We start from the raw sequence: 60948 nt of genomic DNA on the forward strand, positions 1-60948 counted from the left end.
ATAAATAAATAAATAAATAAATAAATAAATAAATAAATAAATAAATAAATAAATAAATAAATAAATAAATAAATAAATAAATAAATAAATAAATAAATAAATAAATAAATAAATAAATAAATAAATAAATAAATAAATAAATAAATAAATAAATAAATAAATAAATAAATAAATAAATAAATAAATAAATAAATAAATAAATAAATAAATAAATAAATAAATAAATAAATAAATAAATAAATAAATAAATAAATAAATAAATAAATAAATAAATAAATAAATAAATAAATAAATAAATAAATAAATAAATAAATAAATAAATAAATAAATAAATAAATAAATAAATAAATAAATAAATAAATAAATAAATAAATAAATAAATAAATAAATAAATAAATAAATAAATAAATAAATAAATAAATAAATAAATAAATAAATAAATAAATAAATAAATAAATAAATAAATAAATAAATAAATAAATAAATAAATAAATAAATAAATAAATAAATAAATAAATAAATAAATAAATAAATAAATATTCTTGACGTTTACACGCTAGCCATAAATTTCGGGCTAACGTCGAACTTTTCGTGATGCGGCAAGAAAATTGTAAAAGTGATGTGGAAACGCTTATGCGATAGGGAAAAGTAGATTTCGGGCAAATTCCCAACCACCGGTATTTCTTTTTTAATCGGAAATCTCGGAAACAGCAGAGGTTCCAGTTTTTATAACCAAGCAGAACTTTATACTTAAAGAATTGATGAGTTAAAATCAAAGTGGATTTTATTACTCGTTTCCGGCAATTTCATTTCAGTAATGATTAACCTTCCGGCTTTTTTTCAGGGATTTCATTTCGATTGTAAAGAGTTGCCTCGTTGGATGAACTGATACCTCTGAGAATTGAGCTCGCTCGGGTGTTTCCTGCTTTTGTGGCGATTCTTGAAAACAATGTTTCAAATTCTGCCCGGTAGTTTGGAGAAAAATTAACTTTAAAAATTTGATCGATCATTTCCTTCGATAGATAAATTACCGTTCAAAATAAATAAATAAATACCAGCTACTTTTTAAGTTAAGTCCTTAAGTCCTTAAATAAGTAAAGAAACCTGAATATTCTTTTCTTTATGAGAAATTCAATTTCTGTTACCACTGAACGATGCTAAGATTTTGTTTTAAATTCACATTTAAGGAGAAAAAATAGGAAAATTAGTTCCCTCCATAGGTTCCCATATACGTTAACACACATTTGTTTTCTATTTATCAACCTGAAGTCAAAACAAGCTGGAAAACGACAAGTTTCTCTATGAATAATCTAAGAAGAATGAGCTGCTGTATGCATTTACGTCTCAGGGACACAAAAACAGAAAATTATCCGCCGATTGACATATATTTTGAATATTCTAGCATGTTTTCGAACTATGCAATGTTTAGGATGAGAAGCAAACAGAAAAGACTTTTCTTGAAATAATTTTTTCCTACTAATTACGGCTGATTATTACTTGGGTGAGTAATAAGAATAATAAAATAATAAGAAAATTCATCGTTTCTTTATTTCATTCATTGTTTTATTGATAGAAAAAAAAATAAGAGAAGCGCGATGTGCGAATCCTTGGTTTCTGGATTCGGCTTTATTTGATTTGATTAGCGTCAGCGAATAACAGTGTCATTAACGACACGACAATGTCATTAACGGAGCTGGGATCGCCGAGGATACAAACCTTGTTACTATCGCATTGCTATGTTATGTTTCCGTTAAAATAATCCCGTACCCCGTTCTGTCACGATCGATAATAGTCGAGGATCGTTGCGATCGGCGATCGTTAATCGCATAATTGCGCGATGACTAAGTCATCGCTCATTTACTGATTAGCGAAGCTAACTTCATCTACGCACAATCGCAGACTTATGCTTCACTTACCGTATCGCTGAACGTATATTTGCCTTTCATACAAGGATAAGTTGAATTTCTCCTTCCTAGGCAGCAAATATTGATAATTATGTAACTATTGCTTTAATAATTTATGTAATTATTGTTAATATTGATTAGATCACAGTACCATAATGATACCATATATACTATAGTCGCTAGATGTATAAATGCAAATTTTCCGAGATTTCCCAGACTCTCAATAATAATACGAATAGCAGTAACATAATAGTAACAATAATATAACAATTATTATTTATATGTTAATCGAAATGGAAAATTCTATCTGAAATGATCGCGCGCGCATCCTCAGAAATTTCCAGAAGAGATTCGATGTTCGTATTGAAGCTAAAGGAGGTGATTTTGAATGAGATATGTGAGATCTTACGAACTTGGAATTTCATGGCCATCGAAAAAAAAATTTCCCATCTGGATTGATTGGTGCGAGGTTGCGGGGTAGTTTTTTTTTTGCGTTACACCTTATATGAATTATCTTGTATATATGATTTTTATAATGTCACGATACTGTGCTAATGATTTATCAATTTATCGACCCCGGAGGGATGAACCTGTTGGCTCTAGGGCGGATTCGAACCTCTGGTCGATCGTGCTGGAAGCGGAACCTCTAACCGACTGCGCTACATCCGCCGCTTATAATTATGTATACACAAAATTATATGCTAAAAAAAGAGAATCAAAAAGATAAAATGTCTTGGCGAATCTCTTTGGAATGCCCGTATGCCTTCGACTTCAGAATTCAGATCCAGAATCGTTTGAGGTTCACGAACTCGGCTATAATGTGGCCTGTACGACCTCTACTGTTCTCTTAAAGAGGTCTAGTACAAATTTATCATCGTACCACTCCTATCCTGAGGCGAAAGACAGACACACAGACAGAAGACGGAAAAAAAAGTTTGGCTTGCACCAGGATTGTTTCGAAGGGGACAGTGGGCTTCTTTTGACCGCTCCACACTTCCTTGCCCTTACCCGAAAACAATTTATATGATATAATTTTTTATATGATTTAATTATTTATATTTATCACATAATTTACATAATATTGGAAATGTAAAAAATTACTAGTTTGATTATGTTTTATCCGAAAACACACGCGCTTCTGAACAGCCGTATTTTTTCACTTGCGGAGAAAGAGAAAGGTTTTTTTCGCCAGATTCATATGATGAAAAGGTTTTCGGAAAAGCTTTTTCTTTCTTTTTCGGGAAGATATTCTGGATGAAGAAAAAGGTTCCATCTTCGATCATCCACGTTCTATTAATGTAGATCATATTCGCCTCACATCGGATAGCAGTATCCGAAGCGAAAAAAGTGGATCTTGTCATGATGTGAAGTCGGTTGAATACATGTGCTATGCACGTGACTGATTCTATATCAATTGCACTTCCACCATAGCTTCCATCTTATTTTCTTTTTTCCGGATGCACATGATGGAAAGGTTCCCAGGAACGCTTCTTCTTTTTTTTTCGAAATGTACACGTCAATCAAATTAGATTGAGTCGCTCATTCTATGTATATATCATCGAATGTCAGAGAGAATCCATTCTTTCTTACTACAAATCCCAGTCTCATTGACAGCTGCAAATGTTCCCCTAGCGATACCTCGTCTTAATCCATAACGTGGAGGAGATGGGTAGAAGTGCATGACGACAATAAATCCCCCGCGCCTACGCATCCAGCTTCAATTCGGGATCGTTGAGGTTTCTGAACACGTCCTGGAGTTGTTGGCCAAAAGAATGACGTGCGGGGATGAATCGATGTGTCAAGTCAGTGTTTTTATCCTCTCAGACAAATCGCATACTAACTTATCGATGCCGGAGAGATAAAAGGCTTGGTGAGCACTAAGGCGAATTTGAACCTTCGATCGATCGTGCAGGAAGCGAGACCTCCAACCGGCTGCGCTACGCCTGTGGCTAAGACTGAAAAAATATGAGAACTGTATGGTAAAGGAGAGGTAACCGATCTGGCGGTTAGAAATTGGTTTGTCAACTTCCTTTACTGATGGGACCCTGAAAAGTAGAGTACACGAAGACTGTTTTGAACCAGTGATCCACCGTGCACTACTTGCATCCGAAACTCTCACCGACTGCGCTACATTCGCCCCTGGATTCCTCTGGAAAAATCGAAAATAGTCCTCTGGATTAATAAAAAAAAATAACCTGTTTACGAATGGTATCTTCCTTTTTTAGAAGGAAAATTCCCCACTTTTACACCATAACGTCCCTTCTCCGATCTCAACTTCGCCGACAATGTAATACCATTCGCTTCGAACGGTACGAAGCGGTGTCACGTCGCCATCCCTGTATCGAAACCAGCTGCAGCCTGTGGACTACGTCTAGATGAATGTAACCAAGTGTGGATCTTCTCGAGAGTGGAAGTAAAACAATTACCCGAATGAACTTCTGCACGAGTTCTATCACTTGAATTTACTGTTGAAAAAAAACAACGAAAAAGGCACATTCGGGAACGGTGCCAAGGCCGGTTCCCTGAGCAATTCCTTGGCGCGCGTGGTGGACCCGCATCGCCTACGAAGCCAATGTGCGATTAGATCTGTCTTCTTCTCATTCTACCATAATGTAAAAATTTGAGACAACAACGTCTATGGTGATGGAGAAGCCCTACAACATGGAGAGGAAGCTGTTCAGACGGCAGCTCAGTTCCTATTCCTTTCTTCTTGACTGTTCTCTATTAAGTATACCATAAAAGAAGAAGAAGTGAGCGTGGTGTACCGGTGGCTGAAACGTAGAGAACATCGAAAACCATGTTTTGTTTCTCTAAAGCAGTAACAGGTGGCGTTTGTCAACTATTCATTTACTTATTTATTTATTTATTTATTGAAAACACCTGCAGGTTTGCCATAAAACCAAAAAAAACAAGATGAAAAAGAGCTAACTAGAATTTCGCCTGAAATTTACACAAGACTGGCACTTCAAAGCATGATGAGGAGTGGTGGGTAGGCAGGTCATTTTTCTGCTGCAGAAGGTGAGAAATCCTCACGCGAGATCTTTTTCCCAGACCCTGAACGCTACGCTAGATAAACGGATACCAGGGTTTGGGTGACCAACTTAACCTCGAACGGAGGAATCCATCAGGGACCCTGGGCGAACGGGTGGAGGACCTCAAGCGCAAGGGCTCACCAACTTTGCTATCCTTGAACGACTTTTTACTATTGGCTATTTACATACTTGGAAAAAGATACTTTGAACATAAGTACAGCTTATTCAGTAGTTCTCTAATGGATTTGTGGATGTTGAACATTCTGGAAGAAGGAAAAAAGAGAAAAGAAAGGAAAGCAGGTGAAGCGATTAAAGCGTAGATTTCCGATAGATGGTTTCTTAAGGAAATGAAGTGAGTTCGTGACAACCTACATACGTTACAGATTAAAAACTCTATGCAACATTTATTTATTTATTTGTTTATTTATTGAACGATATCACAATGTTACAATATGTGCTTTGTTGCATGCCATCGTCTCCATCTGTTCACATCAGTAGTGGCGGTTCGCATCCATGTTTCTCCAAACTCCGATACCGAGGAGTCTCTCCATGTTGTTCTGGGTCGGCTAACTTGTCGTTTCCAAATCCATGGCCTCCATTCGGTAATCATTTTCGTCCATTGTCGTTGTCCTTTGCAGGACACATCTTTCTGGCCCATGTCCATTTTCTTTCAATCGCTCCAGCCCTGATATCTGGGAGTTTTCCAGTATTTTCCAGCCATATGTTCGTACAATGCATAAGAAGAGTTACACCAAGCATTCTTCTCTTTATTTGCCGTTGCTGCCTGCCTCCCTACCTATGCAGTATAGTTTTCATAAATAAAAAATAAATAAATAATTGAATTGGTCGCGAGCTTTCCCTTTTTTGTGTCATTCTCTAATATTCCCACTTATGTTTTTTCTTTGCTTTTTCACAACAATTATAGCAGTAGTTTCTGCAATTTTCCCTATTTCGTCACTTCATCCGTTCATCATCACTTCAGTTCACAGACACGAAAAATCCATAAAATCTAACTGCACTCGCCACGACACACATGATTTCTTTAAACCCTTAGGATTTTGCAGAATTTGCCATTAGCAGTCGACGTACGACGTAAGACATCATGTGATTTTTGATTCATTCGCTTATCCGGAAGTGCTAATCACTTCTAATCACGTGTGACTCATCCTAGAACTGGAATATAGATAGCCTTTATGCATGTCACAAATTTTTCTGGCAAAAAAAAATTCCAAAAATTTCCCGGAAGGTGTTGTTTCCAGCACATATGCCAGCGATGTGATACATCATTAACATACTCGCAAAATTCTTATTTGAAAGATTTCATGAATTGGAAGCAAAGGATTTTTCCTCCTTTATTTTATATATAAGAGACACACTTAATTGTTTGCAATACTAGTGAATAAAATTCCGTAATTTCATCTTTGGATACGGAAATTTAAGAGTTAATTCCCATTGACGTTCTACTGTATTATATACAGTACGCTTAATGTATTGTAGATGCGAAAATATTGCGAAGAAGCTCATAGTCCCATGATGTTGGAGAATCTTAGAAGATTTTCTGGATTGGGAGGCTTATCCCCGTGTGTGCTCAAGCTTAGGTTTTGGCCCAGCTGTTGGTGTCTCATCCCAGCTCTCCAGACCGGCTTTTTCTCCTGGTCGAGAATGCTGGGGTAGATTTGAGAATAAACGGGATGAGGTGTAAGATATGAGGAAAAAAGAGGAAAACAGATGCATAGTACTCTTTTTTTCAAATTATCCAAAAAGAATAACATTTTTATAGACTGCCTTTTTTGCCTTTTTCTTTTTTTTTTGCCTAAATTGATTCCGGTATAATTATCGAAAATAAACTCCATCTAGCGACTAGCTGGTTTTTTTTTTCAAAAATAAAATCTAGCCAGATTTTCAAAAATAAAATCTAGCCAGAGTCACATTGATTTAGTGGTTTTTATTCAGGACAAAAGAAACTTTTAGAGATTTTCAGGATTCTTGAAAAGATTTTTTCCTATCACGCAAGTTTCAGAATTATTGAGCACGTAGCTTACAACCTATGAAACATTTATGAGTTTTAGAACATATCAGAAATCTTCTCGCGCTTGCATGTACCAGGTTTCAAAAAATTTCTTATAGAAAAATCCTGAATTTGTTTTTTTTTTGCATGAGCAAATTTTTTGGCGGAAAGTCAAAGAGCAGGGTAATGCTAGTAGTGACATCTGAGAAATGGTTTCAAGAGAGTTTATTTGCTTTCTTTTTTTCTATTTCCTCCTTCCTGACGAAAAGGAAATGAGGGAAGGGGGCGGGGGTAGGTGGGAGGGGGAACCGTAGTGAAAAATACAGTCCCGTTCCAGGATTTTTCAGCTTCTATGTTATTTCTATAATAAAATGAACTCAAACTATACTAAAAATACTACGTAGGCGATATTTTGACGTTTGATCAACTTCCGACGGTATAACGGATGACGTTTCCAGGAGAACGACGTAATTTATTCATTTGATTATTAAAGGCACTAGAGAGGCTCAACGAGCCACAAAACAGCGACCAGTTCCTTGAAATTATACTAGTAATTTCTCGTCTGATGCCTAAAAATATCCTCTATTTTTGATTTTCAGTTTTTTTCTTTTTTTCTAGAGATTGGATCCCTCTATTAGTTTGAATTTCAATATTTTGATCTTCGAGTTCCGAAAGAAGTTACATCTTTGCAAATTTTTTTTCAAAATGTCTTTGTCAGACTACGCTACTGTAAAATAAGCCACATATTTTTGATTCCTGTTTAAAAATTCTTGAAAAAAAATACCTGTTTGAAAAATCTCGGAAAAAATAATCTTCTAACTATTTTTATAATAGCGTGCAAAAAATTGTGCTGCATTAATGTAGTGAACGTCAGGATTTCCTTTTTCTTTTTTTTCTGATTTTTTCTCAACTGCAACCATACAATATCGGATATATTTTTTTTAAAAAAGAAAAAATTGTAGGTTTACCACAAAAATGACTTTCCGCATTCATTATAGACACAAATATAAGCCTTTTTACGAAATTAAAGTTGAAATAATAACCTGATTACTTTTTTGACTACCGTTTCTGTGAACAGTCCCTTCCTATTATGTCCTCAACTTCATACAAGTCAAAAAATCCTCCTATACTCTCTTCAGTGCTGAGGAAAATTTGTTTCCGATGGACCCATTGAAGTAGAGGCGATGAATTGCACGAATTAATTACAAAATTACCAAATTTTAAAGATTCTATGGAGTTTTCTACTTCTTAGAATATTTTCCAATTTTTTTTTTACATTCTGTAGAAATTTCATTTCTCCACCTCTTAAAAACCTTCCTTATTACTTCTGTTTTCTTGTACTTCTCTTGTACTTTGCTCTACTTTGAAATAGCCAAATTTTTAATTATGTACCTAAATATTTTCTAATAATTTTGTGAGCCCCCGTCACTAAGTCTTTTGTATCATTCTTTTATATTCCTTATATAATATAATTCCACGTTCGTTCTTTTCCTCCTTTCACTCTTTTCACTTTTCCTCTTTTCACTCTTTTCACTTTTTATTCTTTTGTTCCCTTATATTTTTTTTAAAGTTTTAGCTCAAGAAGACCCCACTAGACTCTTTCATAGAAGAAAATAGCCTAAAACAAGCTCAATTATCCGAAGCCACTTCTGGAATCGTCTTGTTTTTCGCAACAACTTTCCAATCTTCTTCGTTTTTCGGTCCAATAAGCAGTGGCAGTGGAGCATTCCACTATGGTATTTTCGCTATTCTAACGTCTATTAGAGGACCTTGTCAACATCGTTTGAAGAAAAAAAACCATTTGAAAACCTAATTCATCACTCGATCTCTGACAAGCCGAATCCGAAGCCATAAAATCCACTTCTAATGGGGCCGCGATTTCTTTGAAATTTTGAAACTTAAGCTGTATTAGACTAATCCGCAAATAGTCGATATTCTCACGCTATCGGCCCGGACTGCTTCGTACATTTCTATAGCCCGACGCATTCATTGATGATCATAAATCTCGGCGAATTTGGCTGTTTTTTTTTTTGCTTGGAAGATACAAATAAAAAAAGAAAGGATGAAGTGTACAGCATATCAATCCGCATGGAATACGCCTACGCATTCATGAAGACACCTTTGATGTCAGTTTATTCACACGGAAGGTTTAGTTGATCTGGGGCGCTTTCGGACCAACGACTGTCTTATTTCAATTGAATCTGTTACTGACTACGCTACATCCGCTACACCTGCTTAGAAGAACAACATATCATTTGGGTATTTTTGAACGTAATCAAAATATTGCTATAGACTTACTGCTTATATTCTTATATTCGTATACTCTTATTTGATCGACTGATCTTTAAAATTGATCACTTTCAAATTTTTTATCCGAAAATGTGCAATCTTACATAGAAACATGGATAGCTCGTCTTCACTGAACGTGCAAGGTCCAGCATTTTTTTTGCAGTGATTCATTTCTGTTGCCATCCAAGCCGTCCTCAAGTTCCGTGAGTGACGTTTTCGAGATCCATGAACCGTATCCAGTTGAGCTATCAGCTGATCCGTGCATCCCATCTCGTTGGAGTGTCACCTCATAACCATTTAACATCTCTCAGGATCCACTCTAGCCGTTCGTTGTAGTTCATATACTGTCGATTCTTCTTGTAATGTGACCGGATCATCAACGCTCTGCTTCCGATATATATTCTGTACTCTCAAGCTCGCTACCGTATGTAGAAAACTTCCTGAAATTTCCAGGCTTGTCAGGGATAGCTATTATTTTATTTAAAGTTGTCACCTGAGGATATTAATTAAATTGCAGCACAAACAGAAGATAACAGGACATTTGTGATCTTGTCCCAAAAAGTTTTGAAATTTCAAACCTTTCTTCTAAAATCGTTTTGAAATCTGGTGATATTTTAAGTCGTCAAAATTCATTACTTTAAATCTCAAGTGCGGCTCAGTTCAGATGTCAACATTAGCAAGAACTCTTTCGAAAATTTTACTCGCGTGACCATTCTGTTTTTCGAACATCAACTACTTCTGTATTCTTTTAACTTAAAATGTAAACATAAACAAAATTTTGCAAAGATTATTTGCGAATAATTTCGTGAACTTTTTGTGCAAAACTAAAGCTAGTTCCGATTTTCGATTTCTAATACAATATACGTTAGAATACGTAAATATTTTTTGACCAGGTTTTCATAAATTTTTGTATGTTTGCTTTTTTCTACGTTTAGATTTTCCTGGAGATTTGTTTATTTATTTGTTTCCATGTTTAAATTTTCAACTATCCAGGACGGAATCGATTTGGAGATTTAAATTCTTTTCAAAACGACCTTAGTCGATCATTGAATGAAAGGATAAGCGATTTTTTTAAAATTTGATCAGTGGAATGTTCATTCTTCTGTTAATTGACAGTTACGTGAAAGTTCCCACGAATGTTAGTCAGACCAGGGAAGTGTTTTCTGAACGTTTAGTGACGTGAGTGCTGAAAAAATACGATTCACACTTCAATTTGCTCGTATTTGTACATTAGTGTTTCGTTTTTGATCATATGTGGGACCTTATATGTATTTTTACCGGAAGTTATCGTCCACAGTGTTGCGACTATTTGGTAATTGCGAACATACTTTGCCAGACTCTTCTATACCACTCTACTTATATCTTCACTCAAACACTTAGATACTTGGATCTTCACTGGATGTGCAGGCCCCAGCGTCTTTTCCACTTGTTTTATTCCCTCGCTATTGTCATCCGAGGTGTTCTCAAGTTTCTTGTTCCTCAGTGACGTTGCCGAGGTCTTTAAGCCGTATCCAGCTGATCTCTCAGCTGGTCCATTCATTCTTTTTATATGGATTTTATATTTATATGGAACTTTTTTGGATTCATTTGGTGGCCTCCTCCGAGTGCGTTCAGGATCCCTTGGGATCCACTGTAGCGTTCTTTTAGTCCATCTATCATCGATTGTTCTCATGATGTGACCGGCCCATATATGCTTTGCTTCCGATGTATATTCGGGGCTCGGGGCATTACTCGTAAGTCGGAGCTGTGAAGGCCTGGTAGGTGTTGTGTTGTGAAGGCGTGGTAGGTGTTGTGTGCGCAGGTTAAACTTTAGAAGATATCTCTCAAGGGCTCTGTGGGTAGTGGATTGCTTCCTAAATGTGGCAGCGGTGTCTGTCCACATCTCCGCTGCGTAACAGAGCGCGAAACTATTGAATCAGATGGGCGCCGTCGGTTGATCCGTAGCTTCCCTGACGGGTGCGAATGTTGCACACGCTGCTCTCATCCTTTTATTCAGTTCTTCCTTCAAGTCGTTTTCCATATTCAAGGAAGTTCTAGGGTATAGGTAAAGCGTAGTTACCACGATTTGGAAGTCTTCAAGTGCTCCTACGTCCTTGATCGATTCCATGAGCATAGTTTCTACTTCATAAGTACTTCGTGAATAGAGAAATATTTCGTCTGCAAAACGAAAACGAGTTATCCTCCTTCGATACGTACTCTCCATTCTTTCCAAGAAAGTTATCCACCATAATACAGCCGTGAACAGCTCTGGCGATATACTATCGCCTCGTCGTATCCCCTTTCCAATGGGTGTGGTGAGAAGGCGGTGGAGCTGTATCCTAGTGATGCATCGACCATAGCAATTGGCTAATTTCTTCACACACAGCGCGTCCACACCTTGACCTAGACAAGTGGTGACAGTATTGCATTCGTTTCTGTGCTGTCGATGGCTTTCTCATAGTCAATGAAGGTTAGAGCAGGGAGCAGACGGTATTTTCGACAAATCTCTATAACCATCGACACGGTCTGGATATGGTCCAAGCAGCTGAACCCCCTACGGAATCCAGCTAGTTCTTGACGCTGGGCCTCATCCAGCGTTCTAGTTATGCGCGTGAGGGTGGTATTGGTGAATACTTTGTTAAGAGGCTCAGCAAACATGCCGTACGATAATTCCAAAGGTGCTCTCGGCTACCTTTCTTATGAATAAGAACGCTTTGAAACGTCTTCGGTTTGGGATCATTTCATTCTGAAGATAGGACGTCATGTGCGCCGCTAGAATTATATGAAGCAGATGGCCACCTTCCCGAAGAAAGTTTGCTGATATAAACTCAAGTCTAGGGGTTGTGCCAGGCTTAACGCTTTTGTTAGTGACTCGTACTTCCGACGGAAAAATCCGTGGTGGAGCCACGAATTGGCCTTAAAATATTCTTTTTCATTTAAGGGCAGTGTATCGTCAATTTCTTGATAAGCTCTGTAAATAATGCTATCTATACCGTAACGCATGTAGCAGCTGCGTTGCATTGACGTGATGCGTAAGCAATAAATTTGGTGAGGGCATCTAATTTTGTAACATTTGTCATTTCTCCATGGATACTGTCATTTTTTTTGTTGAAATGAAAAGCTCTAAGCTTCAGTGTATTTCTTTGCTGCTCATCCCATATACATATGTTATTTAAAATGCGCTTATGCTTCTGCTACTTTCGTTGAACGATTTTTCCGTATTTACCGCTCTGGAAAATCTCGACTTTGACGTTACACAAATTTTTTAAAAAGTTTTTTGAGCACTTTTTTACAAAGTGATTTGGAATTAGCAGTTTTTCCAAAAGAGGTTTTTGTCATTGACTTCTTTTTATGCACACATTTGTAAGATTCGTTCAGATTGATGAAAATTTTGAAACCGGCTGTTGTTTTATGGAAAAGTTACTTTTGCCGTTAGTGCGTAGTGCGTGCAACTTCTTTATTTTTTCATTTTTTCCATTTTCCCCTACTTCCGCCAACACGAGGATATTAAAAAATCGGGAACGAATTAGAGTTCCGCAAACAAGAAGAAAACCTGAATTTCTCAACATTTACGGGTTTTTTGGTGTTTTAAACTAAGTGATTCTCTAGCCATTCAGGAAATGCTCGCTAAGCGATCTGTGAGGGTGTGGTGAAACCTCTACCTCCAGGAAAAGATTCTTTAACAAAATCTATGAGCCAGGAGGGCGTATTTGCTTTTTTTTTCATGCTTATTGCATACTATTCTTCAGTAACCCACGCAGGACTCTTTCAATTCGTCAAATGTGTGCCGAGGTTTATATGAAACACATAAAAATTAAAAAAAACATTAAAAAACCCATAAAAATTGTAAAAGTCGAATCGATTACTCTCTCACCGAGCAATAGTTCGGTACTTCTACGGAAGGACGAGCATTAGGGGGATTTTGAAGCGAAGAAGTTTCTTTTTGGTGTGAAATGAATTGAAATTCGCGTGTTTACTTCCTAGAAATTTCCTTTCTGCTCGTATTTTGTAATTCAGTTTTATTATTCAGTTTGGTCAATGAATAATGTTCCTTGTACTACTATAAGAAAAAAATTTATTCACGTTCTATTAGACTGCATATTTCATGTTTACCATGGAGCTCTCTTCGAATCACCTGCCTACGAAGAACTACAACATCGTCCGTGCTTTCCCGTTAAACAGCTAAATTTGGACGAGTTTCCGCTGAGAAGTAGGTGAAAAATAATTTTTCAGGATGAAATTTGATCACACTTTATCCAGATCTTAGGTTTTATTAAATAATTCTTTTTCAACTAGATATCCGTAACCTATTTACCTAGTTTCATTTCCAGGTTCTTTTTTTCTTAGGTTGCAAATGTCTCGAAGCTGTTCTTTTGCTAATATACTTCCAGGTGACATATGGAGATTTCCGGATTTCTTCTTCTGTTTTATTCCCCAAATTCCCAGCTTTAATTCCCCCTACAGAAGGTTATATAGAAGTCTGAAAAGAACTTTCATTTTTAATATTAAGATAGTATTTAAGGTTAAAAGAAAAAATTTTGGAATAAAAACATGGCAAAATTCGTATTCGATTGTAATTTGCACTTTCTAACCCGAAACAGGTCCATATTTATTGCTTAATTACATATTAGTGGATTTTGAGGAGCAATTTTCTTTAATTACTGTTGGTTACGATACTAAAAATGAAGATACTTTCTTTCTAAAAAGCCTTGAAACCCCTTCCACCTTGGATCTTTTTAGCTGCTTCTGATTAGCGTTTTCAACCATGACGGAAATGTTAATGAGAACTTTTTTTTCGATGTGACAGGAAGCAAAATTAAAAGCACTTTTTTCTGTGCTGACTTACATACTTAATTATCCTTCAAATTTCGGGCTTCATTAATATCATAACACATTCGCACATTTGACAACATCTAGGATTTTTTCTTCACCTCTTCGCTGTTGTTTTTTTTTCCTATCCATCAAATATGATATCCACTTGGTGGTAGAGGGGAGAGGAGGGAAGGATTCGATTCCAGCAAAACAATATACTTATACGACTTCTTTATAGCGTATTATACAGTAACGTAAACAGCTAATAATTCGGGACGTAAGACATATTAGAAGCTTCCCCGTGTAACATGTAAACAGTTACGGTATGATTACGTAAACAACAACGTAAAGCGTATTACATAGGATGTATATCATAAGACTGTGCGTATGGTATGCATTTTTAGAAATAATAAATAATAATAATTAATAATATGCATTTACGTCAATGTTTCGTGACAAATTTCCCTTATAAAAGAGGCTCATAGGAGTCGCTATATCTCTCTTCATTCATTCATTCATTCAATCAATCATGGAATTCCTTACAGCGAGAACTTCGTCGTTTGTTACTACATAGTATAGCGAACCGGAGGAATCCTTAACTTCGTTGGTCGCATTCATCCGCGAAAACATGTGCGGTGGTGAATTGGTTCCCCTGGTCGTACCAATAGAATAGTGTGTCTTGCAATTGCCGGATATACTAATTTGTGCGTCCACGTGATCATTCATTCATTCATTCATTCATTCATTCATTCATTCATTCATTCATTACTCAATGAACAAGGTGTCCTCAACTGTTCCTAGTTCTGAGTTCCTCAAACTTTTTTTTACTCGTTTCAAAATATCAGTTCTCCGGATATCACTCACATATTATTTCCTTTTCATTCCTTCACTTGCTTCATCATTCATCAACCATCGTCTCTACCATTTTTTTATTTTTCCTAAATTAATTCCGATCCCCAATTTTGAATTCTAATTTTGAATGGAATTCTTTTGTAAATCTATATCTCTGATTTGTTTTTCTGATTTTTTCTTTTGGTTTTTAATATGCAAATAACAGCATCATTTTTTAGAATTTTCAACGAAAATATTATAAATTTACTCATTGTGCCTAACCGTCCCGAAAAAACCTCTGTGCACCTTCGCTTGAACAAATCACGATGCGAACAAAAATATGTACGCATTAAGAAGATGTCAACAACACACAACAAGAGTCTATTTATTCAAAAACGCTCTAAACAAGTTGTCAAAGGGAAATTATGGACGCATTCGTGGATTTATTCGATGCATTCGGACGCCGAATAGCAACGTTTCTGTCAGAATTCAGTAATTCCTCTAATATAACGTAGCTTTCAGGAGTTTGTCTCAGATTCTTCGCAAACTTTCTCTTCCTTCTTTTTCGGAGAGAGAAAAAGGTCTTATGTTATTAGCTTTTGGATTACAAAAGGAGGGTCGGTCTAATTTTTGGAAAAATAGTCTAAACTTTTCGAAAAGAGCCAGAAAATCAGGGACTCAGAGGGATCGCTTTTCCCGTTTTCCGTTCATCGATCATCATTTCTATTAATTATACGGAAACATACATTGATGAATAACAAATCGTGTTTATAGCGGTTTTTTTTCCTCCGGCGAAACGCGAAAGGAAAAAACAACACGAAGGACAACGTTGAACTAAAACTGACCAAGGATCGTTTAATAGGAAATAAAACCAATTAATGGTCTTCGTTCATAATATTTTGTTCTGAAATTCGGTCTCATATCGTTTCCCTAAACTTTTAATTTTTATGGCGGAGATTTTTGGTTAGCACTTTTTTATTACTTCACAATGAGATGATTTTATGTAATTTTCCTTGATCATTATTTTAAAATTAATTCTTTGAGTTTCTATGTGGAAGATTTTTGTTCAGAATTTCCTTTTTCCTCACACTAAAATGAAATCATCACGAAAATGAGTGAAGCAGTTGCGTTCGCACGTAATTTTAGTCGAAATAATGAATGAATGGAGGAGTGGATGAACGAATGAATGACTGAATGATCGAATAATCGAGTGAACGACACGAAATGAAATTGCGAATAGAACGACATTATTCAGGAGCCCAGAGATCCGCAAATCAGGACGAAATTACTCCCAGTCATGTGTATTCTCGGATTCCATAGCAAGTCTCTTAACCAGATTCTCCAAATACTCCAATGTTCTGTCTTGAACATCGTAAACCATCACCACCACGCATCCCCTCGTCGGCTTCTCCGAGTGTTGTCTTCTTCTTGTTCCTCTTCTCTTTGTTCTTCTCTTTTCTCGTGGATCTTCATCGATTAGAGATCATGGATCGCACGGCTGACTTCTATTCGCGGAATTCCGGTGAGTGTTTAAAAGTATCTCTAAAAGATTCATTTGAAAACGTAGCTAGAAGTAAATTGTGAGTTTTTTGTCTTTTCCGTTTTTTCTTCTCGAAATATTGTTGATTTAAAAAGGGAATATGCAAAGCTTAGTAGGAGGTAGTAGCTTTGAGCTTAGTAGGAGGTAGTACGTAATTCTTTCGGTAAATTAGTTTATATCGCACCCTCTTGAAATATAAAAACTAAAAATAGAAGTATAATCTGATAAATAAAGTGATAAATATAATAATAATTAACGTATATTATTTCACTTATATATACAAGTAGTAAGTGTAATATTGAAAATAAGATGAGAAAAATCCGAGTAAAATGAATTCTCATACCCACAAGACATTCAATGTGACGAAACAGAATTGCTCAGAGTGGAAAGGAAGTTTTAAATCAACTCCTGGAAAAATTTTAGATGGATCTTTCCAGTAATAGTGAAGAGCGAACTTAGAATTTAGCTTGGTACCACATCGAAAACTCTACAATTTTTCCCTAAAAGTCTATAAACTCGATTTAACATCATACTGATCAATTTAACCAACGAAACAACTCCTTACACCTTTGCAAGTAGATGATACTGAACCCGAGTAAAGTGAGTCACTGTGAAAACACCCAGAAAGCAACTGTTTATACAACAATATGAGATAAATAACAAAATCTCTTCTGTACACGACCTCCGCACGAGTGTAAAGAGTTGCAACGTTAGTTTAATTGACCAACTCGAACCACTGATTCATTCGAATTCTGTATTTCTATTCAGCATGTTGCGTTTCACTGTAACTACCACGTCATAAACCCCATTTGATACTGTAAATAATAAATAATTTCTGTGAATTGCCTTTAGAAAAAGGGAATCAGTAAATATTTAAATTGTTGAGAATTTAGCATTATTTTAGTACCGTAATGTTAATTTCTCTGGATTCATTCGTTTTGAATGATTTTTATTTTTCTTTCTTCACGAAGGACTCATGATCAATGTACGGAGTAATTTTTTTAAAAGATTTTTGTTTTTCTTCGGCTAAGCTTCTGCATCCTCCTTTCCTTCCTCCTTAGCCAATATCATACGTCTCAAACATTTCCGTTGTTTGCTTCATTTCTAGGCTTCTCGGATAGCGTTTTTGATCGCTTCGCCACCTTTCGTTCATTAATCCCTGTATCCGAGCATCTTATCCCATCCCCGTCAAGAATTCATTTTGGTATATTACGTCTGGTTAGCTGCAGTGTTTTGCTTTTTTTTCTAGGATGAAAAAAAAAACGAATGAAGCGTCTTGTTTCATTGTCTACACCATCTTTTTTTGGTCATATTAAAATTCCATTGTTCCTAGAAATTTCTTTTCAAAATGGACACGCTTTTGTGGAAGCTCTCGGTCAAAAATTACATATTCTTCAAACCTCAGAAGGACATCTCGTTTTAAGATTCACGAGGATTTGTTTCAAATGACAGTTCTTCAGAAAACACTGTTAGAGATCCAGCGAAACTTGTTTCTCGCAGATTTTCTTTCCTGTGAGGATAATTTAGCAGAAATTTTGAATTTAAAAATCCAAAAAAATTATTTTGAATGAATGAAGTTATGTATCAAAACTTCACGCTGAAATCGTTGTCAGGATTATATTATGGTGACGTAGGAGATCAAATGAGGTCTATCATTTTAAAAATAATTGTACTTATTATTTCTATCACAACGTGATCGTGACCTAAAGGTAATCTTTCATGGAAATACCGTACTAATCCGCTTAGCCGTATTTTCGGTCGTAGGAAAGTTTACTTTAGTTTTTTCCCCCGATATAAACCCACGTATGGGGGGGGGGGGTTAATCACAGTACCATCGTGATGTTACTACATGTCCTTAAATTTCCCATTGTTTCATTGGATAATCATTTAGATCTTAATAAGATGTGTACTTATCGCTCTACTTCGTTCCTACGTTGTTTGTGACGACGGTGAGTGTACTGTGATCGTGAAAAAAGGTGAAAAACATCTCATCCTTTCTCAAAATAAATAATTATAAATAATAGCTCATAATTTAGCATTTATCAATTTTATTTCCTTTTGATTCCTTCGTAGAACGAGTTTGTTTCTCGTCTTTTGTTGTCTCGCTCTCTCGCTCTCTCTCTATCTCTCTCTCTCGCTCTCCTTTGTTCCTCGTTTTCTTTTTTCCCCTTCCTTTCGTTTGAATTCTAAAATGACCTAGTACTATTTATTTTTCACCTGAGAAATTTTCCTCATTCTGTATTTCTGCGTGTTAGAAGAAAAGTTGTTTCCTGACAAAATTTTTTTCCTTGCTGCAGGCAAATATCGACCAATGTCTATTAGATAATACTTGTTTGTTGAATATTCGATGCAATGTCTATACTCTCCTTAAAATATGTACTATCTCCCTCTAGTTGTTGCTTCTAGCTGTTTATGTTTATCATAAGGGTTTGTTTCGGCGTAGCGGTGACCATCGTACATAGTTGAATTAAAGACAGACGCACTTCATAGCACAAATTTGATTTTCCACGAAAAATCCCAACATCATCAAATTGGGATATTTGATGATGTTGGGATTTTCCGTGGAAATCACCCAAATATTTTCAGGTAAGGTATGTAGATCAGCTCAATTATCCATTCCCCATCCCCCTAATTCTCCTGGAACGGCGTGGGAAGAGTCGTTGGCTGTCGATTTTTTTTTCCAGACGAGACACCTGGTGACGTGCCACGTCTGCGTGGGCTTCAATTTTCGCAATTTTTGCAGTTCCGCTGTCACACCAAATAATTGTTCGGAGAGGACATGCAGAAAATAGGTATTGATTCTCCACACTGCGACCTTACCCAGAATAGTCTAGAATTCCGAGTGCAAAAGCTACTTCGTTCGTACCGTGAGCAGGTTCCACCAGAAAAAAAACCGTACAGTAAGACGATTGTGAGAGAAATAGTTACAGTACACAGTTTTGGTGATATTTTATTTTTTCATGGGGAATTTTTTCACTTGATATTTCTCGGAAAATTTCAGAAATCAGAGTTCTTCTGTGTTTTCGAAGGGGACGTTCTCGAAGTGATGACTTTTTTTTTGAAGCAATTCAATCACATCTTATTCTTCCGTGTTCCTGCTCCTTGCAGCAGCAGCAGCCAATTATCCTTGCATCTTTTTTTCTCCTCAGACAGACTCTTCAGACTCGGACATAAGTATCCCGTCTCGATTTACATGGGATGGAACCGATTCAATAGGAGAATAATTGAGGGTGCGCTAGGTGTTGTCATCACTATACGTCATTTTATTGCTAGTCATCATGTGGCCGTATGTTGGTGTAAAAGAGTAGAGTAATTTCGTCCGCGATTCCCGAAAATTACGTGGATGGGATAGTTGGATTAGGTAGCTGGTGCTTTATTGAGAGACATTGTTTTATTGCTTGATTGAGAGCGGTCGTTTTTTTTTTGGAAGTAAACCGATCTGAAAATGAACGTCTTCCAAGGGATTCACTTAAATTTTACATTACCATTTATAATTTTAATTTAATTTATTTAATTTGCATGATTTCACTAATCGTTCGGACCCCTAGAACCGCTTTTTTTGCTTCTCCTCATTTTTTTTCAAGATCCGACTTTCCCATGATTTTAAGTTCTATGAGTGGATTTGCTGAGAATCTGAATATTTGCGCGGTACTCAATTGAGCAATCAGCTCATGAACATATTTATTATGCGGGAAAAATACACTTTTTTTCTGGGAATGTTGAGAAAAGTTCGTGGACTGATTGAAATTTGTTTACTCCAGAGTAACATTCTTCCTCTTTTTTTTTTCGAGAAGAATTAAGTTGTGAAATTTTCCTGATATGATTCAATAGATTCCTAGAAGAGCTATGGATATCACCTTTTTTCCTTTTTCTCACCACCATTTATAAAAATTGCATTCATGGGCGCTAGTATGAAAAACTGTCCAGAATTTTGTTGTAGATGTTAAAGTTTGACTAAGTCCTATCTATTTTACGTTTTTGTTTGTTTTTGTTTGTTATTCTATTTTTAAGTGACCATAAGTGAGATTCAGCCTACAGTATTCATGGATTGATAAGGAAATTCTGATTTTTTTTTAAAATACTGTCGCGTTCCCGGGTGCTAAGTTCCTAGGTCCAGTCCCGGAGGCTCATTGATGTGTGGGTCCCGTGAGAGACTGGCACTAGGACCCTAACACCCCTGGGAACAGCGATAGGTGCGGACCGTCGGGGCTAGAGTTTATCCGCACGTGAACATGGTAGCCACTAGGCTTGCGGTCGACATCGATGGTTCACTCCCTGCCTCGCGAGCACTACCTTGGGAGGCCCTAAGGCTACCGCCATACTCCCCTGTACTTTACCCTTACTCTGGCCCCGTGCCAGCCTTACACTAAACCCTGACACTTGCGCGGTACCGCTGGCCGCCGCCCCTCGGGCGCTGCGGCCTGGGCTCCTCGAGCCCTTGGACTTACGCGCACGCATACGTGCGCTGCCTTGCCACTCTCCTGTGGCCCCTGTGTAGTCTATTGCACCTCAGCACACTGAGTAGTTACTCAGCCTTCATCCCAAACTACATAAATATACAACTACAATACTAATGGGGCGGGGCCTAACCAGCCACTTACTACGGGCCCGGCAAGTACAAATCCCCGGACGTATGGGCAAAGTCACGAACGTGGGAGCCTGCGCTCCACTCCGCCGGACAGTCCCAGGGACGCCGGTTACCTCTTTCTCGAGCAGCTCCTCCTCTCCCTTGACTGATGGTATTGATCGAGGGTGCGCTGATGTTCGTATCGATCGCTTCCGCTCCTTGAGCTCGTTCCGATTGCCGCTTGCCAGGTGACACAAAGCAAAGAATGAATTCGGAACTCGGAACGGCCCCTTTTATACCGGCAAAAGTGGGCGGAGCGAAATGTGCGCGAAACCAAGGAGAGCTGCGGGACCCTTGTCGCGTCCGCGGCACGCGCCCTTTAGATGTTGTGAAAAGAGTCGCGTGGAATCCGCGACACTCCCGACGACGACAAATTGGTCCGAGGCAGACCTGCACTTGCCCTTATCTACGAGTCACAACGTACAACACCTACGTGTTAATCGTAGACTACCAGTGGGGCCTAGTCCTTGACGTTGACAGCTGGTTAGGTCCAGGGGTAAGCAAGAAGAGATGTTTGGGGTCATCTACTACGGGATGAAGAGCTTCTTCTTCTGTGGCGTGAGTTGTGACCGGTGGTGACTTCAATGGCATGGCGATACCGGTTTCCATATATACACATATGTACATCCTTGACGAGCATTGCGAGACATATCAGAGACGTTGGCTTGTAGTGGCACGAAGGTGTTGTCGGCTCCTGAGCACAGCGACTTGAGATGATCGTAACGTCGACAAGGTAAATAACCAAAAGTTTGAATTTTGCCTACGAGCGCGTTTTGTGCGCTATGGGGGACGTAATTTGTGTGAGGGGGAGATTTTCCTCACCAACGACTAAAAAGAACCCAGGGCCAAGTCAAAATCACAAGAGGGGAACGCAACCTGTGAAATCCCAAATAGTCAAAAGTAATAACGGTCTCCCACCGTTTCCCCATATTATATAAAACGGAAGTTGTGATAAAATGGCTTCTGTGCTGTTGCAGCTGTACGCAACCTGAAATGGAATTGGACAACGACAACAACAAAAGGTAGACTTAAGGTCTACCCGAACAGAAGCTGTGGTGTGAAATACGTAATTTGTGAAAAATAAAAGCATACAATCTCACTCCTTTAAATCCAACTTACCCTACCTTCCTTCGAACTCCTTACCATATGCGCTACGGCCTTACATTGGTCCATAAAGAGTCCATACTGCGCTATTTCCACATCGTTCTCGACTCCGCTATTCAAATAGCAAAAGGATGTGTCGTGGAGTCTCGATCGACATGCTTTGCATCGCTTCCTATCCTTTTCCGGACACTCTTCCTCCGAATGCAGACCACAACATATGAAGCATCCTCCTCGATCGGCGTTCATCTGCATACGCGACGACAATCGAGGCACATTGCTACAGCTAGACGACCAATGTCTTTCCCTACAAAAATGACAAATTATATTCGACGGAGCTTCCCACTGCGAAGGTTCCCATGAAGGTCTTCCTTCCATGGCCTGGTCTTTCACCAGAGAAATGGGCTTTGAGGGCCCATCCTCGGGGCCGACAGCAGAATGAGCATCCGTACAGTCAAACGTAGAGGCAGCATTGGAGGCGTGCGATGGAACAGATTTGATGTTAAATTGTTCCCGCGGCTGTGTGTGCGACTTTGTAGTCGTCGAAGATGACGAAGCAGTAAGAGCAAACGGCAACTTCGACAGCGGATCAGATGATGTTGACTGCTGTGACTTATCTTTTTTATGTGCCGGTTTGGACGCCTTAGGTGGTGGTGGTGGGGGAGGTGGTGATACTGCGCGTTTTAGTTTCGACAATGAGGCACTACGGGATGAAGAAGCGGTAGAAGATTGTGAGTGTGTTCGTGTGGACAGTAGTCTAGCAAGATTATCTTGAGCGCACAGTTGTTCGAAATACAGGTTTTGTACTCTTTTAGCCTCTGCACATGCGGCTACTGATGTTGTGTTAACCGTAATGATCTTACTATAAGTAATGTTGTATTGAGCTAACAGATTCGCCATAAGAGCTACTTCTGTTGGCTGCGAAAACACTACTGGCAAAAGGTTAGTAAAGAGTGTATCACGTCTGTTGTAGATGTTGTCGACGTATTCCTGTATAATGCGTATGCGTGTCAATAATAACCTAGGTGTAACCTTAGACTGTGTTGTCAGTTGTTTTACATACTCTGTCATCTTCTCCGTAACTTCATGAAGACCTATCAGTGCCTGTGAAACTAAAAGGACCGGAAGGTGTGGGGACTTGGCACCCATAACTTCTCCAAACGTGGGAAGTATAATCTCCTTTGTGAAGATACTTCGCAACTGTTTGAAGAAATCGGTATACAAGAAGTTGTCAACAAAGACAAAATCATGCTGACCTAGGTGTGCCATTTTAAAGATGTGATTGGGATTAAGAGCGATACCAAGTTGTTGAGTTAGCAACAGTAAGGGACGATGAGATCGAGGTACAGCGAACGCTTGGGTCTCGTTATCCAATTCACAATCGAATACTCGGTTAATGTTCTGACCTTTCGCGATAGCTGAGATGATCTCAAAGGTGGTAGCTGGACGAGTGTAAGGATCGGTACTATGGATAGTCTTAAAAGCGTTAGTATCTGCGCAAGGCAAGGTTTCTGCGTGCGTGGATATAACAGGAGGAATTGCATGTGTGAGTTCGTCCCAGCATTTCGCCAGGAGCTGTGAGTCGACTAAGGTCGTAGGTGAGTGTGATTCTTCCCTACGACTGTGATCTGGCGTCGGCGATCTAGATGACGAACAAGAACGCGAATAGGACCTATCCTTCCTAAGCTTTCCTCTAAGAGTAGAAAAGGCTTTCGTGGAACCTACCTGAGACATAGATGGCGCTGATAACTTTTGCGCTACAGTATCGCGTGAGTGTCTCAAAGCGTCTTGTTTAGCAGGTAGCATTATCGCAAGGTTGACAGTAGCTGTTCAGGCTAAGTAATATCACCTGAAAGATCTTACAGCTAGACTGACAACGACGCCTTAAGCTTGAGGAAAACCATCTGCGAAAAGGGGTTAGTAAAATTGTGAGGGGTTAGTATTCTACTAAAGGAGTAGTATATAATGCGGCAGCAATTGCTAGTTGGTCAGGTATAAGTTAGCGCTAAGAAAGATTAGAATAAACTATCGCTATGAACTATTAAATTATCTAAAAAGGCGTGCTACAAGGGTGAAAATATTATAGAAAACTACTATTAGATTGCTAAGAGGGCAAATACCTGACCACGCAGGGTAGGAAAACAAGTCGCGAGAGATATCTGCGCATAATGGGTCGGGATCCACAAGGTGGATGATGTTCTTGCACCATTACTATATGATTACCGCATAATCTCTATAGCATGTCCTGTGACATGTTCCCTCCGCTCAGCGCATGCGGCATCGCATCTTATATCTACCATCTACAAAGGAGTTCAATATTCCTGAAGCGTCACTTAAGGTTTTGAAAAATAGACGTAAAGAAAGTATTAAAACGAAATATAGTGGCGCTTCGTCGACGTATTAAACCTGTGATAATCTAATAATCTAATATAATAACATGAGAATATAATATGATAATAATAGAGTACACCTTTTTGTCCCAAAATCACTACTGTACTGCCCGTATGGAGTATAAGTGTGATTTTAGAATAAAATAGGCATACCTGTGCCGTATCATGTGAATATGCAAAACAAAGATTCGATACTCATTGCTGCGTCAATGAGTGTACGAAAGAAAAGAGAAAAAGAGAAAGAATTTTAGAGACGTCTTACTGCTGTATCGAATGTGTGTTTTGCTATAAGATAGAATAGAGTGCTACTAGTCGGCTTGACATGAGTCTCATAGCCGTTCACAAAAAGCTTTGGAACTAGTGTCAAACTGACAGTAACACTTGCGATATAATTTGTGAATAATGTTTAACATGTGTGATGACCATTTGTAAATGATGAACAAGTCGCTCGAGCAAGTAAGTAATATGAAGAGTAAATAATTGCTCGATCGGCCTGTTAGGCTATTCCGTAATCTTTATATCCAGCAAGGTAGTGTGATAATACAATGCTGGTTAAGTGCATGGCCAGATGACTGTGAATTGCCTACTGGGCATGACCTAACTTGATTACGAAATACACTTCTGAAATGGTCATGACCTATGTTAAACCGTGAATTGTGATGTGATGTGATCTATTCAATAATGTGGCATCAGGTCAGACTTAGATTACTGCGACAAGAAGGAAAGAAAGTTAGAGAATAAATAACTAAATAGGACAACTACTATGAGGGAGAGTGTGATTTTTGAATGAAGAAAGAATAGTGAGAGATAAAAATAAGGAGAGAGGAGTACTAAATAAAGGGAAAGAGGAAGGGAGAGAGAAAGAAGAAGGAAGAGAAAAAAGGATAAAGAGGAAAGATAGAAAGAAGAATAGAGTTAGGGAATCGCAGTAATACAGAGGTCCAGCGCCGCGAATAAGACGAGTGCAGTGAATATGTGCGACCATTAGTAGCATTCGCTGATGGAATAATGCGAATGATGATGTTTAGAGGTTGCACAGTGGAGATCATGTGACAATCTACTGATTTCGCAATGATCTACCAACACAGCGCATCGCCTTATGTCAAAGAACACTTTTGGCGCGTACTATGCCACAACTTGAATAGATATAAATGTGTGTGTGAGTATAATGTGAATGTGAAATATGTGGGTTGTGTTTTTGCATATTGTATGTTGCATAGATAGAATAAGATATGCAAATATGCTATGCATCCATCTTGCAACATGCAATACGCAAAGTGTGAAATATAACTAAATATGAGGTACATAATCTAGACTTTATGAACTTCAAAAGTTGACAAGAATTGCAAAAAATGAAAGAAGAATAAAATGTCAACTCAAGAAGATCTAAAGTATACAATATGTACCACATAAATAGGATGTGAAAATTGTGAAAAGTATATCAACCTAGAAAGTTGACAAAATCCTTAAGGGTATATAGTGTCAACTTAAGAAGTTGATAAGGGATGTGAATTAATGTGAGTTGTGAAAATTGAACTTTATCAACTTAAGGAGTTGACGATTATTATTAAATAATGTATATAACGTCAACTTAGAAAGTTGATAAAGTGATGCGCTATATAAAGTATACGTTACACATTATATAACGCACCAATGTGGGATGTGAGATAGATTAACAACTATCCACTAAAAAGGTTGACACTAACTGTAGCATGCACGAAATGTCAACTTGAATAGTTGATAGCAAGTTAATCGTAAAATGTGAGGTATATATATGACGTGATTAAAATATGAATTGCGAAAACTAAATAAATGTGAAATGTGAATATAACGTAAATGTGAAAGATCTACCACTTAAGAGTTGTAATTTAAATCGCTGTTTAATATACGTACCTTCTTGGAATTAGCGGATAGATGTGAGCGAATATGCAGGAATGTCACAAAATGTACGTCTGTACGTATGCGATGATTATTCCTACATAATGCTAAGTTAATTCCAATAAGGTAACATAACAAGGGATTAGCACACGACTTCTTGTCACTAAGTCACGGCTAAAGAACAATTAACACACCGTCAACCCAAGACGATACTTTGGGTGGATGGCCTGCTTCTATAACAACAAGAAACCTGTGACTAAACAGAAATGACTTCTGTGAGCACAACTTCGAATCATAAGGTTGGCAGCTACTAACGGCAAACAATAATGAAGAAGAGAATTAGGTCGCTGCTTCAACCTTAATGAGTCAAAGTTAAAACGAATGACTCTAACATACATAACGAACTTCTTAAAAGATGACACTACGTTTATGAAGCATAGCAAAATGACTGATGTTTTCTCACGGAACTAGGAATGTATTCCGTGACGTTGAGTCAATTGTGCTAAGCTCAATAAACTAACGAGAAGAAGAAGCACGTTAAATATCGTTGGAGACATATCGCTGCTCACCAGAAGGATAATAATAAGGTGTGAAGACGTGCGTGAATAGTAGAGGAATCCCTAACGTCTTATGTGGTAGAAAGGTGTGTTTAAAATGTTGCGCTTCAGTATAAGAACGCAATAATAGTCGCTGCTTACTTAAAGAGAAACAGAGCATAAATCTAAAATAGAAGGAAAGGAGAAAGAAAGAAAACTAAAAGAGAATCTAAGATAGGAAAGAAGGTAGTCAAGGAAATGTGTGTGAGAGAACATGGTGATGTATGTGATACAGTTCTAACTCCACATCTACCATGGGGCAATACTAACATGAAGAATGCAATGAATAACCTAAGTAAGCGAATAAAACCTTAGAGGGAGAAAGGATTAATATGAGAATGAAACCAAACGAAATGAAACCGTTACACTAACTATAAGCTTACTTATGGCTAGTCACGTATTGCCTTAACCAGTCCTTGACTAAAGGAGAGTGAATAAATAGTGTACTCTGCTAATGTGTGCTATTGGCGCGTAGACGTGCTAGGTTTACAATTCTGCTAACATGTATGCTGTGACTTAACAAGCTTGCAGATGAAGAACAGAATGTAAACATACAAACCTATATCTGGAGCACGATATTCCAGACATAGTCTGCATAAGCTATAACGTCTACAACAACGTAACTTGTGGAGGTATAGTAAATACAACTGTATTGTGTGCAACGAGAACAGAATTTTGGAATCTTGGTGTCACTAACGTAGATACAGAGAAGAACACGTTAGTCCTACGGACTGTGAAACCTTGATGGAATTAGGATGGCTCACAATGTGTCTCAACTGTAACTAAAGCCTTATGGACTTAATGAACGTAAGGCTATAGACAACCAAGACCGAAAGGCAAAAATAAGAATGTAAAACTGCGTTGCATCAATACAGATGGATCTATAACTACCTCAAGGTACACTGCTACCTAATGCGCAAACACCTACTTAAACTATAACAGCAACTATACATATGTGTATATAAATGTGTGTTTGTAAAACAAAAACGTACGATAACTGTGCGAACTAGACAAAAAGAGAAAACCTGAAGTATAACTATACTACGACATGTGTGTGATGTGTGTGTAAAGTGTGTGTGAATGTGTGTAAAGTGTCGCGTATAGTTAACACCTTTTTAGATTTACTCCCAATCACTGTGCTTGTGTTATCACGAACAGCTGTGGTTTTGAGAGTAGTCTCAAAATCCGTGGCTGTGTCGTTCAAGATTCTCAGATGGAATAGAATCTTCACATCGCAACAGTGATTTCTCTACAGAAACGTCACATGTGCTTGAGTAAACAATCACAACCTAAGCTTTTTCCACAAGCCGATGACATTGGCATGTGTCTTAAGCCGCAATTGTTTGACCACTCAGACACTATCCTGATTTACCAAGGACCGTATCTGCGAGATCACTCAAGGGATGGATCAGCCTACTGGTAGAGATTTGTCTAACGAACTTCTATCATAACGTCTATACTAAGATGTAACTAACTGTATTTGCAGAAATAAAGTAAATGAAAAAGCAACAAGTAAAAACACATAAACATTTGAAAATAAAACTTGACAAGATGTAATAGTCAAAGCGCTTAGCCAAAGGTAACCCAATCCTAAGGTGCCTAGCTCCGTTAGCCTAGACCGTTTTACCGGAAGAGGCCTACTTCGCCTAGCTCACAAAGGAAAGGAACCTTGGAAAGCAATCAAATGTTCAAACGCAAAGGGTACCTGATTCCTGAATAGATGTGATGATTCCACAGATACCTCGAATACCAGTTGAAGTTCGTCGAACCACAGATGGAATATAGTTCCGTGACTGGCAGTGATTGCGTCTTCGTGTGTCGAAACTTGTGCTATGTGAACATGTACTAAACTTCTGCAAGTAGAGCTTCATAAAACAAGAACAACAATGCTTGTTCACGTCCTTACGGACGCTACTTGTGGTCACCGTTAGCAGGGCAATGTTCTTCTAGGCTAGGGCAAGGATGCGATAAGCGCACTCTCTACAAGGAAGTATACTGCTCACAATGCGAAGGCAACATAGGGTTATCCCCTATAAAGCGAAGGTCTTATCTTACCTAAGTTCTGGCGCCTGTTGAACTAAAGGTAGTCACTAAAAGGGTTGCCTTAATGTTCAAAATGTGACAGCTAAAAGGAGGAATAGATGGTCTTAAAGAGGTGTGGATTTCTGGTTCCCACGGCTTCCACTCGTCGATAGTAGTGACGGCGAGATATCCATGTTCCCCGAGTGTGACTGCTGGGAGATATTGTGCGTGGTGGTAATGTGATAAAGTCCAACCCAAGATGTTAAGATCGTAGTGCATAATGAGAGTGGTGTGCGTTACTTGATCAGGGTAACAGCACGAAGAGAGAAGTAAAGACCAGATGAACCGAAGTACAATCGATAATACACGGGAGCAACAAGAGAGAGACTAACAAGTGCAGAGCAATAGTGCAGGCGGATAGTAAGACAAGTGCAAGAGTAAGGGGAAAATCAGCAAAAGTAAAAGCGAAACTGTACAAGACACGAAGGACACAGTTGCGAACTTCCTTTTGAAAGGTAAGTACACCAGGATCGAATGAACAGTCAGCTACAAGTTAATGTGCAAACCAGTAAATACCGTACCATTTTTGCAACTCGGAGGCCCATAAACCAACTTCCGCCCCCTCTGGTAGACCTCGAACCCACTAAGTCTACCTCGTACGATACCCAACGTTTGCATCCAAAACTGGGTAGACAGAAGGGATCTTTCCCCCGTGGCTACGGAGCTTACGTCGGTCCCAACCTATACGGCTGTCTCACCGCAGGAGCTGCTGCCACCAGGCCTGCAGGATGTAGGAAGCGCGTAAGTCTACTCACCAAGGGTACTACACCCTAGTCGCCACTCCTACTGGGGTACCTACCCTCAAAGGGTGTCCGTCTTGCGGACTCGATCCTGTACCAACAATACGTGATTTGTGCAAGTATCTTAGGGACCCACAATCTCATGGCGCTCGACAGAGCGTGACGCAAGCGAAGGTTCGATCACAAAAGCCCCCCGTGGGTTTACCATCCCCACGACGGACTCCTCCCGATGCACCATGTCGCGTTCCCGGGTGCTAAGTTCCTAGGTCCAGTCCCGGAGGCTCATTGATGTGTGGGTCCCGTGAGAGACTGGCACTAGGACCCTAACACCCCTGGGAACAGCGATAGGTGCGGACCGTCGGGGCTAGAGTTTATCCGCACGTGAACATGGTAGCCACTAGGCTTGCGGTCGACATCGATGGTTCACTCCCTGCCTCGCGAGCACTACCTTGGGAGGCCCTAAGGCTACCGCCATACTCCCCTGTACTTTACCCTTACTCTGGCCCCGTGCCAGCCTTACACTAAACCCTGACACTTGCGCGGTACCGCTGGCCGCCGCCCCTCGGGCGCTGCGGCCTGGGCTCCTCGAGCCCTTGGACTTACGCGCACGCATACGTGCGCTGCCTTGCCACTCTCCTGTGGCCCCTGTGTAGTCTATTGCACCTCAGCACACTGAGTAGTTACTCAGCCTTCATCCCAAACTACATAAATATACAACTACAATACTAATGGGGCGGGGCCTAACCAGCCACTTACTACGGGCCCGGCAAGTACAAATCCCCGGACGTATGGGCAAAGTCACGAACGTGGGAGCCTGCGCTCCACTCCGCCGGACAGTCCCAGGGACGCCGGTTACCTCTTTCTCGAGCAGCTCCTCCTCTCCCTTGACTGATGGTATTGATCGAGGGTGCGCTGATGTTCGTATCGATCGCTTCCGCTCCTTGAGCTCGTTCCGATTGCCGCTTGCCAGGTGACACAAAGCAAAGAATGAATTCGGAACTCGGAACGGCCCCTTTTATACCGGCAAAAGTGGGCGGAGCGAAATGTGCGCGAAACCAAGGAGAGCTGCGGGACCCTTGTCGCGTCCGCGGCACGCGCCCTTTAGATGTTGTGAAAAGAGTCGCGTGGAATCCGCGACAAATACGCTGCATTTTTAGATTTTTGTACACTGAAAAATATTCGGTGTAGTCTTATCAAATGGCCAGTTTTATGTTTATATATATATATATATACATGAAAACAAAAATACTTAAAAATAAAACCATTTATTTGTGCATAATTGTGCATTTATTTTTTTTTAACTTTTCTTATTTCTCGTAAGCTTTTTAAGAGTAAAAAATTCAGTATGAAAAGATAGAATGAGGTGTTTCTATTGAGTTAGGAATAAAGTGCACGGCGTTGTTAAATCTCTATGGAAATCCACCTACGCTCTCTATTTAAAATTTATAATCGTTTGAGATTTACGAACGAGGGTCTAGACAATGAAAATGACCAACGAGGGTTAATCGATGTATGAGGAGAGTGTTTTTATTTACCTAGACAAGTCTGGTACCAATTTTTCGCCCCCGTGAAAAAGATGAAAGGACTGCTCGGCGCTGGAACTGTTAGGAACCATCGACTGTGTAGTTACGGACTCTACACGACTCACGTACCACGCCACTCTCGTCCGCTCTTACATTTTCTATTACTTTCTACAATAACTTTTTTGTACATTCGTTTTTTATATTACTTAAATTTTTTTTTAAAATAATTATTTGTATATTTGTATTATTGCATCGAGTACAATATTTTATTTTAGACAAAAGATGCCTGAATCAAGTTCGCTCTCTGAACGAAGTTACAGCCTGCAATAGAAATAAATGCTATAACAGAAAAAAATATTTCCTGGATATATTATAATATATTTTGCACATTATTATTTTCAGATATATTTTCGCTTACTCCTCCTATGTATTATTTTTCGAAAACTCTTTTCAAATGGATGCAAATTCCTAGAATTCTGTGGAAGGGATTTTTTGTTGGTCGAAGAAATTTTTCAGTTCACTTCCTTCATCAATATTAAGCGTATAATATGAGTTTTGAATGAATTTGAAATTTTAAATGGGATTAGAAAATAAAAGTTAATTTTAGATGCACTTAAAATTTGTACAGACAGCTTTTTTTGGGTGTGCTGGGTGTAAAATTCAAATTCCCTGACTCTGTACCACCTACTACCGACGTTATTGGATGAAAATAATGAAAAAATAAAATAATAAATAAAAAAATAATAAATATTAAAGTAATCTAACTTCGTTATCTACCGAACGTTACTTTTCACGTGGAAGAAACGTTTGTGCAGAATGAGCTGCTTCCTCCGGCGAAGGATTTCCTTGCGTGGGCGTGGTCAGATGACATACGGGCCACGCCCACTTAACTTCGCCACCATTTCGTACTAGCGTAACGTTTTGCACCGATCAGAGGCAAATTTTACTAGTTTCCGTATTCGTAAATGTCAGATTATTTGTGTTTTCCAGTGATTCACCATCGGATGGGCTTCCCGAAATGAATCCTTAATTTTCTGAGAACGAGAACTTACGCGTTTATTTCACTACGTAGAAAATCGTGTTCGAAGTCTCCTCCTCCCTAGCTTGGAATCTTTGGTCTTGTTTTTCAGTTCCAGTCCAAAATTGCCTGGATACCTCGGTCATCGGTGGTGGTTCCAATAACACTTGAGCAATATACATGCTACTTGTTTTCTACTTGCTTTAATTGCTCTGTTTGGTCCTGTCACGAAAACAATATCATTGGAGCAAGTGGAAAAGTTTCCGGGGAACAATATGTTCTCCGGAAATTTATTCAGGAACGAGGATAGCGTCTAGAGGAAATAAATAACAGTTGAGTTCATTCACTTATACTTTATGATATGGCAGCTAAATACCGCATAGTTTCACTGTTGTTCTATAATATAAACGGGGAAAAGGTGGATAAACATGGTTGGTAAGAGCACATGTACTGTAATCAACAGAAATCCTGATTCATCTGGAACAATGGGACGTAAAAGTAGTCGTTTTCAGCTTCCAAATCCATTCTCGTTGACTTTTCTCTGTAAAAATTTGTTTTTTTCGAAAAATAATCGTTGGCTTTTCGTCGTACTTACACAAGTATTTTATTTTATTGACTCAGAAATAAGCCAAAATTTGTGTTTACATTTTTGTTTTGTTGTTACAATTTTGTTTACTCTGAATTTAAAGAGTTTTTTTACATTGGAAAGCAGTTAAAACTGATTTTTTTCCTCGCATGGAATTGAAGTATTCGTTTTAGGCGTAGTAGCAGAGAGCTGGAAGCCGGGTACACAGGAAGTGCGTGCGTGAATTATGACGGATGCGTAGACGTCAATTTTGACGCTAACTCTAGTTGCCGCTGTTGTATTTGCTCGTTTTTTTCAGTATTTTTTTGTGTAATCTCTAAGAAAAATCTCCGGGAGACACTTCGAAAATCTTCTTCTCAATCTTCTTAATCGAAAAATTTTCTACGAATAAATAATATTTTTTTTAAAATTTCTCTAGCAGTTTATTCTTTTTCGCCAACTCCTACAGGTTATTTCAAAATTTAATCATGTTGTTGCTTTCTAAGGAGAAGAAAATTTTTAGGGTAAGAAAACGGATGAATCCGAGATTTCTAACAGCTTTTTTCTTCCCCCATTATTTTTTCGTAATTACAAACGAAAATGTTGGTTTTGATCTACTGTCACTCCGCAGAATTTCTTATATTTTCATATAAAACGTAAACATCACGGAATACAGCTGTGTTCAGAATAATGGGAATGAAATAAAGTTTTTAATGGGTTTATTCATGAAATTCATGAAATCCCTCCTAGAAATTCTCATGAAATAAGTAATTAAACTTTAGTACAACGTCGAATAATTACATATTAACGGCGCTCATTGCGTGTTGTACTTATAGACGGCTATAATTCCAGGATGTAGCCAGAGATGAAATTTAATCTGTGGTCAGATTCAAACGGTTTTTATTTGATCAACAAAATATCCGTCTTGGCTACAATTTTCGTTGAAAAGTAATAATCATTCAGGTAAACATAGCCGGATTCGTAGCGTAGTGTTTTTCGTGATCGGTACGCAACTGCACAATTCCCAGTCTTACTGTCCCAGTAAATTTTTCGATCTTACCTAAAACCCTTAAATTAAATTTATTCTGTTAACTTTTAATTTTTTTCCTCGTAAAAATGCCTATACATCTTCATATTTCAAGAAATTCACCTGTGAAAAATGTACGGAGTGGCCTGTGTTATGTTGGATTTAGTACCGTAGTGCTATCATTTGCGGTTATTCATCGATCCTGAAGGGCTGCACAGCATTTTTTGAACATTTTCAAAGGAAATTATTGAATTATTTATGTCATTTCCTCTATCTACAGGATTTCGAGAGAGAAAATCCTTAATTTCTATCAGAATGTTTTATTATTAGTAATGAATGAAATCCTGGAGATTATTAGAGCACATAAACTTTTTCCAGCTCTCCGTGCTCCATTTCCTGACATTTGACGATGGATGTAGGATTTATCTATCGAATTCTACACAGCACTTGATCACTTATTCGTTTAATTCCATTTTTGTTTCCTTTTTCTTATGCTTCTAGTTTCGCAAGAACTGGTCCTCGGATATCTTTTTTCACTCCGTTTTTTTTCTGGCAATTTCTAATTGGCCACCGATCGTGCACAAGATAAATCGAAGCAAATCACCTTCTGGGATAGATTAAGGGATCGTTTCTCAAATACGTCTTCTCTCTACTCTTTTTCCGGCAAAAAAAAAATTCTTTTAATCTTTAGGACACGCCCACTTGCTCTCGGCGAGTAGGCGGTGCTTACTCTTCTCTACTTTCTTCCAGAAAAAGCATTTCTTCAATCTTTAGGAGACTTCCACTTTCCCCTACGCATAGGCGAATATGCAGTTTTTCGTGTCCTTTTTTTTCGTTTTTTTTTCCTGATTCAAAATAAATCCGTCTCAATTGTCGTATGTGAACCGTATGTCGCTTATTTTTATTGAGTCATTTCAGTGTAATTTCGCGTCGCCAAACGATACATTTCTCTTTTTTTGTCTGGAAAAATTTCTCATCCAGAAAAATTACACTATTTCAGATGACTGACCTAAAACCATTTCTGTACGAGGTCTGTATTCCCCTGATTGGTATACTGTGCGTGTTAGCGGCTGTGCTTAACATCGCTGTGTTCTCGTCGAGATTTCATGTGAAATCCCGGTCCGCAACATTGGAACTCACCTATTCGCTAGCGTTATCGGATACGTGGACGAGTTTGGTGATCGCGATCTCGTTGTGTTGGAACTCGTACAAACCCGTCGTACTGCAAATACCACACAACACCTATTGTTTCCCGTTAACCTTAGAGGTTAGTTTGATAGTTTTCTTCTTTCATTCGCCTGAGTATTACTGTAGTAGTACAGTAGCTCCGCGATGAATTCCTTTTATTATTAATAAACTATTAATATATTCATTTTATATTATCATATTTTATAATATGTTATTTATTAAATTATTAACATTACTATATTTATTATTTATATTCATTTTATATTACCATATTTTATATTATATTATTTATTAAATTATTAATATTGTTATATTTATTATTTGTATTTATTTTATATTATCATATTTTATATTATACTATATTAAATTATTAATATTATTATATTTATTGTTTATATTCATTTTATATTATCATGTTTTATATTATATTATTTATTAAATTATTTTCTATTATTACTATTAAATTATTAAAAGCTATTGTATTTTTTTAAAACTCGTCATCAAGAAATTAAGTGAAAAAATTTGAAGCATTCGAAAAAAATGCTACCTTAAGAGTCTACCTTAAAAGCTGCTGTTCGTTATAAATTTACAAAAAAATTAGTAATAAGTATTGCCCATTTTCGACTGTCCTTGAATCTCGGCATGTTGAAACGTAGTTTTTTTGGTTTTCTTGAGTTAATTAATTTTTTAACTTTAATTGATTTATAATAATTAGTAACTATTAAATTAAACATCAAAATTATTGTATCATTGCTTAAATAATTAAAAATTATTTCCGTAAAATCAAGAATACATCGTTTCTAAAATCATCCTTTTTTTCTTTCGCGTGCTCTCTTAAAGCGTTAATTTTGAACAGAAAAATGCAAGTTCTCTGTTCAGATGAGCTCCACCTGCGGACATTTCAAAAACTACAGTACCAACAATTATACAGTAGGTGTGCCTGTGCCCGTATAGTCTTCGTTTCCGATAAAGAAGAAAACTCATCTTAAAATTTAATTTTTTCGGATCAATATATCCTATCGGTATCCTCATTCAATTTCATCCAATATCCAAGTCAACGTTAATTTATTGATGCACTTTTTTTTGATTAAACTGAAGATTTCACTTCGATTTATGGTCCATAGTGGGACGGAAGGAATTTGATTGATCATTAAGAAGAGTGCATCGAATTTATGATCCACAATATCCTCTCGGAACAACGGTTATTCGTTTGTTTGAAAATGATTGTAATCGGAGAGCCAGGGATCGACGGCTATTTCTTTCGACATAAATTTCTAACTATGCTAATTAGATGTTCCTAAAGTTTTTCCTCTAAAAGAGAACGCATTTGAATACATATGGGTTCCCTTAAGATTAGAGACATTTTTGATGGTTTTCGGTTCGGTTCCAAAAAGATTTCTTCGAAAATTCCCCAGCTACCAGGAGTTTTTTTTTTCCTAAAATCGCGTAGAAACGTGTAGGTGGGGGTCCTTTGACTGTGTGAATATATGCATTTAGAGCAACATACAACAAAATCCAATACAAAGCAACAAAAATGTAATCCTTCTTCTAATCGCCCACACTCTTTCTTACATACGTAAATATCGCTTGTAAGTGTTTATTAGTAATCCTTCTTATCCAGAAACTAATTATTTTCCGAGTTTTCTAACGGTCAACTTAGAAACAAAGCGTAAATGATCGAAAAAATAATGACATATGTTACCGAAGCGATAAGGATGTTAAGAAGTTTACTGATCAAAAGATACATTTTTTTGTGAAGCAAATGTGCAGTTTCTGGATTTAAATATTCTGGATTTTTAAAGAACTTTTAAATTAAATTAATCAATTAATTTAAATAAATTTTTTTAAAGTTGCGTTTTTGAGATTTACAAGTTAGAGATTTACATCACTTAATGAGGGACTCAGCGGTTATTCCACGTCCAAAGGTTTTTTGTAAGAGATGAGAAAAATCAATGTAGTTCTTTCACAGAACAGCATTAAAATCCTCCTCTTTTTTCTCTTCTTTCCTCTTCCTATTTCCTCCAATTCCTCCTATTTTCTATTTTGACTACATCAACTATATAGTAGATTAGTTTTTCGAACACAATGTTTGAATAGAAGGAAAGAAAATGTAGCAGGATAATTTTTTTTTTCTGGACCGGAAGTTCTAGAATTTTCGTACTTAGGGTAGCTTGTTTTTAACTACATAGAATACAATTCCAATTTTAATATTCTACTACAGAGCCATATTATTATATTAGATAAGTAAAAATGTTTATTTACCTTCGAGTGCCATAACGTTAAAGATCGTTTTTCAAATGGAAACTAAGTAAATTTTGAAAAATTTTCGAATAAATACTAAGAACAACGCGAAAAAAGAGAAACGAGTGAATTTCTTCTAGCAGGAATATTTTTTCTTAGTCTTTGTTTATTTTTGTGATTTACATGGTGTCCGATGAGCAAAAAAAAGCAGCTAATCCTTAGACTGAAGATTATTTACCTCGATTTTCTCGATGATACTGCGGAGCAGCGAATTCGATTAAATAACGGGATTTTTCGCGCCGCTTGACGAGATGTAGCTGCCCCCCCCCCTCGGCTCTCATGGGACCGATCGGTTCAGAGCGGAGATTAGCGGGCCGGCCATGTTATGGATTCGGCACAGATGATTTACCATAGTTACCGTGGTGAATATTTGAAATTTGAAGATGATGATCTCGAAAACCGTATCAGTTTCGTCTTTGGAACGGAAATATCGCGTGTTTTTAAGGAATGAAAAAAAATTGTTGAAATTTAAAGGAAAAAAAGAGATAAAAATCCGAAAGTTATTGAGCTTTGAGCAGTACAACAGCAAGTATCATACCACACCTTCCCCCAGAGAGGAACAGAGATTTTTTTCATGGCTAAAAATTTTTCTGATTTTTACCTTTATGGATTTGAAGAAGTATACGTTCATATAAAAGCTTTTCTTAGAACTCTTTATTTTCGTCAAAGTTTTCTCAGAAAAAAATCATCAAATTTTCCCATCAAATTGAGTCATTTATTATTATTTTGTTATTTATTATTCCGAAGCAAATGAAATTCCATTAAGTGCGCGTTGAAGCATTTCATGTGAACTTATAAATGAATAGTAATTAATTAATTATTCATCATTCTTATCGCTTCATTCTGTTTCATATTCTTTTTTTTTGGTTTTGGTGTGATTCCTACCTGGTAACCTATGATCTATCCGACTTCAACAACCGACAAATATTTTTTTTCTGCTTTTCGTCGAATCGAATAGATAGATATAAAAAATAAAACCAAAAAAAAAAACAAAACTAAAAATGAAACTGTAAGTGGACTCTATATTTGGTACATTTTTTAACAGAAGTAAAATTAAGTAAGAAGAATGAAGCAAAATTCAAAAATAAATTATCAGTTCTTTTTTCTCCTTCTTTTTTGACGGTTCTTTCAGTAGTAATGAGGTTATATAACATCTACCAGATCGAAATTCTAGAAAATTTCGGGAAAAGCTGAGCTGACCGGCAAAATCTACGGGTGATTTACGGAAATTTTTCATATAATGAATGCCATGGAGCATATGTGTGTACTATAGGTGCCTATTACGGTAATCATATATTAGTACTGTAACATTTAGTGCAAAGAGTTGAGAAACACAAAGTACAGAAATTTCTGGGATTTTCGCAAAATTAATGATTTACTTATTTGATTACATTTCAATTGTCGTTAATTAGTTAATTTAGGGGACGTTCGGAGTTTTTCACTACATTTCTAGAGGTTCTAAAAAAACTTTTTAGAGTAAAATTATTGACATTAATTTAACAAGGGCGATGTAATCCCTTTTGTAATCGCATCCTGATTGTCGTATTTACATAAATACAGGACAAAAGTAGTTATTAGCGCATGTATCTTATCTCGGAACTAATTATTTTCCAAGTTTTCTAAATGTCAAACTTAAAAAGTAGGGTACATGTACCTTATCAAGAAAAAAAAACTTACTCTTTTCAATAAGTACATCCTCTATAAAATTTCATCGGATTTGTGGTCATTTCCTTTTTTTTCGTTTTGCCGACATTTTGAGGGATGAAGAAAGTTTAGTGAAGTTTAGACGGCGCATGAGAAAAATATGAAGACAATATGTTTGTTCGTTTTAAATCGTTTTCCAACTACTTCTGGATTTTTTGAACCACGAGGAAATCGCCGCCTTTTTTTTGCAGGCATTTCGAACTGGTGGATTATTGACGGGAATTTTTCACATAACCGCTTTAGCTGCCGTACATTACCTCCAGATTAAAAGACCATTTGATCATCAGAAGTTGTTGTCGCTAAGAACTGTACAGGTATGTGTGTTCTGGGAATGGTTTTCCGGAATTTTTTTCTTCTGAATACCTCTTTCTGGAATTTTTTTAATGCTCGTGAGATTTAGGTGATCGTATTCTTCATTTGGGCTGTACCTCCTCTTAGTCTTATCGTTTATTTCAGTAGTTGGCCAGGACAAGGATATAGGTGAGATCAAATATCCAGTCATTCCAGTCAATATTATTACCCGTTTATGAATTTCTGCAATCGTTGTTTTTGTAAATTTCAATATTTCTGTAACCAGAAAATTTTTCAAAAGCCTAAAAAAATTAAAAAAAAAGCCAACAGTTCACTAAATATTCGCAAAGGTCCGAAAGTGGTCGGACGCGCCACCTCCTCACTTCTTCATTTTTCCTCTCATGTTTAATTGAGAGAATATTTGAGCATTTTAAATAAACTTTTTTCGAAAAAATTTACAAACTTTTTTCCTAATTTTCTTCTGGTAGCAGTAAAATTTTATAAGAATCATTTTATCACGTACAGGAGTGATTTCGAGTGCTAAATTGATACTACTAGGCGAAATTATGAAGAGAAAAAGGATCGTTGTTAGAATTTTCCAGTAATTTTTTTCATTATACATATATTGGTTATCCTCTTATTTTTTACAGAATCCTTAAGCTATAGACTATCAGATCATTGCATACTTTTTATGACATTAAAAGAGGGAAATGTATGACACCTCTTCAAAAAATTAAAGTTCAAAGATTTATGGTGGTTGATCAAGAAACTCTCGTCAACTTATGAATACCTCAATTTTCGAGTCATCGCTGTGAGTTTCGCGCGTGGATGCACTTGTCTCAAGCCATCTCGTGATCGATCTACGTTCTATAAGAGGAAGATTTTTGATCTCTTGAAATTGAAATCTAAAAAAAAGAGGTATTTGAGGTGTAATTTGATGAAATTAGTTCTTATGAACATTGCCAAGTACTACAGCGAGAACTGGTCCCCCAAATAATTTGTAGTTTAAGTATTTTTCATATAATTGCAACAATAAGGCATCTTTATGAGTGCTTCCGGGCTCGGAAAAAAGGAGAAAGTTTTGATATGAGGTGATTTCCCTTATGAGCAGTTGAAGGCCTGACTTAAAAATAAAGTTGAAAAAAATTTCCCATTCCTGTGAAGCGTTGTTACGATTCCTACTGGATAAGGAATAAGATTGGTCCTGAAAAATTTGTTAGACACATGTGAAATTTTCTTTTTTCGAACACCTTCGTGTCTCAACGTTTTCAGATAACCTCATGTTTTTTGAAAATTTTGTATGAGAAATATTCTAGAAAAACATTTAAAAAAAAAGGACAAAATAAGATTTATAAAAATTAAAAATAAGATCTAACAATAACAAACTATCCTGGGGTCATTTATTAACGTTATAAAACACGAGAAAGTTCTAGAAGCATTATATTTCATTTCCAGGAACGACGCCTGTATCGGGATCGCTTTCTACGAGAATTTCTATTTTCGTGCACAAATCTCACTGATTATCATCGTCCTGATGATAACCACAAGTGTACTGTATTGGAAAATGTTGTCAAAAGTCAGTGAGGTGAGTATGGATTTTCGTGATTCTTGAAGCGATTTTTATATGGCGAGGTGTTACGGTATTTGGTTGTCTGTAGAACATGAAGCGGATATGACCGATGCAGTCACATTCGAGTAATTATGGGCTGCTTGAAAATTGTGGAGAATTTTCAAAAATAAGCGTAAGAGTTCTTATATTAACCCTTAATCAATCTAATTACAAAATGAAAAAAGTTTGTTGTTAGCGCGAATTGTGAAGGATGTGGAATGATTTTAGCAATTAATGGGGAAAACGAGGGGTTTAACGGCTGTGCTGGATTGTGATTTTTTTTCTGGGAATAACGCAATGTTTCATTTATTTATTTGATTTTCAAATCTCTTCTCATCCTCTCAAGAAATTGAATAAACGAACGGAAAAGAAGTATACGAGCATTACAGAGAAACGTCATTATTTCTCCTTTTTATTTTGTCTTCAACTCATAAACGGAGCGTTGGGTCTAAAGAGGTGTTTCTTTAGATTCGTTAGTTGGTTTAAACGAAAATGGTTTAACATAGCCTAAATCTAAATCTTCTCTACATCATTCATCCATAGGTAGACGTCTAAATTTAATTAAATAATTAATTAAAAATGAATTTAATTAATTTTAGGTATAAACTAAATTAAATTAATGTCTGAACCAGAACGTCAAAAATATTCGATGGCGAATCTTTCCAAGCATACGACGGCGAAGCGTCACCCGATGAATTATTCTTTGCTTGACATACTCTCTCTTAACATATAATAATAATAATAATAATAATAATAATAATAATAATAATAATAATAATAATAGTAATAATAATAATAATAATAATAATAATAATAATAATAATAATAATAATAATAATAATAATAATAATAATAATAATAATAATGGGGCGGGTGTGGCGCAGTCGGTTAGAGGTCCGTTGTAGCCACACGGTCAAGGGTTCGAATCTGCCCCAGTGCTCACCAAGCCTTTCATCCCTCCGGGGTCGATAAATTGGTACCAGACTTGTCTGGAAGGATAAAAACACTGAGTTGATCATCGGCTTGCATCCGCAAGTCATTGTGTGGGCCAACACGCGTTCCAAAACCTCAACGATCACGAATTCCAGTAAAACGCGTTGGCGCATCCCAAGTGGATTGATACGCCAGTGACTTTATCCTTTATCCTTCTAATAATAATAATAATAATAATAATAATAATAATAATAATAATAATAATAATAATAGTAATAATAATGATAATAAATAATAAATGTAATAAATAATAAATGTAGTGTAGCATTCCCTTGCATGACGGGTGTAGCGCAGTCGGTAAGAGGTTCCACAGTGAAAGATGAACCGGAAGATGCAGCTTTGAGCGTTTTGGGACGCTATTTTCTACAACGAGTTCGACTGGAGCGCGCCAGCCTTATGCACGCGCCGCATCTTCCGGACTGCTTTTTAACGTCAATTAGGGAGAACGGAATCACCTTTCTCCCCATAATCATAATCCCTTATAGGCATAACCTGACCTACCTACCTGAAACCCGCACCACCCCAGATTCGTGGTGTGATGCCTTTAAATATGCTCTCTACGACAGTTTATATGCTTGCTTAATTCGTTCAATAGTAGAATTTTTGCGAACTAGTAGAGCTATACTTAGAAAAGGGATTGTAGGTTTTAACTTCTTGCTAGATTTATTTATTTATTTATTTTAATGGGGTCGAGTGTAGTGTAGCGGTTAGAGTTTCCGCTTCCTGCACACTCGATCGATAGTTCGAAACCGCCCTGATGCCAACCAAGCGCTTTATTACTGCGGGGCCGATAAATTGGTAGCAGAGTTGTCTGCGAGTATAAAAACACTGACTTGACACATCGGCTTAACGCCAAAAACTTTATCCTTTATCCTTTGTCCACTTTTTTTCAGGTTCGTTCAAAGACGGCAACCGCCACATCAGCACGTGGTAGACGAACCGTTGTCACTGCGGCGTTGATCTTCGGCACATTCTTGGTCGGTTGGATGCCGGCAAGTATTCTGTTCCTGATGACCGCCGATGGAATGCCATTGTTTCGAAAATCTAGCGTACTAGTGAATGTGCTCTCAATCGTTGTGCTCATCAATATTATGATCAAATCGTTAACAAATCCAATTATCTATGCGACAAGGTGAGTTTATACTTCTCGTCTAAGCATGCCATGAAAAACGACCATCACATCCTGATATTCAGAATTCCGGAAATTCGACATTTCGTCTTGCATCGTCTCCTGTGGAGAATTATTCCTCTTCGAGAAGATACGAGTGCACGTGATGAATGTGGTAATAGGACGGAGAAAACGCCGTTACGTAATTCGGCTGTGAATCCTTAGGCGATTTTATGGAAGTATAAACGCAATGTTATTCACGTAACGGGTACGCGATCGTACTAGGAATGTCATGAAGACCTAATATCCTATTCTGACAACTGTTTCGTTGATTGATCCGATTGATCCCTGCTAGACTGCTGTGTTCGGCTTCAAATGACTCACATCCTGGAAATCGTATCCAGAAAAAGGAGAACCTGACTAGTATTGAGGAAAAGTGAGCGCTCAAAAATGCTAGTGATTGTGGTAGCTTTACAATTGCCCGGTATAAGTAACGCCTGAATGTCGTGGTATCAGTCGTTCATCAGTTTGCTCTGTATACGGCGACTGGGACCCTAATGGGACCTAGAAAAGAGAATCACTAAACGATCAACTCAGTGTTCAACTCAGCAGATGACCATCCGTTTTGAGCTGCTTCAAGAGGGAAAAAAGGTTTATCTTAGGATTTTTTGCGATCAAAAACGACTTGTAATTTTTACTACTCAGCTCGTTTTCCTCGAATGATTTTATATTACTCCAATTTTTTTCATGTGATCAAATCAAATGCACACGATCTCTGTAGTCATGGAGTTTCGAACGCTTTCAGGAATAAATTTTATCGTCGCAGTAATACACTTGTGTTGGTCCAATCTCTACCATGTTACTTTCGATTATTGACGACATATCCGTATATTAAACGTAGATATGGTTTCACTTCCTAGCTGGTAACTAATATGTATGTTTAAGGAGTACATTAGTGGAAAATATCCAGAAATTTCGTAAAATTTCTCGGGATAAAAACTCACGTAGAATCGTCTGAAATGAAATCCTCTAATAGAATTACTGTGCTTGTAAGGGATTTTCAGTAGAAAAAAAGGAAAGTGACCCAGTGAAACTTTCAGCATTGAGATATAAACATTTGCTGTTTTTAGAATTCTTCCGCTAAGACTGTGGAATTTTTTTTCCATGTTAACTTCTTCTTTTTTCTCTTTACCTAGTGGAATCCATGTTATTCTTTTTCTTTTCTTTCCTCTTCACCTAAAACACATCTAAATATTTTTTCTTCGCCTTTTATTGACGGGAATCTAAAAGTGTTTCGTTAAAACTTTCATCTATTTAATTGTATATTTATCGAATAAAGTTTGTTTTCGTTGTTTGTTTACATTCTAGACGAAACGGTGTTCAAGTTGTCCGAAGAAAAAAAAAGTAAAGGATTTCAAAAATATGGCAATTTTTCGAGAAAATTCTATGAATGATGATGGATTTCCAACTGATTCCATATTTAGAGATAATTGCAGTAATTATGAGGTGTACTATGTGAGTATTAATCCATAGGAACGTATAATTTGCTCGGAAATGATGATCACCGAGGTGTTTAATCTCTGAGAGGTAAGAAATGAGTGTGGAGTTGGATGACGGATGGATATGTCGGGGGAATGACTGTGATCTCGAGGAGGCAATCAATAAGGAAGGGCCAGTGACTGTGGGATCAGCAGATTTGTCACACGGTACCTCTAATCTTAAAAAAAAAATTACTATGAATTCCCAATTAACCGCTTAAATCTACTAGTTAATGCTTCTCAAATTTATCAAATACTACTAATTATTCTTATATAGTAAATCTAAATTAGCCTCTTAAGGAGTAATCCAGGATGATTGAGTTTTCTTCCGTTGTTTCAACTGAGTTTTCTCCCGTTCTTTCAACGAAAAGAGGAAAATAATAGTGAAAAATAGCAACAGAAAAAGAATTGTGATAGAAAAAAAACAGGAAGAAATGAGATACGCATGAATTTCCCTGGTGTTGAAGATCCATATTGAGTGTAGGTCAAAACTAGGTGAACACCTAGAAATGAGCGTAGTTCCAGCATTTATCGGTGTTTCTCGATGGGCGCGATTCGTGTTTTTTCGCTTTTTCTTTTTTTTTCGCATTATTTTCCTGATTTTTCATAACTTTATTTTTTCTTTGAAAGAATTTCTGATTGGACGTGATTTAATGCCGTAGGCCATTCTAAAAAATTTCCGTGCCTACATTACATTACATTTAACTTTCTTTATTAATGCGATCGTTTAAAATCCATAAAATTATTTATTCATTTAGTTTAATCATTCGTATAAGTGAGTTTTTATGAGTTTTTAAAATTAACACATTTGAATGCATCGGAAATCGTGAAATGTTCACTTGGGAGCTTCTTAGGGAAACGAAACCGCTCCACAATGATCGATCGATGAATAATGGCAAATAATAGAACTTGTTGGTTTTTTTTTGGAACGCTCCACAATTATATTTTTAGGAAAGGTTTTACCTCTCATGATGCAGTATTGTTTCCTTCTTTTCTTTTCTTTTTTTTTGTTGGAACTCTTCTCATGAAAAGCGCTCAATTGACTACTTCCGGTCGAGTTTTTTGGGGGATTTCTTAGATGAACCTAACGTGCCATTTGTTTTTTGGTATTTTAGGCAAATTTCCAATGAGAATTATCAAAATTCTACACAATTCATTGATTTTTTCCAAATGTTTCACAGGTAAGGTGAGTAGGCAAAAATCGTGAGGATCACACTTTTTCCACTACTATTTGAGTAAGTTTCAAGTTATTAAATTTTTTTTTGCTTCGCCTGTGCAGTTGATTTTGTTCACTGCATCTAGATTTGTTGTCTTCTTCCTTAATTTTATACTGTATCGCTTCTTTATAGCTCCGTCGAAATTCCCAGGATTTTCTTGTGTTAAACATCCGAATGTTTGTTTACAATTGCTAAGCAGGTGTCTCATTACTTCTTCGTGAAGCGAAATTTGAAATCTTGGCGTTTTGTCTGCAAAATCACGTAAGAAGATGCAGAAATGAATAGAGAACGGACATTGGCTGATAGAAAAAAGATAGAAGACACAAGAAAAAACGCGAATCGCACGCGACCAGTATGCGAAGCACGCGCGACACACATGCGATACGCACGCGACATTTACGGGAAACGCACGCGATCGTTAATGCAAAGATTATACAAACAGGAGAATATCTCTTGCTAGTATTAATTCAGTTCGATCGAAATCTGTTCTTAAATCCTTTAAATACTTTTGTAAAAAATTCAGGAATGAGAGTTAAAGAGGTTGAAAGTTAGTGCGAAAGCTGAGGAAGAGAAATTTGATGATCAGTGGAAATAGAATTCCCAATTACTTTGTCAACAAGCGGAGATTTTCTTCTAAAAAAAAAGTTTTATTTTATTTGAAATTTTATTTTAAGCTACTCTAGTCTACAAAGTCATGCGATTATCCACTAAGTATTTTTTTTAAAATTATTATTTGCGGAGTTTTTTTTTTCTTTGAAATAGAATTCCTGGCTACATTGTAACAGCGAAGGTTACAATGTAGCTAGGAATTCTATTTCAAAAATTTATATTATTTTATTTGAAAAATAAAAATTCAAAAAAAATTTCAAAGAAAAAAAAATTCAAATATTCTTTTTTTCAAATAAAATTTTATTTATTCTTTTTATTATTCTTTTTATTTGGAAAAAAATAAGATTTGGTTCTGTTCTAATCTCTGATAAATTCAGCTAGCATCGTGGAATATTTGAATTCCAAGTAAAATTTGTAAAAAACATTCTATAGCTGATTAAACTACGTGTGCTCCTGATTATTAGTCGTTCTATCTTCGTTCAATCAGTTACGGATGTTCAAAGCGGAATTAAACGGTTCAATGGCAGATATTCAGATGAGTTGACGAAGTTCAGCAAAGCGGAATTAAAAACGAATAGAAAATTCGCTTCTGATCATAGCTGCTTGTGTGCTGACGTCTGAGTGCTGACATGAATAGATTTGTGCTCATGATTAATATAACGTCACTTTTATTCGGTATTATATCTGTTCTTCTCAATTTACTTCTTATCTTCGTCTTCTTCAAATGTCCAGCAAAATCGTTATCTGCTTTTAAATATTTTTTTCTTCTATTTGGTATCTTCGATATTCTATTCTCTTTGATTCAAGCAACATTTGTGCCGGTAAGTTCTCGTAAGACTTTTTTATTGGAAACAATTCTATTCTGTGAATAATGATCGGAAAAGGATTTGACTTAAAGGCTCCACCCCACGAAAATCCACACCACGGATTTGACGTGGTATGGATTTCCGATGATGAAACTCTATACGGGATCGTAGATTGCGGGATCATGGGTGGTTCCGCTCATCTCCCCCTAATAGTAGTAAAAAAAAGCGTGAGAGACTGCGTTTTTCACGACGACGCTCCACTTTTGTACACGTGTCGCGCCCAACTGCGCGGCGGTCGAGAAGCCAGTGAGTTCTCCTCGATCAATTCACACAACGACCCACCGCAGAAACACGTATGTGGGTGCAAACAAATGAAACTACACCATAGGTGGCTGAAAGGACCAGAACGTATAGATTATAGGAACGTTCTAACGCTTCTCGTAGGGAATTAAGCGATTCCCACGTCGTTTTCCAATACGATTAGGGAGAGGTGAGTGGAAACACCTCTGATCCCGCAACATCTACAACTCCATCTTTACCTTTTTGCCGTGGTTTCCCTCACCACGCCAGATTCCTGGGTTGCTGCCTTTAAATCCAGAGTAACGTACATATGTATGTATCTGATATAGATAGTTTTTCTTCCAGTTTTTATTTCACCGCTTCACTTGGCTCAGGCTTAAAGCAGTTTTCCAGAGTAGTATAATCGTTGAACGAATGTTCCACGTAGTTTTTACGGAACTTTGACTGATTTGAAGTTTTAAAAAAGTTCGAAAATAACTTATCTGTTGTTTATTTGTTTATTTATCTATTTATTCATTCGTTTATTTATTTATTTATTTATTTATTCATTCATTCATTCATATATACAGCAATGTACATCAAAGAAAAGAAGATGTGAAGAAAAAAAATATTTGATTGAGTTGGAATGTTTATATTACATATATTATATTATTATGTATTTGTTCGTTATAGAATGGATGAAATAATAAGAAAAACCTTCAAACTTTACTATCATTTGCAATGAGCATTAAGTAAAATAGCAATTTTTGATTAGCGCTGATTTTTTCTTCGTTAAAACGTACGATTGTATGATTTATACAAAATTCAAAATATTCATTAAAATTAGTTACACATTTAATTCCATATGCGAGACATCATGAAATATCTGAAAATATTTATTTTCTACGGAAGTACTAGATTATCCCATTTTTTCCACGGTCGTTAATATCTCAATTCACAGCAATCTTAGTCCTAGACCAAAAGAATCAACAATCATTTATCAACAACGTCGACATTTCTCACATCGACAACGACCACTGACCATTCTGCGAACTATATTTTTGATGGGAACGGCTTTCTTTTTTCGATGAATGAAAAATGAAAATGAAAGAAAACTTAGAAAGAGTTTCCTGAAACTATATAGTAAGTGCAAAAGTTCCACTTTTCTTGAATTTTGGCATAATAACTGAGAGTATTAAATATATCAATCAAATATGTAGTAGGTCTCGACGCGCCTACAGACCTTTTCCAAGAGTAAATCAAATGTTTCTACGATCTGATGATTGTTGGATCAAGCTGAAAGGCATCACCCCACGAATCTGAGGTGGTGCAGATTTCAGGTGGAGTATTCGTATACGGGATGGGAGACTACGGAGAGAGGGGTGATTTCGTCCACTTCTTCCTAATTGCCGTAAAAAACGGCCCAGAAGATACGGCGCCGCACAAGGCTAGCGCGCTCCAGTCGAACTTCCTGCAGAAAATAGTGCGCCAAAACGCCTGAAGCCGTATCTTTCGGGCCTTTCTTTACGGCAATTAGGAAGAAATGGACAGAATCACCCCCCCCTCCCTATCCATAGTCTCCCATCCAGTATACGAATACTCCACCTAAAATCTGCACCACCTCAGATTCGTGGGGTGTTGTCTTTAAAGCCTTATCCAATTGCCTGTGCAGCTGCTCTCAAAGTGGGACCTTTATTCGTCTCCCCTGTCCAATTGCAACAAAGGCCCCACGTTGATCGCAGCCGCTTAAGGAACTGCACTAAGCATCAGGTCGCTTCCAGCCAACTGTAGCATCGCTGATTGCTCAGTAGCTTATAAAATGCCTAATCATATGTATTTTTTTACTCTACATACTGTTCAATGTTCATACTATTTTGCCGGACAATACACGTCCTCTACGTGGGAGAACGCTGAAGATGGTCCCAGAGGATTCTCTGGAAATGCCCTACACCTTAGCCGTTGAAGCAGTGGTAGGTAAGCAGAGTCAGCTGTCTTAGAAAATCCACTGGGACCTTCTTCACACACGCCCACGTGAGGAAACGGTAAAATGGGAAGAGAACTGCTAAGGAAATCCGCACCCTCTCTGATTGCGTCTCCGCTAGCGCCTTATGAACCTCTTGCACCACTTGGTTGATTACTTTATCAGGAAGATAGAGAAAGACGAACTAATACACATTAAAGTAAAAAGGTGTTAAGATTAAGAAATTTGATCATCTAACTGTTTTGGTGTCTGAATTCCTGGATATGTCGCCGGAAAATATAATCTATTTTTCACAACATTCGTTTTTTTTTACCAACATCGATAAAATTTCCCACAAGTAACTTCTATCCACTTATAACGAGCAGCAGGAAGCTATGATCGTTAATACGTTACTCGGTAGGTCGATCACGAGCCATGAAAACCACATAGTACATTTTTTGTCCGTGGAGCATCGTTGCGGAACCCCATACCGGGGCATCGTCGCTCTATTCTTTCCTGAGTTATATTTAATGACGATTTGTATAAAATTATATACGATATATAACATATAACCTCAGTAATTTATTGAAACATCATAACATTATATAATATTATATATTAATATTAAAATATTATATTATTGAAATATAATATTATTGCCCTGCTTGTATTGATTTGCACAAGGCATAGAAGTGGTAGTGAAGACCCTGAGGGGATTCAGAATATGTTTTGTTGGTACCAGTTCTAATTTATGTGCTTCTCCTCCAACAATGGGAAACAGATTGCTCGCTCTTTGAGTTCATTAGAATATTTCTCACCTATACACAGAACGGAACCAAAGACTACCAGAGCAAGGATCATAATTGTTAAAACTGGCGGGAGGAAATGGCTACAAATCCAGCTCATTCTAGCCTTCGGCTCTTTGCTTGTGACAAAGTGTCAGCTTAGTATGAATATCTGGGTGTTGCTTAATAATATTACCTCAATTATGTACGGTACCATATCAGTCCTACTTAACACGGTCCTTATATTTCTGTTCTTAAAATGTCCAGCAAAATCGCTGTCCACTTTCAAATATTTTTTCCTTTCCTTTGCTATCGTCGACATATTCTTCTCTGTGATCCAAGCAGCTTTTGTTCCGGTGAGTTGCGTAACATAAAGCAGTTTTATTATATGACTAAAGAGGGATTAAGATTTGTTCTTAAAGATATCACCCACGAATTTGGGGTGGTGCGGGTCTCAGGAGGGTTATGCCTACGGAGTCGTAGATTATGTGCAAGATGGTGATTCCGTCTATTGTTTCCTAATTGCCGTAAAAAACAGCCCGGAAGATGCAGCTTCGAGCGTTCCGGGGCGCTATTTCCTACAACAAGTTCGACTGGAGCGCGCCAGCCTTGTGCACGTGCCGTCTTTTTACGTCAGTTAGGAAGAAATGGGCGGAATTACCCTCCTCACCATAATCTACGACTCCACATAGGCATAACCCACTTGAAACCCGCAAGACCGTAGATTCGTGGGATGATTCCTTTGAATATGCTCACTACGACATCTTATATGCTTGATTAATTCGTTCAATAGTAGGATTTTTGCGGACAAGTAGAGTTACACTTAGGAAAAGGATTTCTCTCCAACAAGCTGCAGTTAGCGCGAAACGCTTAAGGAGTCTACATTTCGAAATGAGTGGGACCAGAAGTGCCAGGACAACTACCGCTATAGAGATTACATCTTTAGAATTGCTGCCACCAATCTCCAGTTCAACCCTGGTTCAGCGCTCTAAATAGAGCGCTCCAAGCTCCAGTCGTGACCCCTGCACATGAACATTTGCTGCCGTAAGCTTAGCCCGCATACTCATTTGCCGTCCTAGCCCAATGATGATGGGCAGTACGGCACAACATGAGATTGCTCAGGACAACAAAGGCCTCTAGCGATCTTCCACCGCACGTCAACGGGATCGGCTAGGCCAATGCACCTTTGCCGTGCCCGAGGCTGCTCCGAGAAGACGCGTCGGTGGGTGAAACTCGATCACGACTGCCATTCGGAACCCATGTGGGTACGTGACCGAGATCCCATTCCTTCTGCGACTCTCTTTCAAAGGCTTTGGGGTTGATCCTCTCATCCCCACGTCCTAGTTTCCTCCCAATTGGATCACTATAGAATGTGAAACACGATCAAAACACAAGTGGTTTATCCTAGTGGATCACTACTAATTGGTGGAATGTGGTGTGGCGGGAATCTTTTCGCGGTGCGCGGCCAGCCAGGGTTTAAGTGGTATATTATGGAACTATGTGACAAATAAATCTAGTTTGGCGCAACTACAAATTTAAATTGCGGGATACAATTCAAGAACGCGGAACAAGAAAGGAGTCGCATGCAAGATTTGTACTGAAATAGCCGAAACTTAGAGCATTTGGAGTCGGCCTTCATATAGGCTGGCAAATGCTACCGTAGGATGGTACCAGCGCAATTTTTCCATCATCGTGCCGAATACGAAAGTCGTGCGCAGGGGCGACAGATTTCGTTCTCAAATGTGTAGACAGTTGGCAAGTTTTTTTTTCTACGACAAAGGATTAAAAGCCGCCTATCTATTTTCAATTTCGGAACCGACCTCCGCCAAGGTTCGAATACCCAAATTATCCCCAAGCAAACGGATTCGTCAGATATCTTGAGCGATCTCGCTAGAGGGTGGACAACTCAAGAGTGCTTCGGACGAAGGGACAAGAACAAAAAAGTGAAACTTTGCCAAGATTTTCGAGAATTACAATTCACGTCAGAGCGAGATGAAAACAAGTAGAAGTGTTGAAAAACGGAAAAAAACGGAAGGGGATCAGGTAATTGCATTTTATTTTGGCATCTTGAAGGTCACACAATTACACTTATTTATTCACTCATCTGTTGTAAAAATTAACTCACAAAGAGAAGTATCATTTAGATTACTGTAGGCGACGGTGCAATGTTCGTGTTTCTTTCCACTGGTTTTGGAGGCTATGGGGAATATGGCTTTGTTGGTCTTTTGCTCTTTTTCATTGGATGTCTTCTAGTCCTATTGCTTAGCGTCAACAGTTTTTTGTATCGTTATATTTTATTGTGCAGGTGAATGAGAATTCTTAAAGTTTGTGTCTGAGTTTTTCCAGCGAATCGAACAATGACAATTTAGGAACGATCTTGCATTTATCTACACTAAGAAACGATATTTGGTACTAGTATTTGCTGTTAATTCTCTAATTGTCGCCGACTGGACGCACAGTACACTTCGAACAATGCCCGCAACTGCAGAACTCACCAGAAGTTTTCGTCAAAGTGTACTCCGTATTGTACAGATCGACATCACCTATACGGCACATTTTGGATACGATCAAACGGTGAGGTGAAAGGTATTTTGTTTATCAGAGAAAAAAAAATAAAAAGAATGAAATAAACGGTACGTCCTCTCATACTGTCGTTTTCTCTTCTCACATCTGATCGAACTACTCCTATCTTATGATCATTTGAATGCATTCTTCTCGTTCTTCGTTTTCCGTCAGTTTCACACGTCTGATTGGTAATCAGAAAGAGCGAAATTATCCAGAATGGTATAAATAGGGGAAAATAATAATATGAGATTTCTCCACTTGGAAAATTCAAATTATGAGATAGTGTACTTATACAGTGAGAAAAACCAGCAGTTCCTTCGAAAATCCAGAAGAGAAGTGATCAGTGCCCACTAATGTGATCAATTCACACAACGACCCACCTCTGGAACACACATGTGGGTGCAACTAAATGAAACTACACCAACTTATCTTCAGTTGGCGGTTATTCTGCCGGCCTTTCTCTCGTGGATGCCTCGGATCATCATGTACACTGGTCACTGAGTGTGCTATTGATCACTTCTCCTTCTTAAAGGCAACGACGAATCTGACGTGATATGGATTTCCGATGGGTAAACTCTATACGGAGTCGTCGTCGATCCATAGTAGAAAACTACAGCACCGCTACTAACTTGTGTCCCAAAATCCGTCGCAAACTGTCGGAATTTTTGGAAGTAGGCAAAATTAAATTTTGAAAACACCATTCGACAGTAATTGAGCTGCTGATTTCAAATATACTTCGAGAATTTACTTTTGACAAATGTGTGGCCTGAAAACGGTCAAAGTTTCCGTATTAAGTATTAACGCTTACTTTTCTTGTAAGCTTCATGTACAGGACGCAATCTACGCCTCTCTTTGCTATATTCATTTATTGTATTATTTTATTTTATTATTACTGTTTTATTATTTTTTATATTATTATTTTTATTCATTTATTTTTGTACTTATTTTTTTTTTATAATTTGTACTTCTCTTTATAAAGTCTAATGTCTCTGTTCTTATTTAGATTCTGAAAACGATTAGAGATTATTTGTGTTGTATTAGTTTGAACCTCATTGCAAATTTTATGATTTATTTACCTACCTAATTACATAAGGAAATAGATAATAAAATTAATATCAATTATTTATTTATTGTATTGATGTCATATAAAATTAATCACACTACATTAATTATATAATTACAGGTGATGGGAAAGAGTCCAATCGGGATTTTCTGCATGTTACAATTCTTCATCATAATGGTACTCGTCTTCAACACAATTGTTTATTGCATTTACAAAATTATGAGAACGCTAAAACGTGCGGCAATCAGTGAGAATTCAAGAAAACTGCATTCACGAATGTTCAACCTTCTTATCCTACAGGTATGATTTCTTTCCTACATATCACAATTTATCCAAATTATTCCATTGGTCAAGTATCCAGAAAGCACTTACTAGTATTCTTTTTTGAGAAACAGAAGTCAAAACGTAGTGCAAGTTAGGAAAAGTCTTAAGGAAGTTTTCCAGAAACGTCAAACGAAAAGGATTATTAAGTCGTAAAAAATAAAAAAATAATAAATAAAAAATTAAAACAATGAATAGAATTCAAAAACATTTCTCACTGTTCTCCGCAGTAGTTCTGGACATTTCTTACGTATTCTTACGCTGATCCACCTCGTCCCTCTATGATGAAGTCCAACATTTTGAAATTTATCATATAAAATATAAAGAAAAAGAATAGAATTAAGAGAAAGAATAGAAAAGAGAGAGAAGAAAAGAAAAAAGAGAGAAAAGGAATAAAAAATAAATTATGAAGAAAAGAAAAGAAGAAAGAAGATTAGAATAGATACTTACTTAGATACTTAGATGGCTCGTCTTCACTGGACGTGCGGGCCCCAGCATCTCTTCCACTCGTTTCGTTCCCTCGCCGTTGTCGTCCAAGATGTTCTCAAGCTTCGTGAGTGACGTTGACGAAGTCCTTGAGCCGTATCCAACTGAGCTCTCAGCTGGTCCATCCGTGCAGCGAACACGTCACTCCATCTCGTTGGCGGTCTCCCTCGGGGGCGTTTAGCGTCCCTTGGGATCCACTCTAGCGTTCTTTTAGTCCATCTATCGTCGATTCTTCTCATGATGTGACCGGCCCATCTATGTTTTGCTTTCGATACATATTCCGCTGGGTCGCGAAGATGGGACATTCCTGTTAAGTCGGAGCTACGAAGACCGGCAAGGTGTTGTGTGCGCCGGTTAAACTTCAGGAGACATCTCTCAAGGGCTCTGTGGGTAGTAAGTAGCTTCCTAGACGTGGCCGCGGTGTCTGCCCACGTCTCCGCTGCGTAACAGAGCGCTGGAAGGACTGTCGAGTCGAACAGATGGGGACGAAGATCTTGGTCCGTCAGTTGGTCCGAAGCTTCCCTGACGGCTGCGAATGCTGCCCATGCTGCTCTCATTCTTTTATCCAGTTCTTCCTTCAAGTCGTTTTCCATGTTCATAGAACGTCGGAGGTATACGTATGACGGAGTTTTCACGATTTGGGAGCCTTCGAATTGTACTCCTCCGTCCTCGCAGTAGGCGTTCTTCATAAACTGTGTCTTCTTTCTGTTTATTCGTAGTTCTATTCTCTTCCCTGCTTCGCTCAATTCGTTGAGCATCGTTTCTGCTTCATTGGTACTGCTCGAAAAGAGAACGATGTCGTCCGCGAAACGAAGGTTCGAAAGAAATCTCTGACTCAGACAAATGTGATTTGTTTTTTCTTCTTTTGACCCACCATTGGTGTATGTGAGTAATTAGTAAACAAATAAAAAAATAAATAGGCAAATCTGATTACAATCCATTTCAATAACGTTGAAATGTGAAATGAGCAACCATGTGATTTACATCCTGAGTTATTTTTCTCTATATATTTGTATTAATATTTGTAGCCGGATAAATAAGTAAATAAATCCAAACATCATTTCAATAACGTTGAAATGTAAAATTACCAACCATGTGATTTTTTGTGAGTTATTTTTTCCAGTATATTTATTGTAATGTTCGAATTTCAGCTTCTTACACCTATTATGTTTTTATATCTACCGTCCATAGTCAGCTGCATTTTGGTATTTTTTAATTTGATGAATACTGACTATATTTGTACTATAGTCAGTTCTAGTTATGCTGTATTTCCTGTAATAAATCCAATAATTATTATCTACTACGTGAAAGACTATCATATGTATTTGCTTCGCCTGCTTCGTCCTAAGGAGGTTCAGACTCAAAAAATCACTACGCGGACAGTTTGACGAGTATTGCAGTATATGTACTGTCCTTGAAATAAATTCTTCCTCCTTCGGCTCAGGATCTTTTTCTGTTTTTTTTTTCTTTTCAATCAAATGAAAAACGGCAAATGGATTGAGTCCAGGACTCTAACGTATGATGTGCACGAGAACTTATGGCAGTTGGATCGACGGCTATGAAAAATCCTGGAATAGCACCTAGCGGCTGCTTAGAAAACTTGAGGAGATTCACTGATCCAGAGATCTTATCCAGTGTCATCAGTTTTGGGTAACCATTATGGTTAGAAGCACAGGGAGGTTACTTTTATAAATTGTCCCGATTTGGTGGATATTCTTAGTTAATCCCTAAGTAATCCACTGAGTCTTTGAGGAATTTCCCCCTCAAAAGAAATTTTAAAAATGAGGAACTCTGAAATTGATTGAACATTGAGCGAGGATAAAATTTTTTATACGAGACCAACGAAAAAAAAAATAGCCATATTATAACAGAGTATTCTTATGTTGGTAGCAGTAGTGTAGTTAACCCGAGTTACCGTAATATTCGACAAAAACAAAAGCTCATTACAATAATATTGCACTTTCGTGAAAGCGAACAAGTGAGGATATTCGTTTCTTGGTCCAGAAAATTCGAAATTTCTAGATTTTTCTTGCTTTGTTCCTACTCAACAGACGTTTGTATGCCCAAACTCTGCGCTTGAACTCTTCCGCATCCTTGGCGCGTGGTACAACGCATGGTCCTCGTTGTGGATCGGCGTTCACTCGTTCTGGGCAGTACATTGTGTTCAATTTGATAGTATCCCATCTAAAAATGTATGGAAATCAGATTATCCGGGTATGGATGTCTACGTTTGTCCAGAGGAGGTCACTATGACCGTTCGGCTGCAGTGGGAAAATGGGAAATAATAAGAAGAGTTCAGCCAGATCAAAAAAAGTGCATTCGTTTCAAAGACAACAGAATTTCCGCTCGAATACCAATTACTAAGAATTCGTGGAATACGAATAATGCAATATTAAAGGCATCACCCCAGGAATCTGGCGTGGTATGGATTTCCCTTGGAGTATACCCATGTACGGTCGTAGATTATGTATACAAGTGTGGTTCCGCTCATCTCTCCCTAAACAGATGGCTTCGAAAAGCGGTTCCTTACGGCGTCCTTTGTTGCAATGCACCATTCTTGCGCCCCGCCCCCGCCTGCGATTCGTTGGGTGAATTGAATTGTCTATCGAGGCGTCCGGATACATTTTCGACGAATCGCAGGCGGGGGCGGGGGCAAGGGTAGCGCGTCGCAATAGAAGGCGACATAAGAAAGAGCGCTTCGGAGCCGCCTGGCTACACCAACGAAAATCTATACCCCGCCAGATTCGTGGAGTGATGCCTTTAAATAGCTTCGAGTTGGCTGAAGATAAAGGCAGCACACCACGAATCTGAGGCGGTGCGGATTTCATTTGGAGTATCTGTACACAGGGTTGTAGATTATGGAGAATGGGTTGTTCCATCCATTTCTTTCTAATTGCTGTAAAAAAAGGCCCGGAAGATGCGGCGTTGCACAGCGCTAGCGCGCCCCAATCAAACTCCTTGTAGAAAATAGTGGGCCGGAATGCTCGAAGCCGTATCTTCCGGGCCGTTTTCTACGGCAGTTAGGGAAGAAATGAACGGAATCACCCTCCTCTCCATAATCTATGATCCTGTATACGAATACTCCGGAATACAAATAATACAATAATACACCGGAAATCCCTACCACTCCAGATTCGTGGGGTGATGCCTTTAAGGACAGGTTGAGGCTAATTACTGAGCAAAAAAGTGCTAACACTCCTTATTATATGTAACGGGGCCAGTGGGGATAGTCATAACTGAACCTCTGCTCCTTTTCCTTCATGAGTACAACTCTTATTCACTCTCTTGCTGTTTTAATAATGAAATGTATAAATATAAGTAAGAATAATAATATTAATAATAAATAGTTATAATATAATATTGTCTCTTAATAATATAATATATAATAAATACATTATTGATATATCAATGATGACATTTTCTTCTATGCTTATCCTGCCCTACGAAATTCTTTTTTGTCAAACGAGGATTTCTATAGATTTCAATTTTTTGCGTGGACGCCAAAAAAAGGAGCAGGTGTGTTCTAAAGCAGTGATATGAGTGCGACAGCGAAGTTGCTCAGCGGTGACATATTTGATTGATATTATTTTAATAAAAAAAGGTCTAAAATATCTGCATAATTAGGCTACATTAGAATTATTACTACACTGTTTTTATTATGTCTCGGTTAAAAATAAGAAAAATACTTACTTAGTAAGTAATCCTACTCTTTGTCCAGCTCCAATATCAACATCATTCCGAGCGGGGCAATATTGAGTAAGGCGATATCTGAAATTAAGGATACCATTGAGGATACTGTACTGAAGATACGTGAGTTATTGCGAAGCAATTTACGTACACTTGACCCCGTTCAACCGGACCGACGCAACGCAACCGCCGGAAAAGCATGCGCTAGTGCTTCGCGGGAAAGGCAACGATTAGTGCAGCGGAGCGGAGTCATTGATTGCGAGCAGGTGCGCCAAGCAACGCGGAAACCAATGTTCTAGTTGCGTTGCGGAAGCGCTGCGTTGACCCGCGGTCATGTACGTTCATGATCAGTGCCTGGAGCCTCACTCAACGGTATCGATCGTGTATCAGCGCGAATGGCGAGTTTTTTAAAGCAGTTTTCCTCAAAATTAGTTCCGGCGTATCAAAATCCCAAGTTTTAGAAAGGATGACTTGTCGTTTCACTGGTAGGAGAAAATTTTACATCGAAAGAAGAAACACATAGTTAAATTTGCATTAATACTATTTTCGGGAAAAATGAGAGTTCACTCATGGTGCATGGAAGTGAAGCGATGGATGAGAGTTACAATACTTTCTTATCACTGTTATTCCAACCCAATAGAAATCTTTTTTTTAAACTTTCTGAATTTTTTTGGTATAATCGAGACCTCAGGGACACCCACGAATTATTGCTTTAATTTTTGCAGAAAGTATTTGCTGATACTCATCACCTTGTTTTTTGTATTAGGAACTAGAAAAAATCTAATTTAAATAAGAGTAAATTAATGTACTGTTACACTGTAATATTCGAATAACTTACTTATCCCTTGCCCACAATGGGATGGTAATGCTTTCCGGATCGAATGGCCACATCAGCTGAGCCTTTTGGAAAGTGGGCTGACGGATCAAGGGCACTGGTCTGAAAAGAGGACTTAGGTGATTTTTCTGCGATTCTTTCTCGAATGTTCACAAATCGAAAATTCACAAAAAAAAGCGAGATTTAGACAGCAGATGCTAATTTTTGTGTAGCAAATTGTTATTTTAGGAAATTGCTGACCAAAAATTCGCCTATGCTGCATTTCTGCGTCGTCTGTGTGCAGGAGACGAAGCTACTACCGTAAGCTAACTCGACTACGCAACGGTATCTACGTCCCTATTTTCGATTTATTTCGCGAACGTAAGGGGTGATGCCGTGCCTACGGTTACTGGCTCCTAGTTAATCCATAAAAATGATGCGCGTTTAATTGAAAATCTTTGAAAACCGTCCGGAATCGAGTGTAGTGTCGTGAAAAACCGCCTGGTCGGGGAACGCAATTCAATTCTGACAAAACCAGGATTAGTGCCGCTTTGCGCATGACCGGTCACGTTCCAATGTAGCGTGTCTTTTTTTTTAACTGGACTGCAAGCTACGTCCACATCGTTTTAAGAAGTAGAATATTTTAGTGTACGAGGTTGTGAAGAGAAATTAGTGAACAAGGTAGCAAATTTACTTGAAAGCGACCTACAGGATGGAGCATTATGGATTCCCCTAAATTTGTTAAAGGAATCACCCCATGAATCTGAGCGGATTTCAGGTGGAATATTCGCATACGGGATCGTAGATTATGGAGAGAAAAGGAAAAGAGAGAAAAGGCGTAAAAAACGGCCCGGAAGATACGGCTTCGAGCGTTCCGGCGCGCTACCTTCTACAACGAGTTTGATTGGAGCGCGCCAGCCTCGCGCAGCATCTTCGGGACGTTTTTTACGGCAATTAGGAAGAAATGGACGGAATCACCTTCCTCTCCATAATCTACCATCCCGTATACGAATACTCCACCTGGAATCCGTACCACCTCAGATTTGTGGGGTGATGCCTTTAATTAGCTCAGATAATTCGACAGTGATGATGTCTTAATGGCAGCTCAATAAAGTAAACTTATAAGAACTTTGAATTTTATGGAAATCATTTAATTAAACTTTTCAAACAAAATTCCCGAAACAGCACCTCAGAAAGGCGGAGAATCACTCATTTCTGCAGAGAAAAAAGCTATTGTCACCCTATCCTACTGTATTTTCCCTTTTAGTCGTTAGTGGAGGGCAGAGGAAAGAGTTATTCGAAGATTGTTCGATCTGAATGGGTCGATAACGCTAGCTTAGACGAATCTCATCAAATCTATGAGTAACTCTCCCAAGAAAAAAGAAATACTCCAAGAAAAAAGAAAAAACTCACGCAATCGGTTGAATATAAGAAGTAGCATCCGGCCGATACATTTCCTTTTTCATACCTGAACTGGAAAATTTTTCTTCCTAAAAACTCTCCCGAATTCATTTTCACATAAATTTCAGTAATGATCTACTTCTGAGAAATTCCTCGTCACTTTTGAAATTTCTACACTTTCGGAAAAGAATCAAAATTCTCACCCATAAATCTCACTAACTGATCCATAACCGCTCCTCTGGAATGATTGTGCGAGTTCATTTGAAAGGCACTTTCAGCAA

The 60948-nt window shown here is 37.7% G+C and overlaps 7 protein-coding genes across 8 annotated transcripts; 2 read left to right on the plus strand and 5 right to left on the minus strand.

Moving 5' to 3' along the window:
• Window positions 1-10575: 10575 nt before the first annotated feature.
• Window positions 10576-11115, minus strand: RB195_016891 (uncharacterized protein; the record flags this gene model as incomplete). The annotated part of the gene is made up of 1 exon (XM_064183630.1): window positions 10576-11115. The coding sequence occupies one exon, from the start codon at window positions 11113-11115 to the stop codon at window positions 10576-10578; it is 540 nt and encodes a 179-aa protein (XP_064039511.1).
• Window positions 11116-21469: 10354 nt separating this feature from the next.
• On the minus strand, window positions 21470-24423 carry RB195_016892 (uncharacterized protein; the record flags this gene model as incomplete). The annotated part of the gene is made up of 2 exons (XM_064183631.1): window positions 21470-21650; window positions 24347-24423. The coding sequence occupies 2 exons, from the start codon at window positions 24421-24423 to the stop codon at window positions 21470-21472; spliced, it is 258 nt and encodes an 85-aa protein (XP_064039512.1).
• Window positions 22127-23929, minus strand: RB195_016893 (uncharacterized protein; the record flags this gene model as incomplete). The annotated part of the gene is made up of 1 exon (XM_064183632.1): window positions 22127-23929. The coding sequence occupies one exon, from the start codon at window positions 23927-23929 to the stop codon at window positions 22127-22129; it is 1803 nt and encodes a 600-aa protein (XP_064039513.1).
• A 10519-nt stretch (window positions 24424-34942) lies between the features above and the next one.
• On the plus strand, window positions 34943-43361 carry RB195_016894 (uncharacterized protein; the record flags this gene model as incomplete). Its single annotated transcript, XM_064183633.1, has 6 exons — window positions 34943-35209; window positions 39327-39449; window positions 39536-39615; window positions 40882-41011; window positions 42922-43160; window positions 43223-43361. 6 exons carry the CDS (start codon window positions 34943-34945, stop codon window positions 43359-43361), a joined length of 978 nt encoding a protein of 325 aa, XP_064039514.1.
• An 8961-nt stretch (window positions 43362-52322) lies between these two features.
• On the plus strand, window positions 52323-54346 carry RB195_016895 (uncharacterized protein; the record flags this gene model as incomplete). Of its 2 annotated transcripts, XM_064183634.1 has the most annotated exons (5): window positions 52323-52373; window positions 52475-52635; window positions 52700-52904; window positions 54079-54258; window positions 54320-54346. In XM_064183634.1, the coding sequence occupies 5 exons, from the start codon at window positions 52323-52325 to the stop codon at window positions 54344-54346; spliced, it is 624 nt and encodes a 207-aa protein (XP_064039515.1). The 2 variants fall into 2 exon arrangements, with proteins under 2 accessions (XP_064039515.1, XP_064039516.1); XM_064183635.1 differs by lacking the exon at window positions 54320-54346 and having other exon boundaries at window positions 54079-54264.
• A 406-nt stretch (window positions 54347-54752) lies between these two features.
• RB195_016896 (uncharacterized protein) lies at window positions 54753-55523 on the minus strand (the record flags this gene model as incomplete). The annotated part of the gene is made up of 1 exon (XM_064183636.1): window positions 54753-55523. One exon carries the CDS (start codon window positions 55521-55523, stop codon window positions 54753-54755), a length of 771 nt encoding a protein of 256 aa, XP_064039517.1.
• Window positions 55524-56783: 1260 nt separating this feature from the next.
• Window positions 56784-60732, minus strand: RB195_016897 (uncharacterized protein; the record flags this gene model as incomplete). The annotated part of the gene is made up of 4 exons (XM_013437830.2): window positions 56784-56949; window positions 58456-58533; window positions 59291-59389; window positions 60680-60732. The coding sequence occupies 4 exons, from the start codon at window positions 60730-60732 to the stop codon at window positions 56784-56786; spliced, it is 396 nt and encodes a 131-aa protein (XP_013293284.2).
• Window positions 60733-60948: the final 216 nt, after the last annotated feature.

This window comes from Necator americanus, chromosome II, assembly GCF_031761385.1.
Source record: "Necator americanus strain Aroian chromosome II, whole genome shotgun sequence".
NCBI lineage: Eukaryota > Metazoa > Nematoda > Chromadorea > Rhabditida > Ancylostomatidae > Necator > Necator americanus.